This window comes from Dipodomys spectabilis, unplaced genomic scaffold, assembly GCF_019054845.1.
Source record: "Dipodomys spectabilis isolate Male_0828 unplaced genomic scaffold, ASM1905484v1 ptg000073l, whole genome shotgun sequence".
Lineage (NCBI taxonomy): Eukaryota > Metazoa > Chordata > Mammalia > Rodentia > Heteromyidae > Dipodomys > Dipodomys spectabilis.
The window spans coordinates 2,148,753-2,220,841 of record NW_024870750.1 but is presented as its reverse complement, the minus strand read 5'-3'; the positions used below and the strand labels follow the sequence as shown (position 1 = coordinate 2,220,841).

The 72,089-nt window shown below is 39.2% G+C and overlaps 1 protein-coding gene across 5 annotated transcripts; it reads right to left on the bottom strand.

Moving 5' to 3' along the window:
• Positions 1 to 18,167: 18,167 nt before the first annotated feature.
• Positions 18,168 to 67,132, bottom strand: Tmem260 (transmembrane protein 260). Of its 5 annotated transcripts, none has more exons than XM_042682544.1 (16): positions 66,914 to 67,132; positions 61,772 to 61,803; positions 60,903 to 61,054; positions 47,197 to 47,374; positions 45,827 to 45,940; positions 41,593 to 41,772; positions 39,582 to 39,622; positions 35,694 to 35,777; positions 34,082 to 34,196; positions 32,457 to 32,626; positions 31,071 to 31,242; positions 28,406 to 28,554; positions 25,449 to 25,625; positions 24,376 to 24,429; positions 22,402 to 22,492; positions 18,168 to 19,058 (listed from the first exon to the last, which is right to left on the bottom strand). In XM_042682544.1, exons 1-16 carry the CDS (start codon positions 67,071 to 67,073, stop codon positions 18,804 to 18,806), a joined length of 2,124 nt encoding a protein of 707 aa, XP_042538478.1. In that variant the 5' UTR covers positions 67,074 to 67,132; the 3' UTR covers positions 18,168 to 18,803. The 5 variants fall into 5 exon arrangements, with proteins under 5 accessions (XP_042538478.1, XP_042538479.1, XP_042538481.1 ...); XM_042682547.1 differs by having other exon boundaries at positions 18,931 to 19,114; XM_042682546.1 differs by lacking the exon at positions 18,168 to 19,058 and adding an exon at positions 19,123 to 19,912.
• Positions 67,133 to 72,089: the final 4,957 nt, after the last annotated feature.

The following is a 72,089-nucleotide window of genomic DNA, read 5'->3' as shown; positions in this document are numbered from 1 at the left end:
AGGAGGAGCAAGGTAGAAGGAATGACTCCTCCACTTCCCATTGGGAGGTGGTAATTTTCTTGCACTGGTTTTTATTACTCCGTGTCTATGTAACCATAGAGAAGACCAGAGCTCATGATAGAACAAAGTGGCCTCCTCCATGTATTATGCTGGTGGCAGCAGCAGTAGTAACCTGGCTCTACTATCTGAGAATGGTCAAGCTGCTAGAAAGTGAAGCAGGCATGCAGTGATATATATATATAATCTGAGTCTACTCTCTGCTTGGAATCAGAATTTGGGAAGGAAAATAAATTATCTAAGAACAATCGTAGGCAGATGTGAGAGAGTGGATGTTTATGTTCTCCCTCACCTTTAATCTGTTGGAATTCTACTTGGAAATGGGATTAACTCATGAGGGGTGGGCCCTTATATCTGGGATTGGTACCCTTCTAAAGGGGATTCTAGAGATGTCTCTCATATCTTCTGCTATAAGAGGGAAGACAGGTAATAGAATTCTGGGCCAGGAAGCACGTCCTTGCTAGACTCTGAGTCTGCAAGCATCTTGACCTTAGACTTCAGCCTCCAGAAAATAAACATGTGTTGTTCATAAGCCATCCCTCTATGATCTGTGTTCTAGCAGTCTGGGTGGATGGGTCTAGAGGAATAAGAGAGGAGCCATGATGTATGGGCTAGCTACCATTCAATCACTTTACCCTTCACTTGTATGTATCTACAAAGTACCTATTCCTACATTTTACTGATGAAGATATCGAAGGTCAGAGAAATTAGGTAACTGATCCAAGCCCTCCCTCCCCTCCTCCCTTGGGCAAATGAGAAGGGAAGATAGGATCTCAAATCCTGTTTCAGGGCTCACATCCTAAATAGGTGCCACACACCAGCACACCCAGGACTCCTGCTTTGAGACCCTAAGAAGTGCTCTGCAAATCCATAAGGCAGGAGTGGGCCAGGCATCACCTTCCTAAAGATAAGCACCCAACTCAAGAAATCAAATGACACAGAAATGGAGGCACAAGGGTGGACAAATGCAGCAGTGGTACTCCCGAGACACTATGTTGAACATGAACTATACAATTTGTGGGTGGGGACAGGAAGGAAAAACTGGGAGTCAGGGAAGGGGTAACATTGGTCCAAAAAGAAATGTATTCATTACCTGACTGATGCCATTGTAACCCCTCTGCACATCACCTTTACCACAATTAAAAAAAAAAAAAAGTCAGTTGAGTCACCCCAGCCATGCACAGAGGCATGCTGGGCAGCAGCAGTGAGGAATGTCTGAAGTTTACAAGGCCCACTGACCTCCTCTAGAAATACCTCAAATGTTATAGAAGTTGCACGTTTCACTTTGAATGGAAGGAGGCCCAGAGCCGTGTGGGAGGCTATCAGTCTTCCAAGGAGCACAAATAGCACCAAGCAGCACCAATACTGATAGTGTTCCTAATGAGGATTTGTGGAACTTGGGGTGCTGGAGTGGTCTGTGTGGCCTAGCAGATGAGAGAAAGGGGAGGGGAAGGAAGGGAGGGGAGGCGAGGCAGAGGGAGGGGAGGGAAGGGGAAGAGAGGAAAGAAATGGAAGGGAAAGGAGAGAGGGAGAAGGAGAGGAAGAAGGAGGCAATGCTCAACCTAGCAAAAGTCTCAGGGCATGCAGGCTCTTGAGACACTGGGGGCAGTGATCTGAGCCACAGGTGTCCCGTATTGCCTTTGACTCTGGAAAGCAGGGCAGCAGCACATGGACCATTGGCTTTGCTTCCTCCTCTCCTCCATCTCCTCTGGAAGCACAACCGGAGCACTTTTTCTAGCTGACACCAGGGACCCAACACCCTGTTTCATGTGGTTTTCCATTGACCTCAGACTGTCCAGAGTCAGTCGCATGAGATGTAGGTATCTACAGGATCAGCTCAGCTGTTTCTGTCCCAAACTCTTCTTGTCCCTCTGCCCTTCTATAGTCTCTGTGTGGTCTCTGTGATTTCATCATAGCAAATGCTTTTTTTCTGTTTTCGTGCTAGTGTTGGGACTTGAACTCTCAGATCTCAGCCTCTTGAATAGCTAGGATTACAGGTGTGAGCCACTCCTGTGCCTGGAGTAGAGCAAAAGTTCTTCATTAGTAACTTCTAGTGTCTTAAAGCCTCAGAACAGTGCAGGCTGTGTGGTGTCTCCACTCCTTTGATTTTGAATTCCCAGATATTGTTATTATTATTAATTCTTGGTGATATTATTGTTATTATATTTTTGTCAGTTGTGGTGCTTGAACTCAGAGCCTGGGCACTGTCTCTGAGCTTTTTTGCTCAAGGCTAGTGCTCTACCTCCCTAAGCCACAGTGCCACTTCTGGTTTGGGGTTTTTTGTGTGTTTTTTTGGTGTGGGGAGGTTATTTGGGGATGAGCCTCACATTTGCCTAGGATGCAGATATTATTATTTTTTAAGCCACTATTTTTCAGTAGCCTGAATGACTTTGCCCCAGTTCTCACACTTCCTACTCAGCCTCCAGCAGTAACCTGAAGTTATGGCCACATTCAGACCCAGGCAGTCCCAGGATGGCCTTTGGAGTAAAGGTGAGAAGAACATGCTTTTGTTTCTCCTTTGATTTTCCTCCTTTCATGGAAGACCCAGGATCTTTTCTTTTAATTTTAATTATTGTCAAGGTGATGTACAGAGGGGTTACAGTTACATAAGTAAGATAATGAGTACATTTCTTGTCTAACTTGTTATTCCCTCCCTCATTTTTCTCCTTCTTTCTCTCCCCACCCCCAAACCTCACCCCAAGTTGTACAGATCATTTCCAACAAACTGTCTTGTGAGTGTTGCTGTTGTATTGATTTCCCCTTTGTCTCACTGTTTTGTTGTTCCTCTTCCCTAATTCAGATAAACGTGTATAAAATACCCAGGGTACCAAAATCAAATACAGTAACAACAGGGGATATACCATGGAGGGAAGAACATATGAAAGAAACAAGAAATTACATAGTTCATTAAAAACAACAACAAAGAAAAACCTTGTGTCCATGTCTTGGAGTTCATTTCACTTAGCATCATCTTATATGGTCACATGTACATAGCTATTGAGCTATTCTGCTCATCTGCTAAGATTATCCTAGATGTATACTAATTATTACAAATAAGGGAAACCATGGGACCTATGTTTCTTGGATCTGGCTTACTTCACTTCTAAAGTGTGTTCCATTCTAGCCTCTCATGCACAGAGACCCAATTCCTGGCACTGGCCATGACCTCTCTGAATTTTTACCCAGAGAGTGGAGGACATGATAGTTCCCCTCTCAGCTCTAGTCTTCAGCTCTACCCACCAGCTTCTGGGTCATTGTATGACCAGCCATCTTCTAACTAACTAATGTACTCCTTGGGAAATAAAGAGGTATACTGGGTTAACTTTTGCTAATTCCTCCACCACTGAAAAAGAGTAAATAAGACAATTCTCATCCCCCTTTTATTTTCTATTGATCTCATTATCCATACGCCTTTGCATTATTAATTTATTCAGAATATATATTTGATTTGTGTTAAAAAGATCTTTGCTCTTATATATAGTTTGTCAATATGCCTTTTCAAAAGAAAGCAGGATTTAATTTTTGGTATTATTTAGACAGCATTTAGACATTTGGGATTATTTAGACAGAGTGTGTGTGTGTGTGTGAGTGTGTGTGTGTGTGTGTGTGTGTGTATGGGTGTGTGTGTACTGTACTTCCCAGATGCCCTTGCAGGGAGGGCTTGGATGTGGGTGTGGCATTCCCGTGGCATTAGAAGGCCTCATGGCTGCACACATCCCCTGGGGCTGCTCACTATGCAGGCAGGCATAGTCAGAGATACCACATTTCCCTGGCCTGATCACTAGTTGAGTAGGTAGAGAAAGGCAACAGAAGCATGGGTGGTTTGTTGGTGTGGGTGGGTGGTAGGCTGCTTCTGCTTGTAGTAGTACTGTGACTTTGGGACTGTGGTGGCTTCTTGGTGGTGGCTACATGGTTCTACGGTTGGGACAGCAGTAATAGGTTACCCTTTTGTCAGAAGGCCACGTCAGAAGGTTTTAGAAGGCATGCCCATTGGTGGCAGGCTTCTGCAGGGCTGTGTGGAATCATTCTTGGAAGCAGCTATTTAAAAAGAGTGGGACAATTTAGACTTTTCATTTTTTGGGACCTGCAACTTTTAGGAGTCAGAGCATGGCTCTTGTCATTTTGGGTGCAGAAATAACTTTCTATGATAGTTATGGCCCCAGAATTTTGAGAGATGAATGGGAAATAGCGCTCTAGAAGTGCCAACTTGAACTTGAACTCATCTTTCGACCTATGGTGATACTCCAGCTGGTTGAACTCTTCTACCATGACCTTGTTAATGACAAATGGCTTCTACTTAGTCTCCGTGTATTCTCTTTCCTTTACCATCACAATTTAGTCAGCCCTCACCAGCCCCAAACACATAGGAATGCGTGGCGGTCCAGTCAGAAAGAAGTCATGTAATATAAAAACAAAATAAAGTTCCAAAGAGGAAATGACAACAAGATGTGCAGTACAAATCCCTGGGAGAAAAGGTAATTATTCTAGAGATGAAGAGCCACACTTGGTGTGCATGTGGAACCCCAGCATTTGGGAAGCTGAAGCAAATGGATGATGAGTAGGTCCCAGGCCAGCCTAGACTCTGTAGTGAGACATTGTCTCAAAAGACAAAACAAAAACAAACCAAAAATAAACAACAAGGAGAAAGTAATCCAAATGGCAAAAGGAGAGCTTGACTATTAGGGCAGGTCTGGAAGAGACAAGGCAATCTTTATCTACTGGTCCAGCCTCCGTTTCTGTCCAATTGGCTTCCTTTAAGAAACAACTGTGTTCTTTTTAAGACTGATGATTCTGGCTCATGGTTTAAGGCTCAAGACAAAAAAGGGTACAGAGTGAGACTCTGGCCAGCCTCTTCACTGCTCATTTTCTTGTGTGCACGTCTTTGCAGAGACAACCAAAGTTATGGGAAAGACCCCCTCAGAAAGAAAGGAGGTGTCTGTAGGGAGGACAGAGGTGGTGACAACCAGGTTTTCAGCCCCCACCCCCACCCCCAAGATCAGTGCCCACCAAGAGTCTGATCAGACACTAACGACAGTTTGGCCTGTGGGTACCCACTCACAGCCACCTGATACTCAGGAAACAGCCAGATTCCTGCCTGCCAGGAAGGGGGAGGGGGTATTCCTTTTTGTTTAACTTGTGGTGTGTGTGTGTGTGTGTGTGTGTGTGTGTGTGTGTGTGTGTGTGTGTGTGAGTGTGTGTGTGTGTGTGTGTGTGTGTGAAGTACTTTTATGTTGTGTTTTCCTCTAGCTTTCCCTTCAGCAACCAATTAGAGTGCTTATGGATAAATGTTTGTTTATATATGTCATGTTCCTGTCCCTTCAGGGACAAATACGCCCATCTGAGACAGGGGACTGTGTTTGTTTTTTAAACTAAGTGGAAATGGCAAACACCCTTTCCCAAGTTGTGCAAAGTTGCTTTGATAGGAGTGTACTCAGGAAAAACATGGGGCAATTTTAATGGAAGAGAGAGATGGGCAAACAGAGAGAAAGAGGGAGAGAGAGGGAGGGAGAGAGAGAGAGAGGAGAGAAAGATGGAAAGCTGAATAATCCTTTGGCGATTCTAAGTGTGACACAAGATTCTTTCCCTTCTTAGCAATTCTGTGCCTCATTCCTGATCATTTAGGGTCTGCTATGTCTTTGGCTAGGAGAATTAGCATCAGCAAGCTTTCAAAATGGCTTACCAGTTAGCCCCTCCAGAAATCTTAAGACATTATTCTTTTCTTCTCCAAATTTCCCATCTCTAAGCCTTCTAATTCTCCTTCAAATTTCCATCTGTAAAGTTAATACAATCCAATAAGAAAATAATGTGCTCTTAAGACTTTGACATGCTCAGAGCTATTTTATCCTGCCCTAAAGCCTAGAAAGTTTGAATTTTTCCTGGGATTAAAAAAAAAAGAAGAAGAAATAATAGAATAATTCACTGTACTGTAACAATTAAATCCAGCAATTTAACATTGCACATTGGTAAATACAATGCTTGCAACAACTAGAAGTCTCCCATGTATTGACAGATGAAACCAAACTTCTAAGTCTAAACCTTCTATTCCCAACCACATTCCTAAATGTAAATAAGCATCCAAGCATGTTGCTACATATCTTTACAGAAGCAATTACAAACAAGCCTTATCAGCGGCTGCTAAGTAACTGCCACACACAATGCTTATCTGCTGTGCCCTCTACTGGATAGAGTACACAAGACAAGTCACATTATTTCCAATTAATTTTTGGCATCACCACTCCACATCTGCTTTAGGAATGCAAGGCGTGAAATTTATAGTAGCAGGTTTAATATTCCATCCAGCCAAAACCATTTTGCTATAAGGTCTTACCTTTGGTGGAATATTTTGAGTTGCCTTTTTTTTTTCCTCCTTAATACAGAGATTGCCCACTGTCCAAATTCTCAAACTGTCACCCAACTCAGTACGTGGCAGGAATAATTTCCTATTGAGTAAAATTATCTTTTACTCAACATGTAAGAATAATTACTTAGCATAATGCCTCTTAAAATGTATTTTTATCTGCAAATGCTAATGAGGCTACAAAAACCTGAATCATCTTTTGAAAGAATTAGGGAATTAAGGGAGCTTTGCCCCTACTTCCTCTTCTCCCTGTAATGGCTGACTGAAGAAGAAACCAAGGAGGGAAGGAATAATCCAGGACTGGATCCTGCTGTCTTCATGCTGGGTTTGAGACCGGTGGCTCTGAAGGGAATTTAACGGCACAAGCCTCCTGTGAGCCTTCCCAGGTGCTAGACACAGAAATTCAGGTTCCCTGGAGACACCTACTCCTCACCCAGGTTCCCTGGATGGTCACTGGGAAGGGGCTCAGGCCCCAGACCAATGCAGATAATCTATCTGAATGGCTGGGCTGGTGGCAGGCCTGTGGTCTTTAGCCTTAAGGATCTTGTCTCTTTGATCACTGGTGCACCCAAGTAATAAAGACCCCTGTCCTATCTTTTGTTTGTCTTGGGGCCTAAAGTAGTCAACAAAGCATTACACAGAATACAGACAGAAAGGAGTGCTTTGAAAACATATTTTTTGGGGGGGGAGGGTAAAACTTTTTATTGTGAAATAATTTTAGAATTACAGAAATGTTGCAAAAGTAATTTAGAAAGTTTCTCTCTACATTCTACCAATTTTAATACTTAACATAACTCTAATACAATGATCAATCTCATCAATGCACATCAGCATTGGTACTATTACATTCACTTTAGATTTTAAATCAAGTTTCACCAGTGTTTTCTATTAGTTTCTTTTTCAGGTCTGGGATCTGTTCCAGGATGCCTCTCTGCTTTTGTTTGTTTCCTTAAATCTCAATTCGGCCTGTCTTTCATGACTTTTAAGAGATGCTGGTCAAGTATTTTGTAGACTGTCTTTCATTTCGAGATGTTTCCTCACAGTCAAATTGAGATTATCCACTTTGGGCAAGAATGCTGGGGAAGCAATGGTTCCTTCTCCATGCTTTGGGGAAAGCAGAGATAAGCAGGGGCAGGTGTCCAGGGCTGTGTGAGTTTGGGGACCTTTAAAAACTTGAGTGATATCTCTAAGAAGGAGGTGGGAGCTGGCAGGTGACACACCTCTCTTCTCAATTGCCTTCTTTCTGTTATTATGGATGGCAAAGGGAGAAGGGGAGATATTTCTTGGTTAGATTTTTGGTTTTGTTTTTTTATCTGGTGTCACATATAATGGATAGACAAGGAAGTCTGGCAAAGGTATATAGATATGTGCGTGGGGAGAGGCTGTGGGAGCCTTGTATGAATATGACAGAGTGGGTAAGCTGACCTTTTAGGGGTCCAGTGCAGCCCTTTGAGGATGCAGCGGTATTCCAGATAATGCAGGAATGAGATGCAGACAGTTTCAAGGGTGGGAAACTTGTCAATGTGTATGAAAGAGGTGGTGGAAAACATTTCTCAAGACATATTTTTAACCATGAGAAAATAAAGTTTGACTTTCTTGTTTGGGTAGAATATAGCAGTGGTCAAAAAGGACACTTGGGCATTTTTTAAACTTGCATTTTGGCTTTCGCCTCAGGATACAGGGCAAAATTCCCCTCTAAAACTTGGTACCCAGGCCTAACACTCTGTTGGCACAAGACATGTTTGTTGATTACATCAATAAAAACAAATAAGTGAATGGAGAGTTCATTTACAAAACAGACGCCTTGGGCACTCGCTCATCCCCACTCAGAAATCTCTGGCCCTGCTTCCAGGATGGGCTTGCAAGACCAGCAATGCTCCTGCACTCAGAATTGAGCTTTCTGCCCCATGCCAGTTCTTCAAAGGCCTGGAGAAGCTATGCTGTGAAAAGACTGTTCTTTGGAAGCGCCCAGGCCCAACACACTTCAAGATTTGGGGGTGGGATGGGGGAGTTAATTAAGATCAAATGAATAGAGATGATCTAAGATTGATAAGAGAAAGCCAGAGAGCCATAATGTTGAAGCCTCCTCCTTCCTGTGGAGAAACCTAGGAGAAGGGAAAGGTCATGGCAATGGGTCCACATGGGTCCACATGGTCCACATTGTGTGTGTGTGTGTGTGTGTGTGTGTGTGTGTGTGTGTGTGTCTGTGTACATCAACACATGTACACATGTGCAGGGCCAGATTGAGACAAGTCTCCCTTATTGGTAGGGTTGATTTCTTCATCTGCTCAGAACTTTTTGGTTTTCTTTTATAGTTGCCAGTTATCCATGTAATTAATTAAAAAAAATCATTTGTGATTATCATTGTAATTTCCATTGAGTTATTTAAAATTTCCAAATGAATATTTAGTGAAACCACTTTTAAGCATATAAGAAGGAAGTTAAGAAGCCGATGGGGCTGGGAAGTTGGCTCAGTGGTAGAGCGCTTGCCTTGCATGCCTGAGGCCCTGGGTTCGATTCCTCAGCACCACATAAGCAAAAAGAAAAAAGCCGGAAGTGGCGCTGTGGCTCAAGAGGTAGAGTGCTAGCCTTGAGCCTTGGGCTGAGGGACAGCGCCCAGGCCCAGAGTTCAGGCCCCATGACCGGACCCCACCCCCCCAAAAAAAAAGAAGCTGGGGGCTGGTGGCTCACACCTTTAATCCTAGCTACTCAGAAGGCTGAGATTTAAGGATCACTGTTGGAAGTCAACCTCGGCAGGAAAGTTCATGAGATTCTTACCTGTGATTAGCCAGCAAAAAGCCAGAAGTAAATGCCATAGCTCAAGTGGTAGAGTACAAGGATCTGAGTTTAAATCCTGGTACCAGAACCACAACAGCAAAAATGCAAAAGGCTATGAGGCTTTTTTGTTGTTTGAGGCTGCGTCTTACAAGTACCTCAGGTTGACTTAAACTCGTGATCCTCCTACCTCCATCTCTCAAGTGCTGGGACTATAGGAGTATACCACCATGCATGATTACTAAGAAGTGTTTAAGATTTATGTTACTAGAGTATGGAGTAAATAGAACCAGGTTTACTGATACATTAATGACAGTTGATATGCAGCAACAGTATTAAGTGCTTTCTGAATCTCAGTGGGTTTCATCCTAGTGTTCCACAGTGGCCCCATTCTACAGCAAAGTGGATTAAGGCATAGAGAGTTAAAAAAAATCTGCTGTAAGTCATACAACGAGGGGCAGGGCTCGGAGTCTAGGGCTAATTACTAAATCACAACAGGGCTTTTAGTGAGATTGTAAAGAAGTCCCATGCTTTCTAGAATAAGGTGCTGTCTCAGAAGGTGAGTAAACAAGTTGGGAAGAACTAGATTCCGCTCTTGGCTCTTTTAGGTGCAACCTGATCACACCAGACAACTTCTTTATACAGCTGGCAGTATGAGCTGGGTCCCCGCTCCCTGGGGTCAGTGACTGCCTGCAGGAGTCAGCACACAGCCACTGGAGCTTTAAGGAATGAGATCAAGGTATTTATTCAGACTAGGAACACTGTGATTAAAAAATAGAATCTCTATTTTACCAGAATTTCAAGCCAATCATGTTTCACAGGGCAACAGAATAACAGTATTATGTGATTGCAGGAGATTGCTTGGAAACAAAACTCTAGTTTTGATTCTTCTGGAAGTTCACACCTTGGCTTGGTAAAAACTAGTTCACAATATTCAATGGCTTTGGATTTTTAAAATCTAGTGTTTACTTGTTCATGAGGGACCAGACAGGCTTACTATGTGCTAACCTGTGAAGGAGGTCATCTTTGCATCAAACATACACACTGATCGCCAGAGGCGCTTGTGGCTTAGGCCTGGAATCCTAGCTACTCAGGAGGCTGAGATCTGAGGATGACAATTCAAAGTCAACCTAGGCAGGAAAGTCCTTGAGATTCTTATCTCCAATTAACCACCAGAAAACCAGAAGTAGTGCTGTAGCTCAAGTAGTAGAACATTAGCCTTGAGCAAAAGAGCTCAATGACAGCACCCAAGCTCTAAGTTCAAGCTACATGGCCAGTCAGCCATCATTGTCATCATCATCATCATCATCACCACCACCACACACACTGCATGCAATATGGTTTGTGGGGTCTTGGTTTTCATGAGCCATGCTAAATTTACTTGTCTCCTAAATATGGTGGGTCAGATTACTTCCAATTCTGAGTGGAAATAAAAGCTCTTAAGTAATTTCAAACCACTGAAGCAATTCAATGGACAAATGTCACCCAGACCAGTTAACATAAAATAGTGATTGTTACTATTATTATACATTTTACAAACCATATGTAGGACTCAGCCAGATTTGGAATTATTACCACTATCTCGTAGAATTGGTAGCTAAGTAAGAAACCAGATATTCAGGTCTTCCAAGAAGTCTCTGCCTTGTGGAACCTTAGCATTTTAAAGTGGCTGAACCAAACAGAATAGTCCCGAGTATCAGCTCAGGGTGGCCTTGGTTATTGGGGAACATATTCTAGTTCCCAACTCAGTGGACATTCCATGGAGCTGGAACATATTCTTCTGCAAACACAGAAATAGAACTGTGTTTTGAACTTGGATTAGGAGGGGGAAGAAATACGTAAACTGGTGCAAATCAGCTCCCAGTAGCTGCTTCAGCTGGAATGTAATTTATACTAATAAGTTCCTGAATTTCAAAGTGACTTTTTTTCTTACCACACGGAGTAAAGCCTTTGAGTGTATTTTTCTAAATCCAGAATAGATAGAGGAACTCAAAAGCCAAGGGCACAACTGGCTTTGTCTAAAAGAAGTACAGTAGGATCACATGTTGGAGAGGGGGGAAAAAAAAAGTTCAATGCTCCAATGATGCCTGTGGCATTGTTGGTTTCACACACCATTCACCTCTAGAGAAGTTGGCCATCATTTGAATAGGGCTGCATTATCTGCAAACTTGAATGTGCTGTAAAACTGATAGTAGGAGCAGCTGGCTTCACTGAACGGTGAGGGAAAAAGACACAGGACTGAGCTGAGAAGCCCTTCTTCTGGTTCCATCTGTGAAAGTAACCAAGTCCATCATTTACTGTCACATGTCAAACCAGACTAGTTGTGTATACTTAATACTAGAGGATCCCTTACTAACCCTTTTAGCATTAAATTTTCCTAAGCAAGTGGCTTTCATTTTTTTACTGTGATCCACAATAATATGTGCATGTGCGTGTGTGTGTGTGTGTGTGTGTGTGTGTGTGTAATATAATTGCTGGCCATCACTGTCTTTGATTCTAGTACCCTGTGTCTTATATATATGTTTATCTGATTTAGGGAGGGAAGGGGAATAATAAAATGGTGAAAAAAAGGACAAAGGATGACCCAAGGCAACAATGATACTCACAAGATACAACTTTTTTTGGGGGGGGAGGGAGGGGAGAGGTGGTAGGGGTGGGAAAGTGGGAGAAAAACAAAGGAGTGGTAACAATGTTGACAAGAAATGTACTCATTACCTTACTTATGTAACTGTAACCCCTCTGTACAGCACCTATACAATAAAAATATAACATATATATATTTGACCTAGTACACACATTTATATATTTACACTATTAATATTCATGTGTGAATGTTTTATGTATATATAAAAATGCATCGGGGGCTGGGGAGGTGGCTCAGTGGTAGGGCGCTCGTCTTGCATGCATGAGGCCCTGGGTTCGATTCCCCAGCACCACATAAGCAAAAGAAAAAAGCCGGAAGTGGCGCTGTGGCTCAAGTGGTAGAGCGCTAGCCTTGAGCTAAAAGAGCTGAGGGACAGCGCCCAGGTCCAGAGTTCAGGCCCCATGACTGGACCCCCAAAAAAATTTAAAAAAATGCATCGTATGACATAAACATGTTTCATACTATGAAATGAAACTGAAAGCTATCCTTTTGTTAGGTGAGGGGCAGTATGGTACTTTTTATTCTATTTCACTAAGAAACTGACCTAATGATAGAGTTTGATGACTACTCCAATGAGGCACAATTCTTCATGTGGAGATATTATGCCCAGGTAAATCTGAGTTCACATTCACCATTAGGTACATATGCTAAACCCTGAAGAAAACAGCCATGTTATTCAACAGTCTTCCTGTTGAATAAATATTCTATCACTTAGGCCAAAACTTACACCAAACCAATAAAAACAACCACTAAGTACAAGTACTCTATCACAGAATTAATCGTTTTGTGCTCTTTATAATTAAACTTTGGTTTTTAATTTTTGTGTTTTGTACATGCAAGTTTTCTTTGTTTTTCAATTTGTTTATCTGCTTGACCAGCTTTTTAGTTCTTCCATGAAAGGAATTTCAGTTTCAGTTTTGTTTCATTTTAGAGGCAAGATCTTGCTAGATAGCCCAGGCAGGCCTCAAACTCATGGTTCTCCTACCTCAGTCTCCAGTGCTGGGATTAGACGTGCATCATCACGCCTTACTAGAACCTGAATTCTGGATGTTAACCTTTTTGTTTTTTGCTAGTTTTGGAGCTTGAACTCCAGGCTTCATGCTGACTTGCTCATGTGCTTGGTGCTCTATTTGAGTCATGTGTCTAGCCCATCTTTTTGCTGGTTAGAGATGGAGTTTCTCAAACTTTTCTTCCGAGGCTGGCTTTGAACTGCAGTCTTCTGGATTTCAGCCTCTTGAGCAGTTTCAATTACAGTCATGAGCTACCAGAACTCAGAATTATTATTATGATTATTATTATTAGGTCCTGGGGCTTGAACTCAGGGTCTGGGTGCTGTCCCTGAGCTCCTTTTGCTCAAGGCTAGTACTCTACCACTTTGAACCATAACACAATTTCCAGTTTTCTAGTGGCTAATTGGAGATAATAGTCTCGTGGACTTTCCTGCCCAGGCTGGCTTTGAACCTTGATCCTTGGATCTTAGCCTACTGAGTAGCTAGGATTACAGGTGTGAACCACTGCTGGCGTCTGGCTCTGAATTTTTGATGAACAGATAATCTTTCACTTATAACCAACTCCTAAATTTCTGTAGCTTTGCTACAATAATAATAAAAAACCTTGCTTTTAAATGTTAACTTTTAAAAGCATTGTTATTTCTACAATTATGTAATGTTTTCCTTCTACTTTCAAAAATCTATTTTAAGGGAAGAAACTAAGAAGATTCTAGTCCTTTCTTTTGTCTTTCTTTCCCTTTCTTTCTTTTCCTTTTTTTCTCTTCCTTCCTTTCCTCCTTCCCTCCTTCCTTCCTTTCTTTTCCTTTGTTTCTTTCTTTCTTTCTCCCTTTCCTCAAGATCCTTAATGTGCCCACTATCAGTTTCTGGATTCAAGTCTTGGCATATCAGGTATCATAGGAAATTAGTCTTTTGTGTCACTCAGTGTTGAGGTAGTAGCTGACTGATTTATTCAAGGATGAGAAACAGTCCCAAGTATTGTTCCCTTTTTGGCACATTCTTCCGCATATGAACCACAACCACAGATATTAAGGATATTTCTAATGATTCAATCATCTAAGGGAACATTTATTGTCTTTAAAATCTTACATTACAAAGTAACCCCCCCTAGATAATATTTCTAAATAGAAGATGACTATGGTATAATTCTTTTAAAAACAGAACATAGTCTATAATATTTAGTTTATTACAATAATGATTTTACTAATATAAATTTTATGTCTGATTTCTATCTATTGTACTTTTCTTCCTCTAATACCACTTTTAGCAGACACATCACAAGTTCTAATAAATCAAGTTTAGGAGAGGGTTAAATCTTGCAATCAGCTCATTTTTATTTGTCTTTTTAAAAACATTATCTCTAGTTATAGAAAGCGGTTTCAGTTCAGCATGTCAATTTATGAGTACAATGCATCTTGAAACTCACCCCTTCTGTCATTCTATTTGTCTATTATTACAGTTGAATATTATCTTCATCTAAAGCCAACTACATACAACTCCCCATTGCTCTATGCAACAGGATCACTGGCAGAAAATGGCCCAATTACTTGGCTTTGTGATCTTCACCGTTTATCTTGAAATTGTCACAACCATAGCAACTTTAAAAAATTAAGTATCATATATTATCTACATTGCTGAAAAGTAATCTTCTCTTACATTTTAGATCTGAAGAAAACAGCAAGAGAGCCCTACTTTGAGGGTAAGCATTGCTGGCTTCACATTTTTAGTTTTGGAATGTCAGCTTGTCCTTTCCATTAAAACAACTATCTCCTCAGATCTCCTCCCCCCCCCCCCCCCCCCCCCCCGTAGCTCTTGCTACAATAACAAAAAAGAACTTGATTTTGAACGTTAACTTTTAAAAGCACTATGACAATTATGTAATTTTTTCTCTCTCCTCTTTTAAATATAGCATGAACTAGTCTTTCTAGTACATACAGTTTCCATCAGACATGCATTTGATTGTTGAAAGCTATCAGATCTTTATTTTTCCTGAAAAAAGGAGGAACTTTTCAAGATATATTCCTTCTAGTTTACTTTCCTATATCCACATAAGCACACTGTACTATTTCTAGGGCTTTAAGAAATATCATCCATGCTGATCCAAATCAAACAGACCTTCTGAGGGTGCTGACAATGACGACTTCATCGAGTGTGATCACATCTAAGCTTTAGCGCCTTGTTTGCTCTGTAATGCTGTGCCAAGATCTTGGCCTTTAGATGTTTCCAGAATCCCTGGAAACATCATTTATTTGTTTGTGAGTAAAAGCCTTAGAATGATTTTGCATCTATAACAAAAAGTCAAGGGAAAATAAAGTAGTGTGAATTTCTTCCTGGACTAGAATTGTTTTCTTTACCTAATCAAAACACTTGGAAGGAACCAGTTAGAAGAACTTAATTTGTTCTTTTAGAAGAACAAAACTTTATGGATAGTCCATTTACCAAACATAAGAGAAGCAAAATGAACAAAAGGATTTTCTCTAACAGGATTCATTATTTCAATCTTTGGAATTAAATTGTTTTTCTATTAAGAGCATTAGCATTTTTAAGTTATAAAGGATATTGATAGGAACTATGATTATTGGCTTATGATGTTTAACTTCTAACAATTTTTTTACAAAAAATATCTACCCTTCACCCTAATCTGATGACTTTAGGTTATGAGTATTTTAACAGCAGAATATTATGACAATAACCCTTACTAAATGAGCTTTAATTAAATAGCATAAAAGATAAACACGGCTGCAGTACCAGAAAGCAGTAATGGCAGAAATAACACTTCATGATTTCTGTAGTAAATTTTCAAAATAGCAAACCTGTAACTGATTTCCTTCTATTTTGGCTACACTTTGAGAAGCGGAACAAAGGCACTGAAAAACAAATGGGTCCTTGTAAAAAATGGAGAAGAGGAGAATGAGCACCATAGATGCGCACGCTCCCATCAGAGGGTGCGGAGGGGACAGGGAGCCCAACACACTTGGTGGTTTGTCAGATAACACCAAGCCCATACGGCCCTTTTCCACTTGCCTTTGGTGTATGCCAGCCTCCATGCCGGGGCAGCAGGGCACTGCAACATGTGGAGAGGCTGACAGTTTCGCTGGCTCCCACTTGCTCCTCAGGCCAAAGTCCAGGCAGAAGTTGGCCTTGTGGGGTTCCTGTCATCCGGCCAAGCTACGGCACCCCTGGGACGCTGGCCAAATCCTGCATGAGAAGTCATCTTCACATCCTCTTCAGTGCCAGGGGGTTAGACTGAAGGACACCCCTTCTATTCAATTTTATGGTGTTGTCCACTAGCCCAGGAAAGTAAGAGAAGAAAGAGAGAGAGAGAAAGGGGGGAGAAGAAGAGAGATGGAAAGAGAGGAAGAGAGAAAAAGAGAAATGAAGAGAAAAAGGAAAAGAGAGAAAGGGGGAGAGGGAGAAAGAGAAAGCGAGGAAGGAAAGGAAATGTAAGGAAAGGAAAAATGAAAGGAAAGGAAAGGAAAATGAAAGGGAAGGAAAGAAAGAGAAAGAAGCTTGTAGAGGGGAAAGCATTCCTCAAACCGTTGGTCTGGGACTGAAGCCCAACATCCTTCTCTAAACCTCATCTCCATTTTTTTTTGTAGAAATTTCAATAACCATGATCCATCTACCCTGGGTCATATACTACTGCTTTCTCAAAGACAGAGTGGCCAAAAGCCACCATGGCACAAGTACCAGATAATCTATATGTTTTTATCAACGATCAACCCACGAAGCATCTTCAGACATATGTATTCCTTAGAGGGCAGAGACATGAAATTTAAAAGTAGACAGTCTTAAAAAGGGGCCTCCAATGCCATTGTTAAGGCTAATAGAAAAATATTACTTATAATAAGGTTCTTCAATGACTGTATGAACATACAGGCATGCAGATAACCATTCACACTAGTGGGTAGAGATGTTCAAACATCAGTTCACATATACATGTCATCTTTTCTGAACCAATAAAGACAATGCATTTTTAAAGGAATCTTTGTATTTTATTATTTTTCCCAGACAAGTACAAAAAAATCATAATCTTGCATAATTTCTTTCAAATGGATACACTTAAGACAATTTATCAACGCTTTCTTAAATTTTACACCACACTGAACTCCAACACATTTTGGTTTTAAGGTAAACCAGGTTTCTAGCTCTTCCCTGTGGAGAAGTTACTTTCAAGTCAGTGAAAGTTCTTGGCCCATGATTAAAAGTCTTTGCCAATTAGTCCTCAACAACTTCAATTCATTTTTTTCTGGTTCAAGATGAGTAGGAGCCTAATAAGGCTGTGATAAAAGGGCAAAAGGCACTGAGAGCCAAAAGCGGATTAATGAGCTCCTCCATTTATTTGTCTTCCTAACAGCTGAACTGTTACAACTATTGACACTCTTCAAAAGGTTCCGCTCTGAACCCTGTCCAGGCACTGCAGGCTCCAATGGACATCTTCAAATCCAGAGAATGGCGGGGTAAGAGCTTCCCCTGTGTGATGCCAAAACCAACAAAGCCCCATGGATCAGGTAATGAAACTTCAGCTTTTCCCCCTTTGAGATTTATTTACTGGCAGCTGACAAGGGGCAAATTCAGCTCGAATTGTGCAGTCAAGGCCCTGTCAAGCTTTTAGAGGCACCCTTGTCTTGAAGCACCTTCATGACTGGCATTTCGCTCAAAAGCCCTCGGCACCGGTCCTTAACAGCTTATGACATCACAAAGGACACTCCAGACAGATGCCTACATGGCATCCTGCAGCATTTTAAAAGAGAATTAGTGGTTTTAATTATGGTCGTAGTATGAAAGGGAACCATGCAAGCGCCACAGGAGACCTTTGATCAGACCCTTTTGCTAGTACAATGCCACGGAACTGTGACTATTCCTGGTAAGGGGCCTTTTCTTGCTGAATGACTCACCAGTGATCTTTGAATGCAGACAAGCTTCTGGCCCTCCCTCTTCATTAGTGAGCATTTCTATACAGGGGCCTATATGGTGCTTGGAGTCTAGGAGCTATACAATTGGGGGGAAAAGAATCCCTACGGATTCTGGCCTCTACTTAGGAAGTGCTGAAGGACTCTGAGTGACTTTATTCATTAAAACAGGTTGCTATTAATTAACTGTCATAATAAAATAAAGAACCATTATTTGCATTTCTTACTCTGTTCTCTTTAGTAATGTGTATAAAAGATGCTTGTAACAGAAATGAATTTATTGAACAACTTCCCCATCCCCCAATAATCACCCCCCCCCCCCTTTATTTTTTGCATTTGGGCAGCAGGAGCCTACTAATTATTGGGCCTAGATCTGTGAGTCTAAAAGAAGTAATACATAAATATGAAATAAATTGAGTAAATAGAAAATACTTTTTATTTGCCATTCATTTCTGTAACTGAAATAAGCAAACATTAAATTAGCTTTTCTTTTTGGTGATTGTAGGAAAGCTATCGGTTACATTACGATTCAAACTTTTTTCAGAATAACACCTACTGGGAAAGGTAAGTAGTATGAAGTATGAGATGGTGGAACAAGCCATTACTTAAAAAAGAAACCCTAAAATGAAGCATGTCAAGGTTCCTTCTTTTAAAAAACCATTTCACTTGCAAGAAATAGAAAGCGTCTTGGAGTTGGTATGAAGATTTTAAGAATTTAACTTTTAAAACTGATCCTAATAAGCACAGCCCTTAAAAGACTTATGATTAATAGTTTCAGTATAGGAAAACTAGTCATGTAGAACCTAGTATGGACCTAGTCATTTGGTGAGTGAGTGTGGAAGGATGTTTCTGAAAGCCTCTGTGGAAATGCTAATTTGGGAACACAGAATAAACAGAATTTGCATACATAGTACATCTCAGGTGGAGCATCCTCATGCAGTGCTGCTAGCTTTTTGTTTTGTTTGTTTTTGTTTTTGCTTGGAGGAAAAACTTTTGGACTTCAGAATTTTGGAAGCAAAATGACAAGCAGTTTTTCACTTCTTGCTGGGTCAGGCCTTTTTCCTGTTTCTCAGGCTTTGCAGTTCTTTTCTTAGGTGATTGAGAGCAACTGAAATATCAGCTAGCTGGGGATCATTTTGTGCTTTTTGAGTATAGAGACGAAAATGTTTGATGGTTGCAGACAACAGGACTTCCAGGTCTGTGTCTCTCTCCTGAAGACGCAGCATCCGCTCACAGGCGATGGCATAGTTCTTGTGCCAATTCACTGGGTGCTCCTTTTGTAAATTGACAATCTCCTTATACAACTGGAAAACAGCAAAAATGTTGCTATTCCATTGTTGTTCTTTGTCTCTTTTTTCCCCTCAAAAACAGAAAACACAGAGGAATTAATAACACAAGGGGGGAAAAAAAATCTAAGCAGCCTACAGTAAAAATCTAATTGTTGCTAGGCCATGCAGAAAATGCAAGGATGTTACTGTAATTATTACAGTAGCAGGAGGCAAATATGCTTCATCTCAAACTGCTTCTGGGGTTTTCAGATGTTGAGGGGGGAACCCGAGACACATGTGTTAGGACAAAATGCTCTTCCTCCAGAAAGATCTTCTGGGAAAGGATTTAGTGCTAACTGGTGGAAAGCTATTTACTCAACAGGCAGAGAGGTTGAAACTCTAAATTTAGCTGCTGGAGAAAAAATAGCTTTCTTTAGCAGACTGCATGGAAAAAAGAACTGGAAGGAATTTAGAAGTTTTGCTCCACATTATTTATGTGAATTTCTCTCCACATTAAAAACATTAATAATTAGCAACAATAAAAATGATCCAAACAATTCCATTATTGTAATGGTCATAAAGGAGAATTTCAGAGACAGCCTTCGAGTGAGACATCTAAAAATCTTCACGGTAGCTTATAGTTTATGACCTTGATAGTTAAAACTTCGTCCACAAGAATTCAGAAATCTGATTTTTCAACATCAGGCACAGTGCTAATTGTTAGCATTTGATATTGACATTTCCAGAGAAAAGCACATTAAAGTTTAACATAAAAAATGCAGACACAAATCTGAAAAATGGAGTGTTATGCTTGCTTCTTTGTAAATGTCACAGCCAGCCTTCTTGGGGACCACCACACCAGAGCTGGATTCCCAGTTTTCCAGTAGACTCTGAGCACAAAATAGCAATGATGCTTTCTATGGAACAAGCATTTATCTATTTTTTTTTTTTATTAAAATTGCATCCACAGTATCATTTAGTTGAAAGGGACCAATTATATTACTGTCTCTACTTCTATTCCAGAGCAAGACAAATGCACATCTCAAATTCCACAATCCACAATATCATTTTGATATTTAGTAAGTCCCAGGCTTCAATTTGCCTTTTACAGCAACCTCTCTCTTAGTTCCTTTTTAAAAAAATGTTAATTTTGGAGTGTTTTATGGTGAATCTCATTGTTTTAGAATATTCCAAACTTTGTATTTTTTAAAATTGAGATTAAGTGATTACATAAATTTCACATATTTCTCAGTATTGTGGAATAGCGTTACTTAGTTAAAGTCATAAACACATTTTAACCTTCATAAGGCAAACTGTCATTATCATGGTCTATAAAGTTTGTGAATTCTATGAGCTTTGACAATACAATTATTTCTTCACATCAGGTGATATTTACATTTCTTTCTTTTTGCTTAGTGTAAGCTGTTTTCCTTTTCTTGTATGGAAGAGTAAAGGGTCACAAGAAGCAGTTTCATGTACATCAAAGCTAATAAGTCAGCCTCTTCCCTTTTAATCTGTTTCTCTACCCTTTGTTCTTAATCTCTCTTTTTCTCAGTTGCTCCTCTTCCCCAGCTTCTCTCCAAGGAAGAATGTGGGTAAAGGTATAGCAAGCTACTGACACTAAGTAGCCGCTCAATAAACTGTTTTTCACATCCATAAGGGTTTGGGGTCCAAAATACAGACAGCTTTTCAAGGAATTTTTGTTTCCCCACCTGCTGCGTAGCATCCGAGGCTCCATATGACCTATCTACAATTCTTTGGAACAATCACACCACCTTTCTAGAGTGTTCTGTAATTGAGGTAATTGGATGACTGAATCAAATGTGCTGAGCATTAAGTAACCAATAATTTCTCACTATGTGGAATTATACTTTCTTTCCTGTACATTCCTCTGACATTAATCTCCGTGGAGAACTGTCAGTCCACTGGGGACATCTTTAATTTATTCCTATGGGAGCTGGGTACTCCTTGTTCTCTTACTACTTCTGTACTTACTATCACCTAAATGAAGAAGCTACCAAGTAAGGAAGTATATAATCACAAATATTCTTTACACTTCACAAGAATATTCTTGAAGACCTAGTACTAGGGGTGGACTGTGTTGTCTTATAAGTGTTGTTTCATAAATGTTACTGTATACCTGGAGCCATAACCATAGCTATCCCTTGCATTTGCTGAAAAGCATAAAGTCTGCTGTGACAAGGAATCCACAGATAAGCTTCAGCAGCAGCTTGACAACTGACTCCCGCAGACATCACCAGTGAGAAGAGGAACTATCCAGTGAGAACAGGAACTATCTGGAGGTCTCTGATTTCACCACAAAAATATTGCCTGGACTGGATATTGATGAAAACGAACTAAGCAACTCAAGGGCAGCAGTGGAAGGGAGGGAAGGAGAGGGAGAGAAGGAACAGCTTACACACAGCAAAAGGAAAGGAATGGACATATCACCCGATGTGGGAGAAACTGTTCTACTGCGAAAGCTCATCGAATTCACAAACATTTTAGAGCGTGATAATGACAATTTGCCTTGTGAAGTTTAAAATATGTTTGTGACTTTAAGTTTCACTATCTCACAATACTGTGAAATTTATGTAATCACTTAATCTCAATAAAAATTATTTAAAAAATGATGCCTGGTTTTCACAGGATTATAACCCTATATAGAGATGAACAGGATTTGCTATGACTGAGATATGCAAGCTAATTTTTTTTTTTTTTTTTGAGCTACTAGGGTTTGAACTCAGGGTTCCATGCTTGGCTAGGAAGGCACTCTACTACTTGAGCTACAACCTCAGTCCATGAGAACTAATCTTTTAAGTTTTAAGCTCACATTTTTTTTTTTTTTGTCAGTTGTAGGGCCTGAACTCTGGGACTAGGCACTGTCCCCCTCAGCTTTTCAACTCAAGGCTAGCATTCTACCACTTGAGCCACAGCACCACTTCTGGTTTTCTAGTGGTTAATTGGGGATAAGAGTCTCATGGACTTTCCTGCCCAAGCTGGCTTTGAACAGCGATCCTCAGCTCTCAGCCCCCTGAGTATCTAGTATTACAGGCGTGAGCCACCAGCATCCTGGCTCTAACTGCCTTCTATAACTCTCCTTGTGATCACATCAGCCCCACCTCGGTAATCCAGGATAAGCTCTCATAGCAGGACCTCGAACTTACTCACAGCCACAGTCTCCTTTACCATGGATGGTAACATACCAGTAAAGACAGATACTTTGTGTGTCTACCAATTATCCACTTCATACACGGTGATACAATTGAGCATTAGCCCACAGATACAATGCCCACAATAAGCTGGAAACAAAACAAAAAACACTCCAGCCACTACTGCCTTTCCTCCAAATATCCCTCTGTCTACCAGAGTCACATACGTTATATGCATGAGTGTAGAGTCGACCTTTCACCCTGGACGGCATATCTGTGGTTTCTGCCAGGCTAAAGAGGAAGAATGGGGTTTTCATCCTGTGGGTAGGAGAGGGGAATCTTCATTAAAATCACAACATCAAGTTTTCATTCAGGGCCAAATCTCCATGCTTTCAACTGGTATGATATATATAATTCCATCCCTGCCCCAACACACTTTATTTTTGCTTTTGTTCTTGGTTTGAACTTGGGGCTTGTACTTGCTAGGCAAACATGCATGCTACCACTTGACTCTCCTAAGACCTCCTATTGTATGATTTTTAATTTTCCCACACTTATGTAAGTTTACTTAGAACCAAGATACTATCCCCAAGATACATTTAATACCAAATCTTCAGGAAAAAGTGTCCGTTCCTCATGGCTGTCATGACTGGTCTACTCCAGATGTTCACCACTGTCATGCCAGAGCAGCTGGGAGGGGAAGACGTGCGGCCTTTGCCAGTATATCCCTGAAGACCATCACAGGCACTCCTGCCACGTGGGGCCAGTGCTCCAAAGATAACTGGACTCACTGACCAAATGAACCCATTCACATTGTATTCAGCACATCAATTAAACCAATACCTGCATGAATAATGGCCTATTTTCTTCTTTTATGTGATTTCCCCCAGCTTTCCTGCATTCAGTCACAATGAAGAACTATGCAGGCATCTTTGATCAGGTCTTCAAGGCAAGTATTTGTCCCTATGGTTAGACTAGCAACTTCAGAATGCCATTTTCTGGCTGTTCAAAAACTAGTAACATGGATCTGTTTTTGTAATCTTTATGCTGGAGTTGTATAGCTTGACAAATCATTATAAACCTACTTAAAATATGTAAGCCTTTATCATAACTCAATTAATGGTATACAATTCATGGTACAGAAAGAAGCATTCCATATATATTAATACCTCTGTCAGCATTACTTAGAATCTTTAGGCCCAAGACTGCTAGTGTTGGTTGTTTTGATTATTTAAAAAAAAAATACCAGGGTTTGTTTATCTGTCTTTGGGAGTAGAAGGGGAGGCACAGAAATGGAGGCACAAAGGGTGAGCAAATGCAGCAGTGGCACTCACTGGATACTATGTTGAAAATGAATTATACAACTTGTGGGTAGGGCTGGAAGGGAAAAGATGTGTACTATTTACCTGACTTAGGTAGCTTTAATCTCTCTGTGCATCTCCTTTATAATAATAAAAAATTTAAAATAAAATATATTTGATAAAAAACAATAATATCAACAATAATATCTTAAATACGTTATATGGGAAGTATAACTTCTCTCCCTGAACAAGAGAGTAAAACACCTACCATGTAGATGTCAAATTTCTGCAGCTCTATCAGTGTGTTCTATCAGACTGAGAGCTCTATGAGTGTAGGGACTGTGTTGTATTCATGTATGTAGCTCTGAAGGCTGGTGTAGTGCTGGCCTCTAGTAAGCATTAACTGAGGGCTTTCATAACCCACAGACACATTACAAAGGAAGGAAAGGTTGAAATAAACAAATTACATTCAACAGATCTGACTCACGTTAGTTTTTAGCTAAAGTAGGAATATAGTTGTTAAGATGTCTCAGAGTCAGATGTGAGATCTGGATTCTATCACTTGTAGCTGAGTAGCCTTGGAAACTCTCTGTATATCTAGTTTTTTGTTTGTTTGTTTTTTAAATAAAGTAGGTTTAAGAAAGCTTCTTTGTAGGTTGATTAGTACAATGCCTCAAGCCAAATAATTGTTCATAACTTATTTTTATTAACACATCTCTGGGTCCCAAGTGAAAAGTGCCTTAGGCTACTTGTCCACCATATTAAAAACCAGACTGCAGAGCTGGGGGCATGACTCAAGCGGTAGAGTACTTGTGTAGGAAGCATGAGGGCCTAGGATCATCTCCAGTGCTGCAAAAGTAATACAAATGGACTGCAAAGACCAAAATGAATATTGGTTACCTGGCTTGCCACATTTCTTCATTGGCCACAGATTCCCAAGAAGATGGATCAAACCTTCAGTTTCAAGAAAAATAGCATTTTTCTGTGTTACATTTATTGATATAGACAAATGTTTGTTTTATAATCTTATAAGACCATTCAAATCTGCTAGATATTGAAGTACTGATAGTGATCAAATTAAAAAAGTCAATGTATCAGAAGTTTGGTTTGCATAATGAGTTCCAGTGCCTCCAGATAGCAAAGAAGAGATTGTTTGGGTGAGGGGAATAGGAAGACTAGAGGTAGGGGGAAGAGTAGGGGTCAGCTCTTCAAAGAGCTGTTAGGTGGAAGCTAGGTGGTGAAGAAAGGTATAAGCAATGATGATACTTTATGGGCAGCAAATAATTAATAATGTCTAAAAAAAAATGAAATGCAGAGAAAGTGTCCAGAAGCCCTCCTCCCCCTTGGCTTTGAGAAACTTGCTGGAGCTCTGATGCTGCTTGAAGACACTGATCACACCATTTGTTGTTTTTTCTTAATTGAAAATTTACAATTACATATCTATTTTAATAGAATGAAGATAATAAGTAATACTGTACATACATACTACTCATCAGCTGTCTGAAGATCTTTCTTTTCCTTTCTTTCTCTATTCCTTCCTTTTCCTTTCATTCATTCTTTCCTTCCTCCCTTCCTTCTTCCTGTCCTTTCTTTTCTTTTCCTTCTTTCCTCCTTGCCCCTTCCCTTCCTTTCCCTTCCCTTTCCTTTTTTTGTGCCAGTACTGGGGCTTAAATTCAGGGTTTTGAGCTCTCACTTGGCTTTTTCCACTCTCCCATTTGAACGACACATCCAAGATGTGTTATTTTCTCTTTTCTTTGTGGATGGAGGCAGAGTGCTTTGATGTATGCCTGGTTACCTGGTTCTGGCCTGTTACACAATGTGGTATATTCCATTATATTGACCTTTATAGCTTCTGTTCATAGGATTCTGTTGTTTTGTTTTTGAGACAAGGTCTCACTATAGCATCTCAAAATATAATCATTTTTAGGCAAATACAGCTGTTATCTTCTACTTAAAAATGTAACTGTTTATACCTTCCATATTCTTCAGTCCAATTATAAAGGTTTCTTGTTAGTGTAATCCATTTCTCAGGGTTGAATACAATCTCTGAAGGAACTAATTTGTCACAAGAGCCCCAAGGCCAAAGTGAATAGTTCTTTCTCCAGGTCGGGTCACCTTCATGGATTCCAATGCAAGCAAATGTTTCTTTTCTATCAAAGAGATAAAATACATGGCGTGCTTCTAAGTTAAAACTCAAAGTTTTAAGTTAGAAAGTTCCTTTATGACTTCTTAAACTTTAGTTACCAATAAACCACTTATGAACATTTTGGTTTATTAAATCTTTCCCAAGTAATCTTAGTGTAAAACTATTGCTTATGAGGGCGGTAGTAAGGAGACACATCTTCCCACATTTTGTTTTATAATCTTATAAGACCATTCAAATCTGCTAGATATTGAAGTACTGATAGTGATCAAATTAAAAAAGTCAATGTATCAGAAGTTTGGTTTGCATAATGAGTTCCAGTGCCTCCAGATAGCAAAGAAGAGATTGTTTGGGTGAGGGGAATAGGAAGACTAAAGGTAGGGGGAAGAGTAGGGGTCAGCTCTTCAAAGAGCTGGGATCAAGCCTTATTACTATGAAAACTGCTCTGCTACTGCCTAACATGTGGCCTTCCATATCTCTTTTTATCTTATAGGTAAAAATAGAAATAGCCAATGGCTCATGTCTATATTCTCAGCTGCTCAGAAGGCAGTTCACAGTTCCAAGCCAGCCTGGGCAGTTAACCAGGAAAAAGCTGGTTCCAGTGGTAGAGTACCAGCCTTGAGCAAAATATCCCCAGTGAGAGCAGAAGATCCTGAGTTCAAAACCCAGCAGCAGTAGTAGCATGTGCAAGTGCATGCACATGCGCTCGCACGCGCTCGCACACACACACACACACACACACACACACACACAGCAGAACAAAACAAAACAAAACACCCCAGCTTAAGTGTGAATGAAAGGCCTAGGGAGCTGGAAAGTACTAAGGTGACCAGAACCGAGACTGGATATGAACTGCTGACATACTGCTGAGCTGTTAGCCCAAACTGTCAACAGATCTGATTCTGAATGGGATTTACAAAATTGATGACAGAACAGATGACCACCCAGGTCCTGGACCATACATGCGACAGTGCACGTGGGATTCATAGAACTATGACTACAAATGTTTAGAAGATAGAAAAGACATTGGAACCATAATTAAAAGAAGGTAGTCTTAGCTGGGCACTGGTGGCTCATGCCTGTAATCCTAGCTACTCACGAGGCTGAGATCTGAGGATGGCAGCTCAAAGCCAGCTCGGGCAGGAACATCCATGAGACTCTTATCTCCAGTAAACCACTCAGAAAACCAGAGTGGCGCAGTGGCTCAAGTGGTAGAGTGCTAGCCTTGAGCTGAAGAGCTGTGGAATAGTGCCTAGGCCGAGTTCAAGCCCCATGACTGACCAAAAAAAAAAAAGTAGTCTTAGGACAACCTGGCAGTCTCCATTTTACAAAAGACAATTTAAGGAACTCGGCAAACCCAAAACAGGTTATTAAGCTAAAAAGAACATCAATCCCATGCCCGGACTCATCATAATCAAACTGCTGACAACTAAAAACAAAAAACCTTGAAGGTAGCCAGGGAAAGCTGTCACATTTCAACTTATAGTACAATCAATAACTTGAATGAAGGTGGATTTCTCATCAGAAAACACACAAGTCAAAAGTGTCTTTAAAAAAAAAAATCACATTTTTTAATTCCTGGGGAAAATAATCATCAACCCAGAATTCTACATCTGCAAACCTTAAGAAATAAAGGTGAGATAAAATCATTTCCAGATAATGGGAGGATTAAAGAGAACCCACTGATAAGAGTCATGCTCTAGTAGGAACGCTAACAGAATATCTTCCGAAGAGGGGGATGACATCAGAGGGGAGTTGGGATATTAGGGCTGAAGGAACAGCCACAGACCAGGAAAATACCTGGATAAATATTATTGAATAGTTTTTCTTGTAAATTCTTTAATATGTGCATGAAAATTGGAAACGAGAGATAAGGGTTCTACATGGCACTTGAAATGATAAATATTAACCCAAAACAGACTGTGAAAAGCTATGTGTGTAAATGGTAATTGCACAACAATCAGCAGAAAAAACAAAAACTTGTACCAAGATATATGATAAAAACTGCAGGAAAAATTTACTTTTATGTAACAGGAGGGAAGTGGTTAAAGGAATATATTTTAGAGGGTGAACTTATATTATTTCATGAGCCATTGAAAATATCTGTCACTGAAAACTTTGGAATTTTTTTTTCCAAGTCTTTACAAGAAAAAAAAATCATGAAATAAGATTTTCTTCTGTAAGCTCTAGATGAACCCAAGCATTTCATGGACGGGAGAAATGTTCAACACTATACCATTGAAGGAGTTATTTATTCTTGACCTTAACTACAAAATAATTTTATGTTCTCAACTATAGAATTCACAATTCTCTTATTTTATTCTCAGCTAGCATAAACTGTAGGCGTTTTTCTTATTTATAAAAATGTCTTATCCTCTATAAAAATCCTTAAGCTATTTTTATATAGTGATTATTCCTGGAAAAAAATTGTTTTGCACTTAAAAGGGGTCTACGGTGTTGATCAGGAGGAAACTGTAATTGCTTGCGATCCACCTGCCATGATTTCAAGTAGGCAGGCACATCTCCAATTTCTCAGAGTTGTGCTAAGATCTTATTTGCTGTTCTTGCTAATCTGTCTTTATTTTTCCTTTACCCAGAACAATAACATTTATTTCTGCCTGGCCTCATTTATGCACAGATATTCAATTTAATTACAAAGATAATCTCACCGGTGACAGGGAAATAGGTGTAGAAAATTGGTCTTTTGGATGAGGCACAGCTGCTACAGAAACAATTTTAGAAAAGCTTAAGATTTTAGAAAAGCTATTATATGAAAAGAATGCTTACTGTTTATTTATTTCAAGAAAGTGATGAAGATTAAATGTGACCATTCCACTGGGTAATACTCCTTCCACAGGATTCCACCGGTCTCCAGGAAAGTGGACTCCTGGTAAATGCCTTGCCATCTTGGGTAAATACCACTCATAAGTCATCATCTGCAGAAAAATCACAGAAGGCCATACTTTTAGTGTATTGCCTGAAAGAATCAAGCTAATCAAATACTAGGAAAAGTGTAAACAACTCATTAAATGGATGAAAAATACATTTAAACAAGTGAGGAATTAATCATAGGGGTACTCTTTTAAGAGTGAGTTATGGGCTGGGAAGGTTGTTCAGTGGTCAGTGCTTGCCTTGCATGCACAAAGCCCTGAGTTCGATTCCTCAGCACCACATAAGCAGAAAAAGCCAGAAGTGGTACCATAGCTCAAGTGGTAGAGCGCTAGCCTTGAGCTGAAGAGCCGAGGGACAGTGTCCAGGCCTAGAGTTCAGGCCCACAACTGACAAAAAAAAGAAAAGAAAAAAAAAAAGTGAGTTACACCTTGGAACCTATGTGTTAAGAAGTCTATCATCCATGACATTAATACCAAACTTCATTTAGCCTCATGCATTTGACCTACAGTCCAGATGAATTCCCCATTCTTATTCTTGGGGAATGTGCACTTGGCTTTCAGAACAGCATCACTGGAAGTCAGACACTTCCAGTCTCTTCAGCTCCATGGTATGTTACTCTAACACTCTGAACATTCCTCCAGTAGAACTCTAGGCCTACAGCACCTGGCTAAAATTTCTCTGATGGCCAAACTAGACAACCTAGATAAAACACAGACATGTAACATATCTACACTCTTTCAATGCATTTCTTCCAAAGAACCTATAATAAGTTAGTTATAATTCTGCCCTTCATAAGTACAATCATGTCGTAACCTAAGCCTCAAAGTTAAAAAATCCTTTTGTTTGGCTGGGTGCCAATGGCTTATGCCTGTAACCCTAGCTACTCTAGAGGCTGAGATCTGAGAATCATGGTTTAAATCAGCCCAGGAAGAAAAGCCTGTGAAATTCTCTAATTAACCAGCAAAAAACCTGAAGTGGGCACATAGCCCAAGTGATCAGCACAAGCGAAAGCACCAGACCTTGAGTTCAAGCCCCCCCCCCCCCCCAAAATATAGTACAATAGCACGTACCAATAAATAAGCTAGCTTTTGCCAGAAATTAGACTGAAGATAAAAATCTACCAACTTGGGGCTGGGAAGGTGGCTCAGTGGTAGAGTGCTTGCCTTGCATGCCTGAGGCCCTGGGTTCAATTCCTCAGCACCACATAAGCAAAAAGCAAAAAGCCAGAAGTGGCATGTGGCTCAAGTGGTAGAGCGCTAGCCTCGAGCTGAAGAGCTGAGAGACAGCGCCCAGGCCCAGAGTTCAGGCCCACGACTGGACTCAAAAAAAAAAAAAAAAAAAAAAAAACTGGTAGAGCACTAGCCTTGAGCTGAAGAGCTGAGGGACAGCACCCAGGCCCAGAGTTCAGGCCCCACAACCGGACCCCCCCCCCCCAAAAAAAATCCACCAGCTTGTGTGCAAATATAAATGAGAATAACTTATTAATACATGTGTAGTTTGCAAAAATTTTCACATAAGGCATCTGAACGTGTTTTGTATAGTTTTCACCCAAAATTCTAATTATTCTTTAATTCAACACAATTTATCAAAACAAGTATTTGCCTGATATTCTGCTTGATTGAATTTATCATTATTCTTTTTTTTTGGTCTGGTCGTGGGGCCTGAACTCTGGGCCTGGGCGCTGTCCCTCAGCTCTTCATCTCAAGGCTAGCGCTCTATCACTTGAGCCACAGCGTCACTTCTGGCTTTTTTCTTTTTGCTTATGTGGTGCTGAGGAATGGAACCCAGGGCCTGAAGCATTTTGCAAGGCAAGCGCTCTACCACTGAGCCACCTTCCCAACCTCAAAACATATTAATTTTTTTTTGTGCCAGCCCTGGGGTTTGAAGTTAGGGCCTGGGCACCGTCTCTCACTTTTTGTTTTTTTTGCTCAAGGCTAGTGCTCTATACCTTCTGGTGTTTCGGTGGTTATTGGGAGACAAGAGTGTCAGGGGTTTTCCTGCTGGGGCTGGATTGGAATTGTGATCCTCAGATCCCAGCCCCTTGAGTAGGTAGGAGTTTAGGTACCTAGCTAACATATTAATTTTTAATGAAAACTATTCAGTTTAAATGAGAAAGAGACAAGTCATATAATTTATGCCATGAGCTATGAAATAAGCCAAAGAATGTGATAAACCTTCGACCTAAGAATGATTATGACTTAGGTGTGGTTACACGTTTGTAATCCCAGCATGCAGGAAGGCGAGGCAGTTTCTGAGTTTGAGGTTACATTGAAAGATCCTCCTGTCTCAAAAAGGCAAAACCAAACCAAAACAAAAAATTCACCATCAATAGATCATGAAAATTATATCCATCACTGGTTTTTGAAGTTTATTTATGTGTTTATTTGGAGTATCACTATGTTGTCCAGGTTCATCTTTAAGTCTTAGACTTTCGCGATCCTCCTACCTTGGCTTCCCCAGTAGCTAGAACTATAGGTATGTATTATCATCTGGCTAAAAGGATTTAAAAAAATGTTTTGGGATGATTGCTATATTCTGACTGTATTTTTCATATACTTACTTCTTGGTCTACTAATGAAATATCAGGTCTCAGCCCCTCACAGTAATGCATGTAACGAAGAGAATTTCCAGGTAAATCTCCTCTGAGTAAGATGATTGCATCATGAGGCATAGAGTCTAGAAGGTTCTTTGCAAATTTATCAATCACATTGTTGGTTCTTTGGTCACAAATACTAAATAAAAAGATTTTAAAAGTTAAAACAGCAAATCTTTGCTACAGTTTTAAAAATAGCTTGTTTTCCCCTGCTGTTTCTTTCCCATCACACAATCTACATTTAGCATTTCAAAGTATTTTAATTGCTATCCTCTGAGAAGATATATATATATATATATATATTTCATATATATATATATATTTCATATATATATATATATATGAAAAAGTGCTATCATCTGATAACAAAAGGGGAGGTAACTGTTAAGGAACAAAATAGCTTTATTTTACATCTAGAATTTATAATTATTTCTATACAAAGGGAATCAGTTCAGGGTCAAGAATCGCTACTTCTTCCCCAGAAAGTAATGCAACTTCATTTAACAATTTCTGGTTGCACAGAAAACTGAAGATAATTTCATATTAATTCTATTTTCTCCAAAGGAACTTTTGGAAATACAAAAGGAAATCTGTCAGTTTCTGACACAAATTTATTTGACACTTGTGTGACTCTTGCACGCAGAGGTCGGTCCTTCCCATCATCTTCCTGTAGCCCAAGGTCCCTATGTTCTTTTCTCCCAAGGAGTCTCTAGGAAATAAGACCAATGAGAAGGAAGGCATGGAACAGTTCATTGAGTTTTTGCTTCTCTCTAGACATTTTTTGCTATTTGTCACTATAGCAAAATAGTTCCTTTCAATCATAAAGTGGACCTTCTCACTTCAGATTCATAGAGAACCTTCTATGAATAGAGAAAAGGACCACAAGAGAGATAATGCAGCAAGAACTAGAAACGGCAGTATACTTCCTCTAGTTATCAGGTCCATCAACTGACAAAGCCCAGGAACACTGCCTGAGGCTGAATCACTAAGTTAGTATCACAAAGAAAATCAACAATCTAGGAATCCCTGCCTTTGCCATCAGTGCCATAATGACTGCTTCTATATAGATGTAACTATATAGATGTAACTATTTTTCATCAGGAAACTTGTTATCTACTCTATTTCTCTAGGTAAATTAAAAAAAATCAAAACAAGATGAAACATCCAGCCTTGTGCAGATATCCCCTGTTACTAAGCCTGGACTGCCCTGGTGATCAGGGCATTCAGACCAAGCTGTCTCATTTCAGGTCTTAGAAACCAACAGAGGTGAAAAGTAAAATAAAGCTCCAAAATCGAAATGACCAGATATTTTTGGCTTGAGTTACTTTCCAAAAGATAACCACGTGCTGTTACCTGTAATTAGAATATAGCTGGTAAACTACAAACAGAGTTGCTGAAAGCCACTCCAGATGCTGCAGCCCACTGCTGTTCAGCACTCGATTAGTCTCAGACACAAGTGCAGACAAACCAACGCCAGCAAGGACGGCCACCACAGCATTGCTTTGCATCCAGAATCGTTCCACCTAGGAAGGAGACACACAAGCTGTATGTTTAGGTAAGAAGTTGATTCTGTCAGTCAGGTGTGTGGGTACTTTACAAATATATAATTTACTCAGACCCTCCTAACTCATCTCCTGAGTCTAGCCCCAGGTCACTTTATTTTACCAGCTTTGAAATATTCCTCCCCAGCTTGGAACCACATATTCATCTCAATACTGTAGCCTTCACCTTGAACCCCAGTAGTAAGTAGGGTGAAGGAAGTAGAAAAGTGATTTCACTTTACCCCCTTTTTATCCACATAGAAAAGCAAGCTCTCTTCTCTTCCTCTCCCTGACTTCTTCCTGTGGGTTGGCAGCTGGGGCTAGGCCTGTACAGCTTTCCTTTTCTTTTTCAAGACTCTCCCTTTCCCTTGGAAGACAACTGTCCACAGGAAGCACTAGGCCAGGGCAGACTCTGTATCTGTGGCACCCATGGGTGGGAGTGGTTGGGGCGGAGCCAGTCTTACATGGCACTATGGTGAATACTGGTGAGCCTACCCACTCTAGAGGCAGCATGAGGACATCCCTTTGCCCACCATGGTGCCACATCCTCCAGTTTCAGGGTGACTCCTTAGTTCTTGAAAAAACACCAACTGGACCCGGGCGCTGGTGGCTCACGCCTGTAATCCTAGCTATTCAGGGGGCTGAGATCTGAGGATCGAGGTTCAAAGCCAACCCAAGCAGCAAAGTCTGTGAGATTCTTATCTCCAATAAACACCAGAAAAACCAGAAGTGGCGCTGTGGTTCAAGTGGTAGAGCATTTGTCTTGAGCTCAAGCGCTGAGGGACAGTGCCTAGGCCCAGAGTTCAAGCACAATAGCCAAAAACACAACAATAACAACAACAACAACAACAAAAACACCAATTGGTTTCAACTGCTGGAAAAGGGCTATCTTCATTTAGAGTTTCTATTATATAAGAGAAAAGCCCTAACTTCAGATGGCTACCAGGGAAAATAGAAACATAGGTTCTCTTTTGGGACTGGTAAGGTAAGAAGTAAGGGTACAGGTTGATAAAGATTCTCCTATTAGGATTAATACCATCCATCCATCCATCCATCTATCTACAGAGAGAGAGAGAGAGAGAGAGAGAAATCCTTAAAAAAATTCCAAGTGAAGTGCAGTTGGACTCATATTTGCAAACAGATACACAGGCTCACAGAGGCACACGCACACACGCATACAGAGGCACACACAACTACTGAATTCTTAGGTTTATTTTTTTCAAATTGGCTACTCTGTTAACTAAAAATAAATGTACCTTTTTCCTCTAAAAATAGGCCACAGTTTTGATGGCTCAATGACTTAATTTGTGGCTTATAAGAACATATTTACAATTTTAACAATTCTGAAATCATTTGCCTTTCTACAAGGCTCATGAAAGACACTTGAACAATTTTTACAAACTTTCTAGTTAAAAGATATATCTAAGTAAAACTTACCACACCCATGAAAAGTGGTTTTGAAATATCTAGATTTGCCCTCCATGCAAAGAATAATGAATAAATGCAAAACATTGCAGTAAAAAGCCGAACTAGAGATGGAGTCTGTCTGTCCCTAAAAATAAACAATAAAAGTATGTTTAACGTTGCCTGTATGTATACCATAATATTACATACACTTAAACTTTAGGAAATATTCTGAACTAGGAAGCTTTCCATTTTCAATAAGAAATATTTAAATTAAAAAAATCCTCATTGGAATAACTGACACTAAACATAATAATAAAATTAAATTGCATTATAAACTTAGTAGTAAAGATGTAAAGTTGAAATTTACATGAAATATGAATAATTTTATAAACTTTGTGAAGCAGTCAAGAATATATAAAAATTGAAGCCTATTTTCATGCACAATATATCAAGGGTTTCAAAATGTAAAAACAGCATTAAGAATTTAGTTGTAATGCACTATGTTCATAAAATGTTTGTTAAATAGTAACTCCTTTATACAACTACTTTAAGATAATAAAAAATATTTTTAAAAAAAAAAAAAGAGTTTAGTAGTATGAGAAGGTATGTTAGTATAATGTTTGACAAAAGTTAGATCACATCTCTGTCAAGAACCTTAAACTATAATAGGTGATTCTGTTATCTGACATACAGGTACAAATAAATCTGTAAGCATGAATAAACGTAATCTATACAAGTGCTTTAGTATTAGCATCACTTACAATAGTAGAAAAGTAGAAGCAATCTACTAATCCTTTTGAATGAGTTTTCCAGGGCTGGCTAGGGAGGTCTCTTAGTCACAAAGCACTACCCTACCATGTGCAAGGCCCTGGGTTTGATACTCAGCACCATCAATCAATCAAATTTATAAATAACTCTTCTATAGTCAATCGATGGATGGAATATAACATACAGTATTTAAGTGATCTTAAGGATTTTTTTTACTATAGGAGAATGGTATCTACATGATGCTAAATGCTAAGCAAAGAAAACTATAAACATATGCATGCTTATATACATATATGCATATGTGTATATATAAGTACATATGTATATATGTACATGTATATATGCATATATGTATAGGTACATATACATATGTTTATGACAACATATCAGGAAGTAAATGAATAGAAAACAAATGGGAATGAATAATTCTATACTTTTAAGGCTTTTTTAATCATCAGAAAAATTAAAATAATTGTTTGCTTCTTTGGCAAATCAACATTAGCTTTACACCAGTGGTTTAGGACATCAAACGACTTATCTGTCTCAACTCTCATAAACTGGTCAAATGTTTGAAATCATTTATAATCAGAGGACAGAATAAAATAGCAAGAAAATAATACATATTTGCCTCAATGGAATATAAATACTGGCACCATTCTAGAAGGGAAGCTTTTAAACATTAATTCAAAGAAGTGGAGGTGTGACTCAAGTGGTAGAGCACCAGCCTAGAGTAAAAAAGCCAAGCAAGAGTGTGAGACCCTGAGTTCAAGCCTGAATACCAGCACACATGCACACACACCCACACACCCCATTAATTCAATTCATGAAAATGAAAAAAAAAAAAAACATCAAGAGAAAGAATTGTGTTACTCACTTTTTTACAGAACATATATTAGCCCAGACTGCAAGGGCTTGGATATTGAATGAAAGCTCTGTCTTCATACTGGTTACTTGAGAACTGTAAAATCAAAACTTTATCAGCTGAAAACATACTTGATAAATTCCCAAGAAAATGTTCTCTCTAGAAAAAAATCTGATTTTGCACTGACCCATTTTAAGGACTGTGATTGGAGTTTTATTTTGTCATCTAATAAGTTAAGGAAAGAATTACACAGTTCTAAGATGTTTTTCAAATATAATATTTGGTTATCAACATATATAAATTAGGACAGTAACAGGACCAATATTTTTTCATTTTTTATTTTGGTACACTGTATAGGACATCCCTGATTTTTCTGCTAAGAAGTTGCTTGCAAGAACTTATGTTAGTGGTGTGAATATGGTGACCAATGAGTTAACAAATGAAGACAAAATTAAATTAATTTTCTAAAGATTCAATCATAAAGGGGGAAAAAGGCCTAGGAACTTGTAATCATTCTTTTCTGTATTATCTTCTTCCTTAAGAAAGCTTCCCTCTCTACAGTTTTTGGCTTACAAAATGTTTAAGCAGGGGCTGGGAAGGTGGCTCAGTGGTAGAGCGCTTGCCTTGCATGCATGAGGCCCTGGGTTTGATTCCTCAGCACCACATAAGCAAAAAGAAAAAAGTCGGAAGTGGCGCTGTGGTTCAAGTGGTAGAGTGCTAGCCTTGAGCTGAAGAGCTGAGGGACAGCGCCCAGGCCCAGAGTTCAGGCTCCACGACTGGACCCAAAAAAACAAAAAACAAAAACAAAAGCAAAATGTTTAAGCAATCTCAGAGAAAATTATTCTCCTCTCTCCAATTAAACTAATTAATTCCATGAATTCATAAGAAAACTTCAAATGTCTAAGTTGCAATATAGTCACTGCTGTAGCAGTTTTTTTTAAATTTCTAAATAAAGAAAGAAGTTTATACACCATCTCAAGAAATTTCTCCCTACTGGCAATTTTACTGGAGAAAATGTGATGCCATAATTAAGGAAAATATACAATGTGTATTTTACTAATGGAGACCCATCTTACCATGAGAAGCTATCCTAACTCATCTGCAAATACACTTGAAAAATTGATTCCGGCATGGGGCCTATTTCTTCAAAAGAAATGGAGTCAGTCTCAAAATTAATTCTTAGCGAACTGTTGCTTAAATGTAAGCTCTAGAATATGGTTACTGCCTAAGGTTAGATTCAATAATTTCCTTGTACAGGATTGCAATTTAGAGATATGCATGGGTAAAGAATTTAATTTGCTTGACTGGAAGAGGGTAGATGATTGGGCCCCACCACGTTGAAGGATTTCCTGGTAGGTTAATTATGAACCATCTTTCTCAACATTCCTGTCCACCTGAAACAATCATGCCGAGAGTATAGGGCTAGGCCTCCAACCATGTGGGTGGAGTTCCCTAGCATGGCTTCCATCTAATCTTGTCTTTTTTTTTCTTTTTCTGGCTAAAAACCCAACAGCTATTATTTAACTTACATTAAGTACATGACTGTTATGTGCGACTAATACAAGCTGGATATACAGTCTAGGGTTACTCTTGGGAGTTCTTTGGGGATCCAGTGGGATTTGCTAAGGGTAAAAAGTATCACAGTAATCCTGAATGCTCGATCCAATGACCTTGGAGAGGTGGGTAGAAAAGAACAAGCAGTCACTCTTTCCACATGGGCTACCAAGGGACACAGTGAACTCAAAAGCCAACAATGAATTGTTAAAAGAAGATGTGGCTTCTGCTGCTCCTCTCCAACAAAAGAAAAAGGGATCATAAAAGTTTGAGACAGACACCCAAAGAAATACTTAAAATCTGCCAGGCACCGGTGGCTCACGCCTGTAGTCCTAGCTATTCAGGAGGCTGAGATCTGAGGATTATGGTTCAAAGCCAGCCCAGGCAGGAAAGTCCATAAGACTCATCTCTAATTAACCATGACAAAGCAAGAAGTAGAGCTGTGGCTCCAGTAGGAAAAGCACGAGCTTTGAACACAAAAGCTCCTCTGGGACAGTGCCCTGCCACTAAGTTCAGGCCCAGGAAAGGCACACAGACACACACAGGCACACACAGACATACAGACACAATCAGTTGTAAGAATGACAAAAAAGATGATGTAAGAATAATTGAAGTCAGGAAAATTTTTTCAAAATAGTGTAAAGGGAAAACCACAAGATTAATAAAATAGTATGCATATTATGAATCTTTTTTTTTTGTGCTAGCCTGTGTGCCGATTGAAGGTGTTGGGCACAAATCAGTGTTTTAAAAACAAACTATGAAGAGCTTAGAAAAATATAAACAAATGTAAACAGACTATTATAATAGTATTATCTCTTGATTATAGATTGTTCAAAAATTTTTCCTTACTCGTGTTTTCTAAATTTTCTATAATGATAATCTTTTTTAAAGCAAAAAAAAAGTTGTTCAATAAAACAATAATAATAAAGGACAAATGTTAGAAAGCAAGCCAGTAAGTAAGCTAAATAAAATCTGTGCGAACAAGCTGGGCACTGGTGGCTCATGCCTATAATCCTAGCTACTCAGGAGGCTGAGATCTGAGAATCGGGGTTCGAAGACAAACACAGCAGACAAATCTGAGTCCCTTATCTCCAATTAACCAGAAAAAAAAATCCAGAATTGAAGCTCAAATGGTAGAGCATCAGCCATGAGTGAAAAAGCTAAGCAAAGTGTGAGAGCTCAAGGTTCTGAGTTCAAGCCCTAGTACTGACAAAGAAAAGAGAAAAAGAGAAAAAAGAAAGAGAAAGAAAAAGAGAAAGAGAGAGAAAGGGAGAGAGAGAAATAGAAAAAGAGAGGGAGGGAAGGAAAAGGAAAGAAGGGGAAAATCTATGAGCTGTTTCATATATAAAGTTGTTTGTTCAAATAGCTCTACGAGTTATTTGAACTGGCAATCAGTGTTAGTTAGTGTTAGTGTTATTAAAAATCTGTTTAGCCAGGCATTGTTGGCACATGCCTGTAAGCCTAGCAGTTCAGGAGGCTGAGATCTGAAGACTGCAATTCAAAGCTAGCCTCAGCAGGAAAGTCTGTGATACTCTTCTGTCCAAATAACACCAAAAGGCCAGAAGCGGAGCTGTGGCTCAAGTGGTAGAGCATTAGTCTTGAGCATAAAAGCTTAGGGACAGCACCCACGCCTCGAGTTCAAGCCCCAGGGCTGGCACCAAAAGTAATTAATTCTAAAGCATTATAATTGGTATTGATTTGGTATGATATTTTAACTTGCTACATATTTTTCAAGTTGTTTTAATCTGTGTAGGTTTTAAATATTAAAAAAAACTAGAACAAGAGCAACTTATTTATAAAACAAAACTACATTGAGCAATTCTATGCAACTAACATGAAACACTTCCCTCCCTTTTTTTTTTGGTTGGTGGTGGGCTTGAACTCTGGGCCTGAGTAGTGTCCCTCAGCTCTTCAGCTCAAGGATAGTGCTCTACCACTTGAGCCGGTGCCACTTCTGGTTTTCTGGTGGTTTATTATAGATAAGAGTTTCACAGCTTTTCCTGCCTGGACTGGCTTTGAACCATGATCCTCAGCTCTCAGCCTCCTGAGTAGCTAAGATTACAGGCATGAGCCACCGGTGCCTGGCTACACTTCCCTTTTTATTTGTGCGCTCTCTCTCTCTCTCTCCCCTCCCCCCTCATACTCCTATCTTTCTTCTCTTGTATGCCCTGCTCATTTTTCTAACTATTTTATGTGCAGGATCTAGAAACAATATTAACTATGGAGATGAAAACTACTTCTGGGACATACTTCTTTGCAGAGAGGGACTCAGAAAAATCCCTACAAATCATCAAAGAGAGCTCAGAGAAAATTCACTTAAAATAACTCCCAATATTTCATACTTACAATAATATTGTAGAAATACTGGATCCTATTTCAGATTTGGCCTAAACATAAAAGAGAAAAGTTTATTTGCACAAGCATTAATTTGAAGCTTTGCTGGATTATTATATTTTCATGTTCTTGATTTAAAAGATACAAGTTTTAAATATAACTGTGACATCTCTCTTTATATAAAGTCTTCAGAGCCTTTGGAGTTTTAAAAATCAGTGAAATCTTGGACATCCTTTAGGAAGAATTTTAGAAATAATTGGCTAAGTCAATCAAACTATGCCAGGAGAAATAATTAACACAATAATGAATTATTAGGCTTTTTTCTTACATTTATTATAGACTGTTCTTTTTAGGAGGTGGATTAGAGTTATTATGATGTGATAGCCCATAATTTTATAATGATAGATTTTTTAAATCTAAAAGGGTCCTACTTCAAGCTGTATTTCTATGTATTAACCAATATAAGAAAACTAGAGACATATTCTATGCCCAAATATTCTATGCTCAATCAAATATTCCATACCCAAATGATGATCATTTTATTAATGTTTTATTATGAAATATCTTGTAGATATTATTTATATACAATATACATTTAAAGGATGAGTTGTTTTGTTAATCTGTAACTCACCATTCACTTAAAACAACCTTCATAGGCTCATGCCTATAATCCTAGCTACTCAGGAGGCTGAGATCTGAGGATCACAGTTCAAAGCCAGCCCAGGCAGGAAAGTCCTGGAGACTCATCTCCAATAAATTACTCAGAAAAAGCCAGAAGTGGTTCTGTGGCTCAAGTAGCAGAGTGCTAGCACAGAGAGGCTCAGGGACAAAGCCAGGCCCTGAGTCCAAGTCCCAGGACTGGCAAAGAAGAAAAAGAAAAAATAAAAAGAACCTCACAAAACCATTGTAAGCCTCTGCTTCTTTATGCCTCAAAGATAACTACCTTGAACTTGGGGTTCATTATTCCCCCACTTTTCAGAAATATATAGCTTTACTGTTCTTGCATGTATCCTGCTGCTTCGTTCTGTAAGGTTTAGAATTCTACAAAAATGGTTACATATTATCAACTCTTCTGAGATTTACCTTAACCAAAACACAAAGTACGGGGAGGGGGGGGGGGGGGGGGGGGTGGAGGGAACCCAACAACAGTCTACATAAAAAACAAATATCTCTGCCTTTCCCTTTCTTTTTGCGGTTTAGTCTAAATCTCATTTAGTTTCTCTTAAGATATAGGGAAAGCAAGATATTAGGGAAAGCAAGGTTTTTCAGTTTTTACAGATAGATCTTCAATTGTAAAGCTAAACACGTGCTGGTGGCTCATGCTTGTCACCCTGGCTAGTCAAGAGGTGGAGATCTGAGGATTGCAGTTCAAAGCTAGCCCAGGCAGGAAAGTCTGAAAGTGGAGCTGTCACTCAAGTGGTACAGCGCTAGTCATGAGCAAAAGAGCTCAGGGATAGCATCCAGACTTTGAGTTCAAGCCTCAAGACAAAAATAGATAAATAAATAAACTAAATAGTAACACACTGTCCATCAAAAGAAAATGTTTTTTAAAAAAGAAGAAAGAAAATGCTAAGTCAGGCAGGGTGTTGCACATTTGTCATTCTAGCGCTCAGGAGGCTTAGGCAGGAAGATCAGGAGTCTGAGGCCAATGTAAGCTATACAGTAAGACTGGCTTAAAAAGCTCAAGGTTGTGTTTTGTTTATCCAAGTAGGTTTATTCTTAGGTCAAGTGTCCACATACGTACCAAAGCTAACAAGACAGACAAGGTTCAATTACAGATTGTAGACTCCTTTTAATGCCTGATACCCTCAAGAGTCTATCTAAGGTATATATTCATGACGTTGGAGCTAGTGATTCTGAATTTTTTGAGACATATGCCAGGGGCCACCTTCAAGAGACAAGTTATACAAATAACTAAAGTGAAAAGCTGATCTAAACACTGACTGCTTCTTCAATCAAGCTTCCTGAAGAACCCTGAGGATTTTGCTTCTTCACTCCTTAGAAGTGCTTTATGTAAGTTTACCAGGCTGAATGTTCCATATTCTTCCCTGAGAAAATGTGTCAGAAATCCTCGCAGTGTCGTCTGGTCCCCCCAGGTCCAGCGGGCATGATTGATGTAGGATGAGATAGGGAGGTACACGTAAGGTAGCAAACCAGCAGAGAAGGACAGAGTCAATGTCAGCAAACAGCTCGGAGACAGTTCCTGCATCAGAGCACATTGTGTGGCAGAACGATGTTTATTTTAGTCATCATCCTAGAACTTCAAGAATACATCCAGGGAAGCACCAAATGTGTTTGCTCAGAGCTGATCTCTCAATTTATATTAAGGCACTACGGAATACTATGTTAAACCTTCTGATTACTGTGGATTACCAGAAAATTGCATTCGCCTGAACTACTTTCCCTGGCAGGTAAAATCTGAGTGAAGCAAATAAAGACTCGTGAGTATCATGTTTATTGCATCTTTTGTATTTAAAACCATGTCATGACATACAGCATTGCACAGCTGAGATAACCCACTTGGAAGTGATTAGGTGTTTTCTGGCTGATTTTGAGAACACTCTAATTCTGTCCTAAAACTAATTCATTTCATTAGGAGTAGGTTTCAACTCTACACTTTACTACAATTATACATGGCCATATAAATCTTTCTACAAGGGCTGTGGACATTTCATAAAAATATCTCGTGCAAATAAAGCTAGCTTTAAAAAAATAATCTCCAGGCTCACTGAATTTCCCCTTTGAACTTACACTACGATGGAATACTAATGGAAATTTGTTTTATATAACAGTGTTATCTTCATATGCCTTATTTGGGGGAATATATTTCTTACCTGGACATTTCTTTTCTTTCTTTGTTTTTATTTTATTAAGTAGTTACACAAAGGAATTTCAGTCCCACAAGTCAGGTGAACAATGCATTATGGCCAGTGTTACCCCTTCCATGATTTCCCTTCATCTTGCCCAATCCCTTCCTTATCTTCAAGTTACTCTCATATGTACATTTATAAAATAAAGGACAATATTGCAAAGGCTTATAACGATTAAGCCCCAAAAGAATGTGTATTCTAGTATACTACACAGAATCAAATACTAGTTGCTTAAATAACTGGGAAAGGGAATCTCTTACACACATAATTGGAAATTACAATTTTTCCTTTAAAAGAAACCAAATTTACCTGTGAAAATGAATATAAGAACCAAGGCTTACATTCCCCAGAAGTAGAGGCAGCAGTTGACTTACATTAGCATTTTCAAATAAGCACTCTTAATTGAAAATAAAGTATTTTCATTATAGTACTGATCTCATTTGAGATCAGTAATGAGATGTATAAAAACTTTGGCATGAAAAGAATATGGAAGTATCAGATTTAACAACAGGCTGTTGCTATTCTTTCTTTTATTTGGTCCGGTCATGGGGCCTGAACTCTGGGCCTGGGCGCTGTCCCTCAGCTCTTCAGCTCAAGGCTAGCACTCTACCACTTGAGCCACAGCACCACTTCTGGCTTTTTTCTTTTTTGCTTATGTGGTGCTGAGGAATTGAACCCAGGGCCTCATGCATGCAAGGCAAGCGCTCTACCACTGAGCCACCTTCCCAGCCCCCTGTTGCTATTCTTAAAAGTGGTTTGTGATCTTAAGGAAAGTAAATGTCTTTTCCTAGTACAAAGGTAAATTTGGAACGGCAAGATGTGGTTGCTGTAGAATGTTCCTTTTGGATGAGAAATAATGATGACAACATGAGGGATCTCCTAGTCTGGGTAGGGCTTTCTTAGTGCAAACTGCCAACTGGATCCCGTAGGGAGTTGTTTTAAAACAGATGTCTGAGTGTCACCTCAGATGAAAACTAAACCAGACTGTTTTAGTGGTGATATCAAAGTTAAGCATAAATACATATTCTTGCCTATGTATGTACATAGAAACAGATGATATCTACATTACTATATATGTATATACTTAGGTGAACATACACATACACACTTTTTTTTTAAGCTTCTCTAATGGGTTTGAAACAACTGATTCAGGACTCCTCCTGGCCCTTCATTGATGGACCTCATTCTCTAGCCGCTGCTATTTAAATAATAGGAATGAAAGAGGTACATTGAAGAGTCATGGTTCCCAAAATTCTACCATTTGTCCGAAGCCCACAGGGAAATTAGGCAACTAGCTTTAGTCCAGGCTCTTAAATTGTCAGCTGTGAGTTACATCATACAAAGTGTGTGGGGCTTCCTTCAATAACTAACACAGAATACTTCTTTTTATGTCCTTCCTAGAGAATATGCCTCTCTGATGTGTACTCAGATCAAGCTGTGCTGCCCACTGATTCAACAGAAAAATCCTTGCTGAGGATTTCCTCTTCTCGCTCTTCCTCCTTCTTTTCTGCCCCCTCCCCTCCTTTCACTGGTCTCAAACTCAACAATCCTCCCATACGCTGAGATTACAGACATGCTCTGCCCTATCCCAGTTATATGTCTTCGTTTCTTGCTTTTTTTTGGTCCGGTCGTGGGGCCTGAACTCTGGGCCTGGGCGCTGTCCCTCAGCTCTTCAGCTCAAGGCTAGCGCTCTACCACTTGAGCCACAGCGCAACTTCCGGCTTTTTGCTTTTTGCTTATGTGGTGCTGAGGAATCGAACCCAGGGCCTCAGGCATGCAAGGCAAGTGCTCTTCCACTGAGCCACCTTCCCAGCCCCTGTCTTCATTTCTTATCAAGGGCCTATGATATAAAAGATCATATGAAGAACTTTCAGTACACTCTATAAAATCTCTACTAAAGCCCGGTGCCAGAGGCTCACGCCTGTAACCCTAGCTACTCAGGAGGCTGAGATCTGAGGACCAAGGTTCAAAGCCAGCCTGGGCAGGAACATTTTCAAGACTCTTTTCTCCAATTAACCACCAGAAAACCATAAGTGGTGCTGTGGCTCAAGTGGTAGAGCACTAGTCTTGAGCTGAAGAGCTGAGGGACAGTGCCCAGGCCCAGATTTTAAGCCCCACGACCGACAAAAAAAAAAAAAAAAACTCTACTAAGAACAGCCTGGTGATAGGCTACTTAATGTTCGCTAGGTAAGGATTTATATGATTGACATTACAGAATTCATTTCCAAAAAATAGTTGCTCTTTCCTGTCAATTAATGTTTCTCTTTTATTTATTTTTGAATCAAAGAATAAGAATTGTTCAAATCTCCACATTACCATTTTTTGCTTTGTTGTCACCATAAGAAAAATAAGATACTTTAAGAGTACAAAAAATACAAGTATCCAAAGCTTTGGTATCACTATTTCCTTATTTCTATATTATGTTTTATGTGTTTTCTACTATAATTCTGATTATAGCTAGGTACAATTAGCAAACAGTAAAATGACAAATAAATATAGCTAAGTTTGTTCACAAATAAACAATAAAAAAGTAAAATGATCTCCTACTATCTTTTTTTTATTGATAAGTTTTTTTAATTGTGAAAATACCATACAGAGGGGTTATAATTACATGAGCAAGGAAATGAGTACATTTCTTATCAAGCATTGTTGCCTTCTCCTTTGTTCTCCTTACCATCCCTGCCCTCCCATCTCTTCCTCCCCCTCCCACTATCTTTGTAAATTGACTATTTACCCTCTAGGAAGAAGCTCAGAATAAAAGGAATTTATCCTTACAAGAGTTCATGTCTAACTCAACTTTCTTTTGCCTACCAAAATCTCCCAAATGCCTTACAAAGTCAATTTGCCTATCTTGCTTTTTAATTGTCATTTTAATTAACATTTTTTACTTATAGAGACAATAGGAAAAACAATATTTTTTAATTCTAGGAAAACAGATTCCAAGTTAACAGAAAAGTTATTTACCAGACTTTCATGAGTTCACACTGGCAACAATATTGTCTGTTGAGAGTGAATCTCTAACATGTGGATCAAGTACATGGTGCCAAGCAAACAACACAGTGAATGAAGTATTACTGGTATACCACTCTGGGTCTCAGGACATGTAACAAAACTTATAAAGGACATATATTGTTGCACAGAATCTTTTTTTATCTATTTCATTGAGATGTGGCCCAGAATCACAAAGAAAATTATGAAATAGAGCAGATGTCACAATAATCAATATTGCATAATTTTGTAAATCCTCCTTTTGTTGTCAATACTGTTAGAACCGTAGACTATTTACACTTTACATGAAACTCATTTGTGTTCTGATGACACAAATGTTAAGTTGAAACTAAATGAAATATTATAAACTTTAATTTTTTACAAAAATCAAATACCTACCTTTTCCTTTAGAAGTTGAGAGAGGATCCAAGGTATTATACACAAAACATACAGCAGTATTGTGTGTTGGTTACATAAACTAAGGCCACAACAGAAAGCACCAATTTTTGCTATCTGAAAATAAATCACAGAAAAAACTGAATTAAAACTTCACCTAAAATTCTAAATAAGCATAAAGATGAAACAGCCACACACTTGTATGATAGATGGTGTTAAAATAAATAAACCTGTAAGATACAAGTAATTGTACGTTAATAATCATTAGTATTTATCACCATTAGTGTGTGTGTGTGTGTGTGTGTGTGTGTGTGTGTGTGTGTGTGCGCGCGGGCACTCACACAAGCATGGGCATGCTGGTACTAGGAATTAAACTGAAAAACCTTAGTGCTGTCCCTTAACTTTTTTCACTCAAGTTACCACCTAAGCCACAGCTCTACTTCTAGCTTGGTAGTTAACTGGAGATGAGTCTTACAGACTTTCTTATCTGGGCTGGTTTTGAATCCATGATCCTCAGATCTCAGCCTCCTGAGTAGCTAGGATTACAGACCTGAGACACTGGCACTGGCACAGATCACCATTGTTTTTTGTTAACATTTTCCACTCATCAAAGAATTGCAGCATGAACTTAAATGACTATCTTCAAACTCTTAGAAAGTCCTTTATCAACCAGTTAACTCCTGACAGTGACAGTCTTGTGTAATCTTATCAAGTAAAATCTATAACTAAAGTTGAATAATTCTCTTTATCATATTAAATTAAATATAACATCTTTTATTTAGAAATTGTTTTATTTTCTCCATGGGGTTTTTGCTTTCGTTGAACTGATATTTGTTTGGACTTGGTAAAGTTTCTCTTAATGACAAAAGCACTCTACTACTAAGCCACATTTCCAGCCCTTCAAATTATTTTGATAACACTGTTTGCCTTAGGTTCATTGCAATTTCTTCTTAACGACTTTGTCTTTACATTTGATGCTCTTCTTTTAAAGGCATTTACACTATTTTATAGCTAGAGAGTCAGTCAAGGTAACATAATGATATGCAATTTAAGGCATCTACCTGGGTAACACACACAAACAAGTGATGGTGAATGAACCAACCAGCCTACCTTTCCTTTAGGGCTCCCAGAGGGTTTCATAATGCCCTCATTCTCCAAAACACTTCTATACCTAGGGAAAAGTCTCAAGTTTCATGAGGGTTATCAGGCTTCCATTCACAATAAAAAGACTGGGGACATTCTGCCTGTCAACTCGCCTGGATTGCCTTGACAGTGATCAGAATAAACAGTGTCTACAGCAAGTTCAAAAGAAACACAGTGTCTGTCTAAAAATTAAAACAAAAAGTGATTTCACTTTGATCAAAATAGGTTACCTTTGATCTCTCCTTTGCAGTTGCTGCCTCCTCAAAGTGTACAGTGAGAGCCATAAGCAGCCCCACAAACAGATTGTTTAAGCTGAAAACCTCTGCTGCAATGGACCACTGCCATGTTAGACGAGAAAATGAAAACACCCCCGCAGCAAGGATTCCTCCAGCATACGAGCCAGAAAGCCTGCAAACACAGATAACATGAAATCTTCTTTTGCAACAAAAAGGACCGACTTTATTTTCCTTCTCACACACCATCCCAGCAGAAATTATGACAGTCACCCAGCACTTTCCCAGCACATTATATGGTTAGGTTACCTTTCTACAGATTTTAATTGTGAAGCCCACATGGTAAGCTATCAACAAATGAACAAACCAATGGGCAGAATGAAGTTTAATTCTCAGGTGTAAACTTTAGGATTTAAGCCAGTTCAGAAAATCTGAAGAGATAGTAGCTAGAGATAATAATCCTGGATCGTTTTCTTGCTAGAGTCAAGAAGTAGGAGAGATGGTCTGGTGAAGACCAAAGTATGTTTATATACAACAATTAGTAAAATGCATGTAGCTCATACCTATAACCCTAGCTAAGATCAGGAGGCTAAGATCAGGAGGATTGAGGTTTGAAGCTAGACTGATTTGGAAAGTCCATGAGACATCTCCAATAAACCAGCAAAAAGCTGGAATGGGGATATGGTTCAAGTGGCAGAGTACCAGCTGTGAACAAGCAATCTGAGCCACAACTAGTATCAATGAGTTCAGGCCTAAGTACTGGTATTGTGTGTCCACATGCACACACATGCTCACACACGTTAATAAAATAGTAAAATGCCTCTTTAGGAACATTCATTCTCATGTCTCACAGATAGTTGGATTCACGTACTGCCTACCTTTACTTCCCAGCATAAAGGATGTGTTGATCACAAATTTGAAATTAAAAATGATTCATCCTAGCTACTCTGGAGGCTGAGATCTGAGAATCATGGTACAAAACCAGCCTAGGCAGGAAAGTCCATGAGACTCTTATCTCCAATAAGCTACTCAAAAAAAAACTGGAAGTGGCACTTTGGCTCAAGTGGTAGAGAGCTAGCCTTGAGCAAAAAAGCTCAGGGACAACACCTAGGCCCTGAGTTCAAACCCCAGGATGGGCACACATGCACAAAAAAAAGATTCACATTTTCAACAGGGGATGGGGATATGAATTTCAACTGCATTAAAACTATCAAATGCTCTTAAATTTCTCATTCCAAAATGCCAAGAGCCATGCATTTCAGATCCATCAGAAATCTGGATCTCAATTCAGATTCTCATGTATGACTTTAGGATAGCTGGGATTAGGTTTCCAATAAACTGGATGCTAATCATTAATGAAATTACCAACTTAGTATCTCCAGCAATTAGTCGAGTGCCTCAAAATTCCCTAATTTGACATTCCTAGTACAAGACCGCAGCCTGCTCCTGCTGTGCCTTGGGACACAATGGTCTTCCTACTCCTTTCTAGTCATTCAAATCTTGCTATTTTCTTACATTCATTTCCCAGGTTCCTAACACATTTCTAAGCATGTATAGTATTTACCTATCAACTACTTTGACCTTGTTTTGGAAATGTGAACTGCAACTGAACGTCATTTATACCAGAAGCACACAAAGTAAATTAGTCACTGAGAGAATGAATGAGTCTTCAAGCTCTTCTAACATTTTAAAAGAACTTTCTTAGTTTTACCTATCAATAACGTTTTGGAAAGTTGGCATAAAATACAAGATTCTTTCCTTTGCTTAAAATGTAAATTAATATCCTTAGAAAAGTAGCTGATTCCAGGGTAGGTTAACTCAAGTTACAGAATGAATCTGAAACATCTTGTCAAAACAAAATATTTGCTTAATAAAAAAATCAACAAATGCCTCTTTTTCAAATAAAGAAATTAAGGCACAGAGGCATTTGGTAATATTTCCAAGGTCATGTGGCAGTTAGAATGCATGACAACCTTGAATTCTATTCAAGAGAAATGTTTGAAAGCGACTTTTTTTTTTAAAGGCGTATTTGTCAAAGCTTAACATTCTCAAATAGTTAAAGAGAACTAAGAAGAAAGTCCTGATGTTAATGAAGTCTCAAGGAAAGAAGCCAAAACTCACGCATCTACAGTGAGTTTTAAAACATGTTATTATGCTCAGGAAGACAGCCCAAAGTATTTGAACTGTTGACATTAATTACTGGAATTATGCTAACTGCTTTTTCCGCTATTTCATAAGGTTTTAAAAATTAGAGTAAGGTGAAATTATTGACTCCAGTGATACATTTCTTCAGTCACCTTAGACTTACTTAAGAGTTTGGCATATTAGCATTCCATTAAAGATTAATCCCACATCGGCAAAATCTGAATCCCCATGTCAGGATGGCTTTGCAGTAAATAATCTATGTGCTCTTTCACTTGACTTTCCTGTCAGAGAAATAATCTGAGGCTGTTGAGTAAGTTACAGAAGAGAAGGTAACATGATAAAACAAGAATGGAAATCAAAACTATTCTCAAACTTTTTAGCATCAAAGAACTTGCTATAGAAATGCAGGAGATTCTAGTATAGTTGTTTGTCAACAGCACTGTATGAGGACCTTCATTCACACTCTTGTGGGTGTTGAGTGGCATCTCCTTAGGTTTGGATTTGCATTTCCCTAAAGGCAAATGATGTTCTTTTCTGGGTTTACTGGCCATTTGTATGGTCTCCTTGAAGAAATGTCTACTCAGATCCTTTGCCCAATTTTTAAATTGGATCATTTGTCTTTTTTAAATTGAAATGTGGAGTGCTTCCCAGCTTCCTTTTAATGTTTCTTTTCTGTTAAACACAGCTAGTCAATTGCTTGCAACCAAAACTCCTAAATGAAACATGCATTGTAATTTTGATTACATTTTTAGCGAAACTGTGAGGAAATTCTCAAAGTAAATGCGTGCACTTCTTTAGTGCTGTGGGAAATAGAAGACACCGACTATGCTTGAAGAGCAGAGAAGTTCTGTGCACCTATGCATAGAAAATGAAACATTTTGGAGATCCCATCATTTACTATGTTTCATAAAATGATGTACACAAACTCTACTTGTAAAATGTCTTCAAAATCAATACCATTTCCATAGTCAAACTGGATTTTAATATACTGCCTTAAAAGGCTTGCTTTGTGTTAAGATTCAAAATTAGCCTTTACTATGTAAATTTGAACATATACTAAATTAGTGGATTAAGAAAAATGTAAGTATTTGAAAACATCTGTTGGGGCAAAAATCCACACTCTGGAGATACACATAAGGCTGTGATAAATGCTCAGTTGAAGTTAGGGACTGCAAAGATTGTGTGGTCAGGATTGGGGGTAAATGGCTGTGAAAAGTTCTACAGAATCTCCATCATGCCTAGGGAGACTGGATACAGCCAGCCTTTGAGAGGAGGGACAAGAGGACAAGACAGTTTAAGTAATGAACCATGGGTCCTAAATTGCATAGGAAGGAAGTAAAGCCAGTAGGAAACTGATAGCGGAGATAAAAAGGATGAGATAATAGTTTTCAAAAAAAGCATGGAACACCAATAAGGAAAATGAAAACTAAAGTCAAACTAGGGAGTAAAACAAAAAAAAAAATGGGTTCAGGAAGTTAATATCAAATTGTCAGATGGCGGAAGAGCAAAACTGTGTGTGGCTAAACAAAACTGGTTAAGCAGCTTGTGAGAAAAAAGAATCTAATAAAAGTGATTCTCAAATCTGCAAGATTTTTAAAATTAAGTACTTGTCCTGAAAGTCAAGTGGTGGTTGGTATACAATGCATGAAATGATAAATCTGCAGGCTGAATGCAATGTAGACACATTCATGTGTGGTGCAGTGCCAGGACTCACACGTCTACTAACCAGGAGATGGATTCCTTCCCTCCATGTCAGTTAAGTGTGATTCGTGCTTGCAACTCAGTAATGGTAAGGATAACAGTTTTCTGAAGGCTTTGTAAATCTTCAGTTCCTTCACTGATTGTGTAAAAGGCAGTCTTGGGTTGCTCAAGTCATATTTCCTGAACATTTTTTGAGCACATTTAATTTTACTTTAATAAATTTTATTTAATAATAAGAGATAAATGACTCAAACATAAGCTGATATATCAAGATAATTTCAGGAAGGCCAAGTGTTGGGTCTTGGCCAGGCTCTGTATCAACTTCACATTGTCTCTATTTGCAGACTCTAGACTCCTTCTCACTGTAGCACATCATGAAAATTGTTCTCAGAGGTCCCCGATAGCAATGGACCCCTCTACTGTGTGGGTCATTGCTGATGATCACTCTCCCGGACATATTCTACTGGGTTGATGTCTGGGATCCCACAATCCTCTGATTTTCCTTATGTGGCTCTGGTTCTTCCTTCCATGTTTCCCTTTTCCTTCCTCAAAGCCTTCAATGCCATTATGATAAACAAGTCCTAATATATCCCAAGATGTAATTGTCTTTATTTTTAGGTAACTGCTCTTCTTACTCTTCATAGTCTGGTTGGATTGAGCAACAATTCTGATATCAACCAGCAAGTACAAGCTAGGAAAAACTATTTGTCTCAGCACTGCTTGTTCCTTTAGTTTCTAACACACATTGCTAACCAACTGCTGTATATCTTAATACTTCTCCAACTTTGGATGTCCATAGGACCTTAATGCACAAACATGTTTGACTCACAGAATCCTGCCAGCCTATTAACAAAGGGCCAAAAACTGTCCTTATAGTGATAAGAATTCCAGTAACCTCAGGGAAAACCTACAGTAGTCAGGAGACAGGGAATGTTTAGGCTTCAAAAACTGGTTGCCAAAGGGCCACAATAAAATACTATAAAGAAATATTTCTTTAATTGGCAAAAGGTGAAAGATATTTTGGTATTGGGATAAACTCTGTTTCTTTTAGGAACCATGCCCATTATTGTTTTGTTCCCATAAAAAATGGTGTCTTGGATTCAGTTTAGATTTGTACACTGAACTTCTTTAATGTTCCTATGGATATGTCTTTTATCATTCTGTGTTTTAAGTAAACTTTAGTCTTTGGGAAGTGTATTTACAGAGTTTATTCATAATTTAGTTTATGGTTTAATTTTGATTAAAACATAAATATTGCCAAGGAAATAATTAAGTATAAAGTTTACTTGTTCTGTATTTCTCACACTGATGTATACAGAAAGCACATACATTACCCCAAGTTTTGTAAAAATTCAAGCAAAATACCTATCTGCTGTCTTACTGCGCCAAATACCAATGGACGTCCCTATGACTAAGGTTTTTTGTTATTGTTGTTGTTGTTGTTTTTGTTGTTGTTTTGTTTTTGGTCAGTCATGGCCTGGGTGCTGTCGGAGCACTTCAGCTCAAGACTAGCACTCTAACACTTGAGCCACAGTACCACTTCTGGCTTTTTCTGCTTATGTGGTGCTGAGGAATCAAACCCAGGGCTTCATGCAAGCAAGGCAAGCATCCTACCACTGAGCCACCTTCCCAGCCCTGACTAAGGTATTGTATATAAGCAATAAGAAACTGTTAAGTGTATGGAAGGCTTACACATCATAAGGATGAAATTCTGAAGGGAAATCTAGTTTTCAACTTATGACAATTTAAATAACAGAATCAACTGAATTATAAAGCATGCTCACATATCAATAAATAATAAAATTTAAAGTTTTGTACTTAGAAGGGTATATTTAACTCATACTAATAGAGCAAAGCAATGATACAGATGAGTCAAACATCAAATCCAAGTCATTGACTTTTATTTTACATAAACACTTAATATTTTACAAATAGAACATACAGTATATTTATAATAAATCTTCCCAAGTGTTTTTTATTTGGGTTAGCACTAACATCATTAGTTTATTGTCCAAGAGAGTACAATGTTTATGCACAAAGAAAGATATACCATATGCTAAATGGTAAAGGTAGTTAAGCATTTTAAGTCTAGCTAAAGCAAATGATAGAAATTCAGTACTGAGAAAAGGAAGTTAGGATCCTAACAAGTGTAAGCAAAGAACACTTCGACTACAACAGAACTACAGGATGGTGGCAGAACACTTGCTTCACATATTCAAGACACTGAACTCAATAGCTAGTACTGCAAACAGAAACAAAAGAAAGCAAAAATTTAACTGCCTTCTTTTTGGTCCATAAACTCATAAGGCCTAGAGAAGATTTCTGAGAGTTCTACTACTGACTTGTATTTTCTCACTTTCAGAATACTATTCACTTGTTGACACAATGGATAAATCAGGAGGTTACAATTTACACCACTGACACAGGTTTGCTATCAACGTTAAGGTATATTTTTCTTTCCACAACGCAGTATTTGATTTTCATGTGTAGTCACATGTTTGTCTAACCCTCAATCAAAAGGCAAATACTAGAAACCTGAAATTCTGTCCAAACACACATTTGATGTGCCTCATCAAATTCATGAATATGTTTGCCTTGAGTGTTCCTTGCATTCAGAGAACTCAACACAGTTGGTGTACCACTCCTCAACAATAAAACGCCAACTCAAAGTAAGTGGGAATGGGATAGGCAGGTCACAACAATGCAGCATATGAACGCTGATGCTCAATACATTTCTATTAGTGTCAATTCATTCAGTACTAATTCATGCTGTGGGTCACTGGGATAAGTGTGGTAAAGCAGGGTGCAATCAACCTCAAATCTACCATTCTTGTCCTTCCATGGCCTTCTCTCTCTGGCTCTTGTTTCATGAAAATGACTGTTCCCTTCTGACCTCGTCACACGATCAGTGCCATAGCTCTAACTCTCCAGTGTACAAGGAGGATGGTTAAAATGGGGCCACAAATGAGGAAAAAGGAAGCACTGCTAAACCTCTTTCCTTTTGGTAGCAGTTCACTCAGCTCTTGCAGATGTGCGCTGTGCATCCACACACATGTCCCATGCTCTGTAGGAATATTTATATTCGTCGCCAGTTAGGGAACAGTGGGATCTAAGTAGTTTCATTTTCAAGTTTAGCCCTAATGAACCGAAGTCAATAACTGAGAACAAGTTATATTAAATGTATATCATTGTAGCTACTGGGCCTCAAAAATGAAAACACTCCCATTTTTAATAAATTTTCCTACATTTTATAAAAAGGTACTGTTGCTCCAGATAAAATCTTACCAAGATTAATTTTATTTCTTGAGACCCAATCAAAAGGAAAACTATTTCTACACTGAACTTTCAGCTACATAGATATTAACTACCAGTACTCTGAAAGGAAAAGTACCAAGTATTATTCCTGACTTAAAAAAGAAAAACTTTTAAAATACAAGATGATTATGAGTAGCTTCCATAAATAAAAACGTAATCATACAATTTCCGCTAGAATTAAGATTCATGCATTAACTACAATAGTACAGCCAGTCAAGATTTAAAACAATTCATGTTATAACATCCCACGAACTTACACTGGCATTCTCTAAAAGAAAACACTGCTCTGGTCTTGAGAGGAATCATTATTACATGAACTTCTACCATATGCCAAATACTATGTGCAGTGGGAGACCCCCACCCTCTTGAGTACAGCGCAGTTTAAATTAATGCCAAGTTATAGATTATAGTCAATTTTGTTTGAAATGTGTAAAAATACGTAAGACCTTACTATTACCTTATTACTCAATCTTGATGGTATAGTTGCTTGTGGTAGCAAAACTGATTTGTTCTCAAAGGCACTGGCCAAGACCTCTATCTCATCTCACTACGTTCTTTTTAACTGAAAACTCAGAAAAGGCAAAATTTTTACAACTTGAGCTACAAAAAGCATATGAGGAAAAAAACAAATCATGCTTAAAATAACTAAGATCAATAGGACGAGGGTATTCAACAACTTTCATCGGCAACACAAATCAAAGTAATAAATAAGTGATTTACTGTTAGTCTTACCACACCAAATTAGCAAACATTTTGCTTCCTTAAGACTGCTTTCTACTTTTATGGCTTTGAAATTCAGGTCATCTGCTATGAGTTATAACTTATCGTTTTGTTTGTACTTTTTAAGAAATATATGCATTTATTAGTATAGCCACAATAACTGAGGACTAGTTCCAGTGGCAAAATCTCGGCAGGAAACAGATTTAGCAATTTAAATGTTTTATAAGTTTTTGTAATTGAGGAAACTTTTCATAATCTGACATTTGTTAAAACCACTTATTAGAAATTATGCAGCACAGTAGCTGTGGAAATATGAGCTAGCTTCACAATTATAAAGTCAGTCTATGTAGCCCTTTCCTATTGTAGATGGTGGCATAAACCCCAAGGCGGCCTATCAGCTAACTGGCAGGCAGGGGGCTGCTCTATTCAAAGTGAGAGATACAAGCTGCAGGGCAAAAACCTGGCAGCTCCCATCTGACCCCACAATCCCCTACTGGTGACAGCTCCAAGCTCCATGGCAAATTAGGCCTTCTCATATTACAATTGGAGAAGACAGATTCCATTAGCAGTATCTGAAATTGAGTGGAGAGCTGCACTGTTATCAGACTTGACTCATAAGCACTGCTATTAATCAGAGCTATGATAGCATTTATATATTTCAAGCTATCTGCTGCCGCTGTGATATTCTGCTACAAAGGGTTGATGGGACTTAGGAAAGTGAACAATAGAGCTTTCTGGGAAAAGCAGAGTAAATCAAGAAAGTCTATGACTTCCGCACATTCTGAAGGGATTGCGGTTTACATAAATTTTCTCCCAATTGGAGATTGAGCTCTTCCTCATCTTACACATGGGATTTAGTTGTCACTCAATGGTAACAGCTGTGAAAAGGTGAAGCGGCCCACCGCTCAGAATATTGCCTTCGCTTTTAAAGCAATTAACCCATGAACAGGAGGATACCTGGTGATATCAAAGGGATTAGGCCAGGCAGTGCATTATTAACATTTCCTTGAACTAATTCTAACTCTGACTAGCTGTCAGAAAAAAACTCTACAGTCTTAAGAGTTTCTGCCCTGCTTTTCTCCCTTCAAAATTAAGTGCTGTATATGAGCCTAATATGTCCCCCTACTTATAAGAAAATGCAAATGAACCAGGCTCTTAATATGCTTAACCAAGCTGAGTCAATGCAATTTTAATACAAGTATGAAAGAAATATATGATCAATTAACCAGGGATCAAGACAGATATTCTCTTGAATGGAAATTAATGCTCCAGTACTTTCTATTCTTTTCCACACACACACACACACACACACACACACACACACACACACACACACCAACTTGGAGACTATTTGTTACTTATGCATCGTTACTTCAAAATTAGGAAGCACTTTACATTATTCTCTCTGGCAATAATCTAAAAATACTCCTTGAGCTGGAAAATCCAAATGTCTCTTAAGCAGGAGATTCTGCATTCTCTAAGGTATATGGCATTTTAATATTCTATTCTTTACTGAATAGAATCGTAACAGAAGCTGTAGAAATAGCAGATACAATGTTCAGGAATCAAGTATTGCTTTCCAAAACTATAATCAAATTAATTTCTAGCAGCAATACCTTAAGAAATACCTAACATAGAAATGACAAAAATTCCATGCATATGATATAGGTACAAAGTAACTTGCCAGAAGATACTTAAGTATTACTGAAATTGACTGTAAGTTCTTGGTAGTAAGCAGGCATAGTTTTAATATAGCCTTGACTATTATTAATATTCATGTATTCTAGGTAACTCCTTGACATGAACAGGTCTGATTTCCTTCTGTACAATGCTAATGGTGTTAAGTTGTTGTTTGTTTGTTTTTTAATTTAAGCTCTGGAAATGGTGCCTTTTGAAGAAAATACCTGAAAAGCCACTCACTTAATGGTTACTTTGTCTTACTCTCTTTAAAATAAACACTGAATTTTGATCATAAAACTACAAGTTTTATTTTCAACTCACATGATGGCTCAACAAACGCTGTTGGTAAATTTTTCTACAGTTCCATGTTACTAATAGTTTGAAATAAAAATAAATAATAGTTTGCTGATTCTCAAGCCTGTTGAGGATTTAGTGCCTGCTCTCTCACTGCCAGCATAAAGTGATACAACTTACGTCTTCATTTGAGGTCATAAGCAAGCTGGACCTTCCCTGAGGTACAGTATTCTTTTTTTTTTTTCCCCCTCCCCCCCACCGCACCGACGTTGTAAAGCTCGTTTTGGACATGACAACTTGTACTTCTCATTGTTGCAACAGGTCCACCTGTATCCTTAAACAACTGGTTTTTCCCCATCTCCTCCACAAGTTATACTGACATCAAATATAGTGAAAGCAGGGGTTATATTGTGGGGGAGGGACATACAAAGCAACAAAGAGATAATCTTATAAATGTGTTAGAAACACATGCATGAAAGAAAAAAACATTAAAATACATATCTAAAGGTTCATTTTCCTGACATCACATTATCTGACCTTTTCCGCTTGACTCATACATATACTAGATATTGCAAATAAGGGAAACCAATGTCACACCATCACATTTCTGGCTACTTGGCACATATAAAATGAACTTGTTTGCTGACAGTGGCTCTAATACCCCTCCTGAATTCACTGCATGTAACCTAGTCTGATACTTCCTAAAAAATAATGTTGAAATTCAAATATTAAGCAAAGTTAAATGATGCTCATGTTTGTGATTCTCATTATCTGTAAGTTTTAAATTTTTTATATTAATGGGATTTGTGAATTATAAATAGGACTTACCATACTGTCAAATTTAAAACTGGCCTTGAAAGAGAAAAATCCCAGCTCCCATAAAACAGTAACTTTATTACATTTCTTCAAATATACAGATCTACAGATTAATTAAATGGAGGATTATTTCATATAAATGAAATGTATTAAACTCCTCTAACCCAAGACATAAATAAATACAGAAACTGCCACAATCTTACTATTCTTAATTCAATAAGCTATAGTGACACATCTAGCTTTTTCAATGTGCTGTTTTACTCATACGCTTTCTACATTAGGGCAAAGCAAATATAAATGAGTTCTTGCCAACCATTAGCAAAGATTGACAAAAAATGCAGTGTTAATGACATCTTATGGCTTTTAAAAGCAAGAGAAAGATGCAAGAAAAAGCAAAAATTACATAGTAATTGGGAGAAATGAATAAATTGTTCTTTCAATCTAAGTCATGTTTACTGAAAAAAAATGGAGCTTTTACATCAACACATTTAAACAGAAATTTGCTTTTGAAATACAATCTTTGTTTAAAAGGTACAGAAGGTCTTTACGTCCACCCCAAGAGCTAAATATAGTGAATGCTATGTGCACAATTACCTGGAAAAAAAAAACTAAACCTGTTAAAAGAATTAATTTGCTGCACACCAGTCAGCACTAATCCCACATGTACAGTAATGTTCTCTCAAGTGATGGGAGAAAGAAAGAATCAAACTGCTTCTTGGATACAAACTCTTTAACATCCAACAATGGAATGATGATTTGGTCTGTAAATGAATAAAGTAGTGAAATGTCTCCTAAATAAATTCAGAGAAAGGAGTCAACCTGGATTGGAATATATTTACTGGATGCTAGGACTGGAAAAAAGCCATCACTGTAATGGCTGTACACAAACTGTGTCCTGCTGTTGGGTTTATATTCACAGAAGAAAGGGTTTAGAGGTTAAGTTTAGGTCATACAACAAATGAAATTGTAACAAGCCAGCTGACATTGTATAATGTCTTCTTCCACTCAATCAATAGGCTACTGTTAGTCCGATTACCATAGAGATGGCTTCTCCTTTCTGAAGGGTGTCTATTGTTTGACAAAACAGATTTGCCACTTGAACTGGGTTGTTCCCAAAGGACATGTACCTTGTCAGTTATTTGTATTCAAAATGATGAAACATTTTCATATTAAAATGTATGTAAGCGATAATATTGTTAGTTCCTGTTTTGGAAATAAAGCAACTTTCCCAAGTACTGCATTACTAAAACCACTCAAATAGACAGTAGAGTAGTATTAAGAGTTTTGATTTAAAAACATGAGAGCAAGTATAAAAATTTATCATCAATGCTGTATATCAAAAGAAAAGGGTCACAGGCTTATCTAAAATTCACGTAATCAAGCACAATAATTAACCAAAGCTACTTTTCAATGTGGATAACACACAAAAAAATATTGTCCAAAGTTATCTGGATTCTGAAAACATTTTAACATAATATTTTTACAGTGGTTCTCATGTAGAATGGCATAACAAAATTTTGACAAACAAGTTTTAAAAAATGAGTCACTTTATTTAACTAAGAATATTTGTATCTGCATAACATTTAAATATATATGTGCTATAGAAAAATATTTTTAAAGTGAAGATGGAATATAAAATAAATAAATTAGTTTTATTAAATGTCTGCCTAAAAGAAATGTACTCATTATCTGACTTATGTATTTGTAACCCTGCTGTACATCACCTTTACAATAAATAAATAAATGTCTGCCTTAAAATGTCTTGTGAATATATTCAATAAAAAATAGGTTAAAATTTCAACCCAGATGCTTAAAAATATGAGGAGCAAGTTTTTTCAATGAAATAATACTAGCAGATTCATAATTATAAAAGATTCAGGAAAAATAATTCTGATCAAAATCATTGTAGCCATTTAGAAAAGGAATGTATTCATAACCCTAATCAACCCATGCAGCAACGTTACTTTAAATATTTCATACTTAAAGATTCAGCTGTCACTGAAAATGTGTAAGATTAAATATAAGCAAATTAAATAACGCACATACATTTAGCAAATGATCAACAATTACAATCAACAAATAGGTCTAAAAGTAAATTTCAGAGTTACACTTTTGTTAACTTTTGCCTGTTTTTAAATAACACAAACAGAATTTAGAAAAAATTTAGCTCAAGGGCAATATTATGACTATTATAAAATATTAGTCCCCCAAACTAACATGTGAAATTCTGTCTACTCAAGTTTTACTTAATTACATTAAAATTATTTTTTATTAAAACACTTGCAAAAATTTTTGCAAGGAGTGTTTTTAGTGTTTTGTCCTCTCCATCATCAAATGTAATTTGTATTTTCCATTATGATCCTCTTAAACATTATATTAGATTTGACTACATTTTGAGATGGAGATAAACCTCGTAGACAAATGAGTTCATTAATGTATTCAACCAATGACCACTGAAAAGCTGGAAGCTTCTGCACTAAGAAAGGCTGGAGTCTTCCTTAAAGCTACAAGATTTCAAAGTGGAACCTCACTAAAACCACATCCCAAATGTGGTTTTTCTTGGCTCACAACCTCATTTTTAAAAAGGAGCCAAGGTGGTCATATTTAGAATACAATATAATTAGACATTAGGCCCAGCTTCATAGGCAGCTGTCCATCAGCAATGCTGTGAGTAATTAAAAGATTTTTACCATTTACTAAAAGATGAGCTTTTATATTGCTGAATTAAACTGGCCCATCTGCATCTCCATGAAATGACAAACCTCATTAGTTCTGCCTAACCAGAGAACTGTGAGAATGAACTGGTGACACCTTCACTCCATTGTACAAAGCAGAACCAACTGGGGAACCATCTGAGGGGTTGAATGCATATGAAATTACTGCAAATTAAGGGAGTGACATCACAAAAGTTAGAGAAACCACTCAGGCAACACACAGAGGTCTTTCTTCTTCTTCTTCTTTTTTTATTTTAAAAATGTATGCAGTTGGCCAAAAATTACTCAAAATTAGTTTTAATTCATCAACTACTTTACCTGAAAACGGTGAAAAACAGTAACGATGCAGCTACTGCTCCAAATAAGCCACAGAGAAGGTTGACTCGGTAGGCAATAGAACCAAAAGGAAACAGTATCATCGCCAGTTTAGCCACCAAGGTGAACAACGGATAGCCAGGAGGATGGGCAACCTATGGAAAAATGGGCAAAAGCTAAGTTTTCACTGGAAAAGAAGAGTCACGCTGGCATCAGTGGAAAAAAGGCCCTTTTCTAAAGCAAGAAGTAAGATAAAGCACCATTGACTAAATGTTTGAATAGTGGTTTCCTATTGTAATCCTTTTGTGCCAATACAAGTAAATATTTTCTTCCGTGGATTTGACAGTGTCTACCTCATGGTGCATCACTTAGAGAATGACATATTCCATTGTCAGTTCTTAAACAGTTTGTTCTCTGGGTTCACAGTACATTAGGGTCATTTAAAAAGCTATTGAAAAAAACTCAAGTTCTGAAATATTGCCTTGGTTAGAAAGTTGAAAGACCACACCGATATCGGATTACTCACCATGCTGACAGTTGGAAGGTCTTGACTAAAAGGATCATACATCATAATAAAGTTTATTAAATAATAAACTTATTAAAACTGTTAACCCGATTTATTCTCTCCGGCTTATACAAAATTTGGGGTGATAATAAGCCCAGCTACTGTATATATAGTAAAGGCTTTGCTTTATAATTTCATTTAATTGGATTTAAAACTTAAAGTAAATTGTCACATACTGTACTTATAAGTTACTAAAAACTAGGGTTTGGAAATAAATTAATCTACTTTATTCCATGCTTAATTAAACTTTCTTAATTCCTAAAACTGCTAATGAGAGCATTGATTAAACAATAAAACTAATACTTACTCCAAGCTCATGTGCGGCTGTGATCAGTTCCCCTGCGAAAAAATAATGTAAAACCAATAATTACTATTAGAGAATGACACTCCTCCAAAGTTTTCAAAATCCAAATGCTTGCATTGGGGTTTTGCATTAATTTGACTGGATAAAACTGTAAATCTGTAGAGATTTAACAGCATGAAATAAGTCTAAGAATACTTCCTCCCTTAGGTCTTTTTGAACAAACCTATCTTTCATAGGTCTCAATAATTGGTCAGTGGAAATACACCTTGACTACTCATTTTTTTTAAGCTAATTTCTTCTCTTCTGAAGGTTGTAGCCACTTGGAAACATGAAAATGCTTTAATAAAGTATTCATGTAATATTCTCTCAAGAATTTAGCACAGTCTATACTAGCACACTCGTATGATATACAAGGTTGCAGAGGTCTGAGATCCAGCCCCCACATAAAATGTGCCATACTGCCCTAATAACTAGTATGTGGGTAACTTAGGGCCTACATTAATTAGGTTACATTTCAACATTTCTAAACAATCTTCTTCCAGGTTGTTCAGTCATTTCTCTTACATTTAACAACCATTTGATCATTCTAGTCTGTATGTATAAAGTTCCTCACTGCTGGTAGTTATTTTAAAATCTACGATGTAATAATTCAATTCCCGTTTATTAATATTCTAAGTTTTCTGAGCACAGAGATGATTTGAGTCATCTCCGTATAGTATGGAACAGAACAATGAAAGACATCAGTCAATACTGATTTGTGAAACTTACAACTCCCTAGTGGGAAAATTACTAACATACATTTCCTATCCTTCAATAGGTACTAACATTCTGGTTTTCATTTCTATTGTCTCAGCTCTAACTAGGACTTTACCTCCCTTGGCCTGCATCTAGCAAGTACGAACAAATGTCCTTTAGTTGGTTACTGGTGTCTGCCACTCTCTTGCCCATACCATAAAGAAAATGGGCTGGACTCTATCCAGAAATTTCTCAGTGGCTGCTCTATTACTGAATTATATTCAGATTTTTTTCAGCGAACCAGTTAAGCTGTCTATAGCTTCCAAGTGTCTTTGGCAGGTTTGTATCCGTATGACTGAGGCTCACTCACCCCATGAGATCTGACTGTCCAGTGTTTCTGGAGTAACCCCTTTCACTTCTCTTATCGCTCGTTTTCTCAGGCTGCCACGTTTCCCACCTTCTTGATGACACCTCTCCTCACACACACCTCCTTTCCCAGCCTATTTCACCACAATCAATCACTTCTTCCTCCTTCCTAGAATCTGCCCAAGTCTCTGTTTCACTCTTACTGAGATTGCTGCAAAACAGTCCAGCTAGTTGTTTTCAATCCTCTCCACCAAGTTCAAGAGACATTTTCTTATCTGTCAGGATCCAGCCAAGACATCACTGCTTGTCCTTCCTCTGGCACAGAGCTGACAAGAGGACACATCAAATCTGTAGCCTCCTTACTCTGAAACTTACTTTCCTTTCCAGAAGCCCTGGGGGGTCACCCAGGCACATCATATTGCTTATATTAAGGGTTATTTTTCCAGTCTTCTGAAGATATTCACAAGCACCTTAGATATCAAGGTTCTTTTTGTGTCCTGAACAGTTTTAAGAGATTAAGTAGTAAAAACAAACAAACAAACCCAGGTCCTCCTGAGTTCTTGCTTTTTCCCAACTTTCTACAAAGGGACTTCCTCAAACTTAAATCCTAAGGCTACTTATGCTTATTTTGCTTTTGATGGAAGGACTCCTCTCTGGAACCCCAAAGTTCCTAAATGTAAGATCCTGGCACTGAGACTCAGTTTCCCAGGCAATTTCGTAGTGTATCAAGTTTGATACAAATTGGCATCGAGCTCAAGAGTTTGTCTGAAGATTCCTAAAATTTATATAACCAGCTCCCCTCTGTATGTTTACTAAATCATATTACTACATTGACATAGATCTGGTCTGTTAAAAAACACTACCTTGCCAGGCACTGGTGGCTTACACCTGTAATCCTAGCTACTCAGAAGGCTGAGATCTGAGGATCACGGTTCAAAGCCAGCCCAGGCAGGAAAGTCCATGAGACTCTTATCTCCAATAACCACTAGAAAACTGGAAGTGGCATTGTGGCTCAAGTGGTAGAGTGTTAGCCTTGAACTGAAGAGCATAGGGACAACACCCAAGCCCAGAGTTCAAGCCCCACGATCGACAAAATACCAACACTGCCTTTGAACTACAGATAGGGAACTTAGTGAAGGCTATAGTCCCACCTCCCCCACAAAAGACCCAGCACTGATGCCCAGGTAAGAACTGTATATGTCAAGTAGCGCGACAGCAATGCCACACTCATGATGTGAAGGATTTGTGGTGCAGAGCTTGACTTCTTAAGAAGAAGACTACATGCTTTATTTTGGTTTTGAGCTGTGTTCTGTTTATTGATAGAAAGTACAATTCAGAAACATTCAAGGACAGTACACTCAACATATAAACAAAGTGGTCAAAATACCAAACAAATTTTCCATATGGGAATATAGTTGGAAAGGTTTATTAATCACTCTCTAAAATGAACATACAGACATTAAAAATAACTACTTTTTAGCATCAGATTAAACATAGACTTTAAATATCACTGCGCATGTGATGGTGAATTTAACAAGGAATTTCAAAAAAATTGACGAGAACTAGATATTAAGAAAGTATGCTCTAAACTGGGTGCTGGTGGCTCACACCTATAATCCTAGCTACTCAGGAGTCTGAGATCTGAGAATCACTGTTAGAAGCCAGCCAGAGCAGGAAAGACTGCGAGACTCTTTATCTCCAATTAATCACAGAAAGAGCCAGAAGTGGAGCTGTCACTCATTTGGTAGAGAGCTAGCCTGAGCAAAAGAAGCTTAGGGACAGCACCCAGACCCAGGGTTCAAGGTCTAGGACTGGGGCACAGGAAGGAAGGAAGGAAGGAGGGAGGGAGGGAGAGAGAGGGAAGGAGGGAGGGAGGGAGGGAGGGAAGGAGGGAGGGAGGGAGGAAGGAAAGGAGGGAGGGAGGGAGGCAGGCAGGCAGGCAGGCAGGCAAGGAGGGAGGGAGGGAGGGAGGCAGGGAGGAAGGCAGGGAGGGAAGGGAGGGAAGAAGGGCTCTAAGTTAGATGTGGTGGCTCATGCTTATAATGTTAACTATTGTGAAGGCAAAGATTAAGAGGTTCATAGTTTGATGCCATTCCAGACAAAAAATTAGCAAGATTCCATTTTAAACAAAGTGTATGTGGCATGGTGTTCTTAGAATCTTAGCTGAAGCAAAAGGACTTCCATAGCAGGAGGTGTGTGAGGCTAGCCCCAGTGGAAATGTGAGACCCTACCTGAAAGATTCCTAAGTAGAAAGGACTGAGAATGTGGCTCAGTGATAAGAGCACCTGCTTAACAAGCGCAAGGCCTTGAGTCCAGACTCCAATATTGCTGAACAAAAAAGGCATGTTCTAGAGTCAACTTATCTGGGTTCTTTTCCTGGCAGCCCTTACTTACTAGCTTTGGCTGTGCACGTAATTTAAGTCTTGGCAATCTCTCATCTACAAGGAAGATAATAATGATACCTACCTGGTAAATTAGCTGGGAGAGCTAAAAACCCATAAAAAGCACTTGGAATAGTGCCTGACAAATAGTAAGTGCACAATAAATGTTAGTTTATTATTAGTCACTCCTCCCTTGTCTTTCAGGCTCAAATAACCCTAAGTAGCTATAAATATTTTAAATAAGTGCCAGAGTAATGCACTCTAATGTCCAAGGACTTGAAATCATACAGCTGCTCCCATCATTGGTACTAATCTTGGAAGGCCTGTAATGCCATCTCCTACTATACTAATTACCCTTACTGGTTTTTATAGGAGCTGAAAGGAAGAGGAAAGGTGATGACTTGAAGACAGGAGAATCAAAGATTGTCAGTGTGGCAGGCAGTTCCCAATAATCCCAACCCCTCTGATCCTTACCTGTGTAATCCTTGCCTCCCTTCATTGTGAGCTGGACTTACTCCCACAAATAGGGCCGTGGCGGATCACTTCCAGGATTAAGTTACAAAGTGACAGAAGTGTCACAGCGAAGCCCTACCTCTCTCTTGACAGACGTCAGCTCCCTTATGTTATGATAAGGCCCACAGCGCAAAGGACTAGCCTGAGTTTAGATCAAAGGCTCCCCAAACTGAGGCTGTTGGAACTTCAGCCCCCGGCCCACGGCCATCTTGCCCCCAAGTAGTAGTAACTGAACCCACATTTCTGGTCTACACACCCTGTGCTTCAGTCACTACACGTAGGTTAGCCTTGTCTGCGTCCAAAGATGGTTCATCTTTAGGACGTAGATTCAGGCCTGAAGCAATCACACCATTCCGCACAAAATTAGCGGCTACTTAATCCCGGAGTGAAACAAACCCAGGAACTAGCCGGTGGTGTCAACTAGGGAAATGATCCGTGGGATTTGAACGTCCCTCCAGTCACGCCTGACACTGCCTCTGGCGGCCGCTTTTTAAAGCGTTCTCCTCCAGAGAAGGGGGCCTGGCTGGGTCCTCCGGGAGATCCAGGCTTCCTCTGACCACACCCTCTCGGGAAACCTTTCCTGACCTTTCTGAATCTCGCTTCCCTCTCTCACGGCCTCCGTTCACTCAACTCAACTGGACACACACAGCTGTTGCTAACCCAGGAGGCTGAGGTCCGAAGATCGCGGTTCGAAGCCAGCCCGGGCAGAAAAGTCAGTGAGGCCTCTGGGCTGCCAGTAAACCCGCAAAAAGCCACACGTGGAGCTGTGGCGCAGGCGGGAGCGCGCCAGCCTCGGAGCGGAAAGGCTCCAGCCCCAGCACGTAGGGGTGGATTCGATCCCGCGTGTGTCCGCTCGGAGCCCCTCTTCCAAGACAACGCCCCGCCACTGTCTGTATTGCTCCGGTGGGAAAACACGGTGCCCTCGGGGCCGGTGTGGGGAGAGATGGTCGTTCACGCCGGACAGGCGACACCCACCCACCTCCCCGACCCCGCAGCCAGAGGTGCCGGAGGGGGGCACAGCCCCGCTGGATGGCGGGAGGCCGGACCCCGCGGCGGGAGCAGGGCCCCCCCCACCCCCCCACCCCCGCCCAGCACGGCGATCGCGCGGCGCAGGGGCCAGGGACGGCGGGGCGACCCGAGAGTACTTTACCCGAGTCTCCCCCCGGCACCGAGGGGGGCAGCGTGAGCGTGAACACGGCGGCCACGGCGGCGAACACGGCCACGCCGCCGCGGAGGCCCCCGGAACCCCGCGGCCCCACTCGGGCTGCCGGTCCCCGGGTCCGGGCCCTGCCGTCACCATGGAGACCCATGCACGACGACGGAAGAACCACAACCACACAGAACCACGAGGACGCCGCCAGCCCCGGCCCCTCGGGCTGGCACTGGGCGTCCCCGGCCGCGGCGGCTTCCGGGGGAGCCCGGCGGCCGGAATGTACCATTCCGCGCCCAACCACGGGGGGGAGCGAAAATTCCAGACCTTCGAGACATACGAGCTGGGAGACTGTTCTAGTCACCAGCCACCACTGCTTGCACTCGCGCAGTGTGGGTGCAAAGTCCCTGGTGATCTGGAGGGGAGGCTGGCTTGAGAAGCAGGCTTGGGTCGGCCCTATGGCAGGGTCTCCTCCCCCCGTCGCACGGACTTGGTTGGTTCTGACAGAGACTGACGCAAAGCGGAAAACCGCGAGCGAGAAAGAGTTACTCTGCCCCCTGTGGTGCGGGGTGGAACTGCACAAAAGAGCCCGCGTCTGCAGCCCTGAACTCAGGTCCTTGTGAAAACAGGACTTGGCCTTAGAGCAGTTCCTAGTCGCAATTATGTATGGCAGTGAATACGTTGATAGCGATGATTTACAACCATGTGCGTTATTGCAAATAACAGTGGATCCGTGTGCTAATTATTTAATCACTGGGTCGTTTTCAGAGAGCGGTATGTTAGTCTTTTTCTCTTGGAGCGTGGGGAAAACTCGGTAGATGAGTTGGGACACTTGAGTTTCTGAATTAATGAAAATAGCTCACATCATGGTAAAGGTATCTCCTACTTTAATGCCTTGGCGGGCAAGTGGGAAGTAGACATTGTGTTTAGATATAAACACAATGAAAACAAAAAAAAGAGGAGAGAGGAGCTATGGATCAACCGTGCAGCAGGAATTTTAAAAAAATTATCTTTAATAGTTATACAAACGAAGTTGCCCTTTAACAAAGCCGTTTATGGAAACAATGCATCTTGACCTGTGTCACCCCTTTCAACATCCCCACCCGCCCCTTCCCTTACTTTTCTTAACTTTGTGGTATATACATGGCATGCTCCCCCACTTCAGAGGTCTATCCCTTGCCCCTTGCCTCCCGCTCCCCTTTGCAAGTATCCTTTCCTGCGGCTTATTTTGTTGGGCTTTAACTTTGCCTTTCTAAAGAATTACACTGAGTTCTCCCTTACATCTACTATATTCCAGTTCATACCACCCAACATGTTTGCTTATGAGTTTGTTTGTTTGTTTTTTCTTTTGGATAGTCATAGGGCTTGAACTCTGCTGTCCCTCAGCTCTTCAGCTCAAGGTGAGCACTCTACCACTTGAGCCACAGTGCCACTTCCGGTTTTCTGGTGGTTTATTGGAGATAAGAGTCTCATGGACTTTCCTGCCCGGGCTGGTTTTGAACCGCAATCCTCAAATCTCAGCCTCTTGAGTAGCTAGGATTACAGGCGTGAGCCACCAGCGCCCAGCTTGTTTATAGGAATCTTTATAAACATTTTAAGCCTCTCTTTATATGTCTATATAAATTATTCTGGCATGGCAGGGGAGGAGGGACACCTGTATGGAATGTATTTCAAATCACACTGAAAAATCAAAGTCAGTGTCAAATTCACCCTATTAGGAACACGATGTGGATGGCAGTCACCATTTCCCACTATTTCCATAATACTTTCTCAGCTCTACTGTAAGCTTCTGGAGGGCAGGGGCTGCGTAAGAGGCTGCTTGGAAAATAACTCCCAGCCATCTGCACATCCTGATATTCACTTTCTCATTACTTATGAACTTTCAGGCATGAATCTACTGATGCACTTCAAAATAGAATAATTGAGAAGTCTACAATCCTCCCTCAAGCCCCCATTTGACATTTAGTCAAATGGGTCTTTATCTTACCTTAATTGACAAATTTTTCTATTTGAAACTTCAGGGCATATTACTGAATAAACCATCTATATATAATAGGACAAAATAAGAGACACAAATATCCCTTCTAGTGCCTTATGGAAAAAATACACATACATATATATTTGGTAATGCTCAGTGTGAACTCTTGCCCTTGTACTGGCTAGATGCCACTTGAGAGATGTCCCAGGCTCTCCCTGACCTTTTTTCCCCTCACTGTAATTTTCAGGCAGGGTCTAGGCCAGCTGGATCCACTCTCCTTCTTACTTAAACCTCCTTTATACCTGGGGTGACGGGTATACACAAGCACACCCATCTTCTTTAGAAAAATACCTTTAAACATCTGAATATCTGGCAACCAAAGAAAGCGGAAATAAATGGCATTTTTACCCTTCTAATGTCAAAGGTATTTATTGTCTATAGAGTAGACAGTTGGCAACAGAATGTTGACAGGAATGTCACTTGGTCCAACTACTTTAGAAATTACATATTTTTCCCAATAGAAACAAAGGCGTACAGAGCCTACAACCTAAAACTACTGTTCCAGGTTCATAACTAAAGAAGACAGGGGCACAAATGTTCACAATGGGACTGTTCCTATTCAAAGGCCTTTATGAACAGTCCCAAACATCTATCAACAATCTAATAAATATATCCTCATATGTTCATACAATGCTATTATGTACAACAAAGAGAATAAGCAAGCTACAGATAGCTATAAGGGAAGGTTACAGAGGACAGATACAATATTGAGCAAAAGGAAAAAGTTATGAAAAATTGTCTAGAATGATTTTGGTCTTTAAAACAAAATCAATTGAAACTATTTCTTAGAGATACATAGACATAATTTAGAACTATAAAGAACACAAAGATGGATCCTAGATGGATCAGTGTAGTTCCCTCTGAACTATTATCATGGTAGTTCCCTCTAGGGGCAAATAGAGTTTTGAATGGAGAGAATGTATATGGGCCTGCATTTCTGTTCTTATTTTAGGTACTGGTTACATGGATTTATTCTAACTATGTGATATATTTGATATTTTATAAAGTAGACAAGAAAGTCTGAAGTGATTATTTAGTGTGTATGTTTATATATAATAAAGGGGATTTATAAAAAGCAGTTCTAAAAGGGGATTTATTATCTTGACTTACATAATCAAAGATTATAGGGTCTCTGAAGGTGGCTCAGTGGTAGAGCACTTGCCTTGCATGCATGAGGCCCTGGGTTCAATTCCTCAGCACCACATAAGCAAAAAGAAAAAAGCCAGAAGTGGTGCTGTGGCTCAAGTGGTAGAGTGCTAGCCTTGAGCTGAAGAGCTGAGGGACAGCGCCCAAGCCTAGAGTTCAGGCCCCACGACCGGACCCCCAAAAAAAAAAAAAGATCATACAGTTACACAGTGGCTGTCTGCTGGATGGAGAGATGGAAAACATAGCACCTGTTTAGTTCAAGAAGATAGGACTCTCAGACTATGACCAATGATGCAGCCCAGCCCAAGGCTGAAAGTCAGGAATTGCTTTGGAAAGTTGATAATGCGAGGTGAAGAGTTGAAGAAGCTGGAGTCTGATGTCCACAGGCAACGGAAGCATTGACAGACACACCCACGCAGGAAGGGAGCATGCGCACACTGACTGGCTTCCTTCTGCTTTTGTTCCATCCAGGCTCCGAGCTTATTGGATGGTGATGTTCACATTCTGAGTGGGTTTTCCCACCCCCCTAGTTTCTGACCCACATGCCAGTCATCTCTGGAAAGCCTTCACAGGCACATTTAATAAGACATTTGTATTATTAATCTCCTAGATGTCTATTCAATCAAGTTTAACAATTGCATCAAGTGGACAATTTTGAACTGATCACCAAAGTATTACCTGAGTTGACATGAAATAAATAACTCATGATTTTCCCAGCATCTTCTTAATGCTATGTAATGTGAGTACCTACTCAAGGAAGGTGGATTTCAGTATGGAAATCAATTTTCTTTCAAAAATCTTTTGTGATTTTAATCTAATAGACTATTGAAATCTCTAATAAAACCGTTTTACTTTTTGAACATAAACTTTACATTTCCCCAATAAGACCCTTGATATACAAACAAAAGGAAAATATATGAAAAATGCTATTTTCTTCTACCGGTGGCAGATGTCTGGAAAACCAAACCATTAATCCACTGTATAGTTTGGGAAACAAAAAGCAAGCTGCAGCATGGAAGAGGCCTACAATAAAGAAGAGTTGTATAACAGGTTTAGAATTCTTAAATGTTTGTGATATTTTCAAATTCTTGCTGTCATCCAGATAGAGAAAATGAAACATTTCTGTTTTGGGTGGTGGTAATGGAAGTGTGTGAGTGAGTCCTGGGACTTGAACTCAGGGCCTGGATACTGTCCCTGAGCTTCTTTGAGCCACAGCTTCACTTCTGGCTTTTTTGTAGTTTACTGGAGATAAAAGTCTCACTGAGCCAGGTGCTGGTAGCTCCTGCCTGTAATCCTAGCTACTCAGAAGGCTGAGATTTGAGGATCACAGATCAAAGCCACCTCGGGCAGAAAAGTCATGAGACTCTTATCTCCAATTAACCACCAGAAAACTGGAAGTGGCTCTGTGGCTCAAGTGGTAGAGCATTCTCTCTGAGCTCAGGAACAGTGCCCAGGCCCAGAGTTCAAGCCTCATGACCCACTAAGGGAAAAAAAAGTCTCACTGACTTTCCTGCCTGAGCTGGCTTTAAACCACAATCCTCAGCTTCTAAGTAGCTAGGATTACAGGCATGAGCCACCAGTGCCCTGCTTGAAAATGAAGTTTTTTACATTCAGTAAGAAGATAATAAAAAATGATTTATTAGATACAAAATGAATATTGAATACTAGAACTGTGGTTATATCCCAGTGCCTAGGACATAATAAGTACTCCAGAATCAGTTGATGATTGAAGAAGATGTAATGGGGATATAGAACAGATGCTGAGGGGAAATCTTTACTGTTTTCAGTGAAGATTACATTCAAACTATCAACCCTAAGAAAAGACTCTCCTAACCTTGATCTGAGATACAAGACAATGACAAAAGAAATGTAATGATAAGAACTGTAAACATACAGTTAAATAGGGTAATCTAGAACTTACAATAGGGAACTTACATGAGAGTAAGCATATTCATAGTAGTTCATGGAGTGACATGTGTCAAATTCTTCATT

What these genes read in the sequence shown, in the direction of transcription:
- Tmem260 (XM_042682544.1), bottom strand. Translation starts at nt 67,073, where the DNA reads ATGGGTCTCCATGGTGACGGCAGGGCCCGGACCCGGGGACCGGCAGCC. An exon ending in GGTGCCGGGGGGAGACTCGG is followed by an intron (nt 61,804 to 66,913) that starts GTAAAGTACTCT and finishes ATTTTTTCGCAG; the next exon opens with GGGAACTGATCACAGCCGCA. An exon ending in CTCAACTTCTAAAGGAAAAG is followed by an intron (nt 41,773 to 45,826) that starts GTAGGTATTTGA and finishes GCTCTGATGCAG; the next exon opens with GAACTGTCTCCGAGCTGTTT.